General features: G+C 37.0%; 4 protein-coding genes across 4 annotated transcripts; all 4 read right to left on the minus strand.

Moving 5' to 3' along the window:
- Positions 1–30,204: 30,204 nt before the first annotated feature.
- On the minus strand, positions 30,205–31,550 carry LOC115921464. The gene is made up of 2 exons (XM_030978965.1): positions 31,536–31,550; positions 30,205–30,776 (listed from the first exon to the last, which is right to left on the minus strand). The coding sequence occupies exons 1-2, from the start codon at positions 31,536–31,538 to the stop codon at positions 30,327–30,329; spliced, it is 453 nt and encodes a 150-aa protein (XP_030834825.1). The 5' UTR covers positions 31,539–31,550; the 3' UTR covers positions 30,205–30,326.
- A 783-nt stretch (positions 31,551–32,333) lies between these two features.
- On the minus strand, positions 32,334–35,093 carry LOC115920927. Its single transcript, XM_030977713.1, has 4 exons — positions 34,829–35,093; positions 34,266–34,286; positions 33,456–33,692; positions 32,334–32,626 (listed from the first exon to the last, which is right to left on the minus strand). The coding sequence occupies exons 1-4, from the start codon at positions 34,893–34,895 to the stop codon at positions 32,463–32,465; spliced, it is 489 nt and encodes a 162-aa protein (XP_030833573.1). The 5' UTR covers positions 34,896–35,093; the 3' UTR covers positions 32,334–32,462.
- An 807-nt stretch (positions 35,094–35,900) lies between these two features.
- LOC115921465 lies at positions 35,901–37,743 on the minus strand. The gene is made up of 3 exons (XM_030978967.1): positions 37,443–37,743; positions 36,386–36,668; positions 35,901–36,001 (listed from the first exon to the last, which is right to left on the minus strand). Exons 1-3 carry the CDS (start codon positions 37,527–37,529, stop codon positions 35,943–35,945), a joined length of 429 nt encoding a protein of 142 aa, XP_030834827.1. The 5' UTR covers positions 37,530–37,743; the 3' UTR covers positions 35,901–35,942.
- A 7,884-nt stretch (positions 37,744–45,627) lies between these two features.
- LOC115921466 (titin-like) lies at positions 45,628–47,201 on the minus strand. The gene is made up of 2 exons (XM_030978968.1): positions 46,895–47,201; positions 45,628–46,007 (listed from the first exon to the last, which is right to left on the minus strand). The coding sequence occupies exons 1-2, from the start codon at positions 47,181–47,183 to the stop codon at positions 45,655–45,657; spliced, it is 642 nt and encodes a 213-aa protein (XP_030834828.1). The 5' UTR covers positions 47,184–47,201; the 3' UTR covers positions 45,628–45,654.
- Positions 47,202–72,089: the final 24,888 nt, after the last annotated feature.

A 72,089-nucleotide genomic window follows, 5' to 3' on the forward strand; every position in this document is an offset into this window, starting at 1 on the left:
ATGATTGCCATTTCTTCTCCAAATGTCGTACTTCTTAACATTTGCCCTCCATACTATTTCCCTTAAATAAATTTCGAATTTGTTTGCCGGTAATGTTACATTTTCTTCTTTGTGTATATCACACATATCAGGGTGTGTGCCTGCATTCGAACGTATGGTGCGGAAGATAATAATACCGATACATAACAGATGGACACCTAGGTAGGTTTCATCGATTCGAAAGCATGGTCACTCCATTGATTCCTTGAACTTAATCATGTGTGTCGATAGTTTGTTCAATTAGATCCAATTGTGACGTATTTGATGTTGCATCCAGGTTGCCAGTCAACGAAGAGAGCTGAAGATGTCGTTTGATTTGATCGACGATGAGCCGAGAAGGTGAATCGGAGATAAATGCATTTCAATGTTAATCAGTGGTAAGCGTAAACAAAAAAATCAATGGAGAGTATTCCTTCAATTCGTTGATATTTTATCTTTAATCATTTCGAAAGATAGAAGATTTCATTATTTTAATATTTTTATTTGGAAGCAAGCAAAAATCCGTTAAATGAAAAGAGATAATTATATGAAGAGATACAAATTACTCTAAAGATACAATGACAAATATAGTTCTACTTACGATTAAATGTGGAGTTGAAGACTGCACTGCCGAAACCATACCTGGACACAGCTACGCATTCATATTCACAGGGATCTTTGGACAGAGGGTGTTTGATCACCACTTCGCTAAAGATCAGCGTTTCATATTCTGGTATATTCTTGGAGAGTGTTATGCTATGGGTGTCGTTAGACAACTGTGTGCCGTCACAGAACCATTGGAAGATAACAGCAGGAGGATTGGCGTCTGAGGTACATGTCAACACGAACCCAGTACGCACTGTGTTTGATGTACGCCGTCGAGAAGAAACAAACACAATAGGATCGTCTAGATCATAGAAAGAAAAAAAATTGAAATCAGTTTTTAGAAGAGGAGATAGAAAACAGAAGGATGGATAACGAATGGGAATGGGACTTGGGAGTCAAATTAAGGTTATTGGGATGGTACTGACAAAAATTGTGAATGCATGAACAAATTAACGTATAGCCTATTTCTTTGAATGTTCCTGTTGTAAGGTGGGAAAACGCAAGGGGGGTGTGAAGAATTTCAAAAAAGTTACAAATATGTATATATAAACAAAGATATGTAGAATTTGAAAAAAAGCCAAAGCAGGCGAAGAGTCTTGATAATTGTTGGTGAACGCGTAATCAGACCAATATCCTACGCAGTTTTAGAAGATTCTTTATAATGATGCCTTTACCAAAAGTTTAACTGAATATTAAAACTCACATGATATGTTTAGAACCATGCTATCATTCACTGACCGCATTGAGGGTGTTGTAGGTTGAACTGCCTGACAAAGAAGAGGTTTCCTGTGGTGAATCTTCTTTGGTATGAGGGTAAGGGTGCTTTCAGTATCATACCGATCAGCTCCATTCATTGACGTCTTAAGAGACGAATTGTGTGTCACATTTCTAGACCCGATGTACCAATGGATAAACGGAGCAGGGTATCCATTAACAGCTCTGCAGTTTACGTTGGTTTCTATACCATCGCGTAGATCGTCGCTGGTGGTCATTTTAACATTATCTGGTGGGCCTTAACAATGAAATGAAATATATGGTCATGGGTAAAGTCTCATTCAGTCAAATTGTCAATTGGAGAAAAGAATTATACGCTCACAGACGTAATATTTCGTTAAAAGATCGTCGCTGGTTGTCATTTTAACATTATCTGGTGGGGATTAACAATGAAATGAAATATATGGTCATGGGTAAAGTCTCATTCAGTCATATTGTCATTGGGAGAAAATAATTATACGCTCACAGACGTAATATGTCGTTGAAGGGATCGTTTAACAATGTTAAATCTGAGATACACGGCCCTACATGTTATCAGTGTCTGTGATATGGTGTAATATTAAAGCCCTAAAACAATTGCACTTCAAAATGATCAAGAAGTGCCTCAAAAAAAGTAAAAATCTTTGAGTGACCGGTTTTACCATACTCGTTTTCCCCAATAGACTGTAGTGTTATGAAAACCGTCAGGCGAACGGTTTTCAAAATTTGTAATTGCAATCATAAATTGGTAATCAGACAGGCGATCGGCTTATAAAAGTCATGGGGTTCCTGACTGACCTAAAGGTCTATAATTATCATTGCATCATGAGCTAAACCCAGAATTTTGTTTCAGAATCTGAGACAAAGTTACCGAATCCCTTTAAAAGGCGAGGAGACAATCGAGGCATACAGTGATAGACATTCACGTTTTCTCCCTGTCATAGGTGAGGATAACTTTTTATCAATGATAATGATTAATTTAACTAGGTAGAAAACGAAGCATACATTTAACAATTTTCGTTATGTTCGTAGTGAAAATAAGGCCTCACAGTGGAATAAATCCAAAACAATGCATTTTCACACCGAGGATATTAAAAGGAAGATCAAATCAAACAGTATATTGAAAACTCACCGTAGACGATCAATTTGGCTAATGATACATGAATAACATTTCCGTTTAGAGATACATAGCATTGAATGAATATTCCATGGTGCTTTCTCTCTGGATGTATTGCAATGGTACTTTCGGTGTCAAACAAACTTCCATCTAAAGCATTGGGATACTTTGAATTGTTTGAGCTACTGGGAATACTATTGTTGTCAACAAGAAGAATCAATGATAGTTCAACAGCTGGTAATGATCCAATACTTTTACAAGTGATTGAAGTGGATGAACCTTCTTGAACGTAAATGACTGTTGACCTAGATTGGCGTTCCGTGTTATCTCCACTTTCAAAAATAAATATGCTAGACGGCTGAACTATATAAAGAGAGAGGATGAGAGAGAGAACGTGAAAATATATTTTTAAATTGTGTAAGAAACGCAAAATAATGTTTTTTGTTGTCTCCAGTTATTTAAAGCAGCATAATGGTTGGTAGAACCTCGTTACAGAAACACATAATAAGGCAAGATAAATGATTCCTCAAGAAAAGCGTTAGCCAAATATGTTTATGCAAGTAAACCTTTATACGCATAAACTAATCGATTTGGAACAAAGGTACAAATACCCGAAGCAAAATAGACGATTCAGTATTTGATATCGCCCAATTAAGTTCTAAGTTTAGATCTGAGTAGAGCAGTTGATACAGGGTAAAAACATGAATTCGTGGGCTCACTTTAATAACTGACATTGGTGCAATCTGTGATTAACAAAATTACACTGCTGGGCTGTGAGAACAAGAATACTCGCTGTACTTGTTAAGTGTATTCCTTACCTTGCACCTCCAGGTAAACTGAACTCTCACGGTTACTTTGTAGTTCTGGATGTGAAGCCACGCAGCGGAGACTCTTTCCTTGATCACTCGTAGAGGGCGTGATTGTTGCTGCTTTCCAAGAGACATAGCTGTTGCCTTGTACGACATCAGACTGATTTTGAAGAGAAACCTTAACACCATCTGGTGTGCGCCATGTCAGTACTGCAGGAGGCCTTGCCCCGTCTGCTGTACATGTGATGTCGTGCGGCTCTCCAGCAGTTATCGTTATATTGGCGTTGTTTTGGTAATAACCGATTGATCTCGCATCAGTGATACGGATACTAAAGGGCGGAGCTGGCAACAGAAAAGGGAATAGTCACGATGAATAACGTTCTTTTCCTCTTTGACGGAGATGTTCTCTATTTTGTTGGATTCATTAATTACTCTATTATAACAAACTCATAAAAGTACGATTTTAAATTTAGGCATTGGAGTTTCACATTTCATTGACATAGTTCCTTTCGACACAACTTGTTGGCATACTTGTTAAGTTATTTAGCTTTTAAAGTTGTCGTTGTTCATGATCGTATTCTCTTCCCCTATGATAGCAACCAGTGAACACTCACAATTTTACCAACTTTAATTTGAACAATATTTTCAGAACACTTCGTAAAATAAAAATATAATTGGACTTTTTGGAATGTATCCAGTTAATCACTTGCCCGTCTGAAAATGTGTGAAATTGTGAGTCGCCCGTTTGTATTTAAGCTTCCAAAAGGACAAGAGAAGTTTAATTCATAATTTTAACAGAAGTACACTCATATATCATGCATTAGCATCATTTTATTATTGACTTTTGCTGTGTTAATTCATCACAATGAATAGTATACCTGCTGGTAATGGTGTCACTTGCACGCTATTTAATCCAGCATCCTCGACCCCAAATGTATTGCTTACTCTGCACTGGTAATTGTCCCAATCATTTATGTCAAGTTTCTTTAACGTTAAATTTCCACTGCTAGTGTCTGCCATGAAGCTGAACTTCGATGGGTCGGGAACGATAACCTTCTTACAATCCCTATACGGCGGACAAGAGTGAGAGGCAACCACGATGTTATTACTATTTGCCCAAGTTAGCCGCCGATATCTTGATTGCGGTGTGAAAGTACAGACTAGTGTGAAGTCTTCCCCGATGACTGGAAGAGAATTGAATGTCTCAATAGATACTTCAAATGCATGGTATCCTGCATGGGTGAAATAAAACATATTCCAAGGGAAATGTACGTGGTATATTGCTAATAATATACATGAAATACATTGGGGTAGCGCAAGTCCACCCATTCAAGAGGCACTGGAATGACGGGGGAGGAAGGGGGCAATGGTCGTATTCAAAAAATGAAATGCGAATCCATTGATAAGGGGGAGGGTGTGGGAGATGCTCCAGGCGTATTCTTTTCTTCTCATTCCTTTTTTCTCACTTTGTCTTTCTTGTAATTGTTTCTCGCCACTTGATGCGGTGTTGCCTCCAGTACCGATCCCCATAGCTACGTCACGGATCAAATACATACCGCGCTACATGCATTAACGATAAAAGACAATGGCCCAATGTTACCAGTATATTATCTAACTTGCCCGATTAGTTTTCAATACGTGCTTGGCATAGAAAGCGATCAGTGCTAACGTGATGCACGACAAAGATGGGAGGTGCTACAATTATTTTGTTAGTTTGGCTTCACGACCAGGTGTGTTGCCAATGAACGAACTTGCTATACAATTGTTTTTATTTGATAATTTTACTATCTATTTACTCCCATCATGACATCAAGAGAAAAACGAAATAAAAACATATTACGAGATGGAGAGCATTTGGAAAATATGATTTCAACGACTATATAAACCTGTTACATATCTCTAACTCTTCACCTGGGGTAAGTACGAACGACTTTTATCATGAAATAAAACTTACCAGAGTTGGAGATGATAACTGCGAGAAAAAGAAGAACATTTGCACAAATCGCCATCATTATTTGGAAATCAAATCTTGCCATTTGAAATTATATTTGACGAGCTTTTAAAACACACTAGCGATGATTATGAACGTGAGCAGACAGTAAAAAATGAGTAAATGCTTTCGAACTATTAGACCATACCTTGGAGGAATCGGTAGTGATTTACAATGTTGTAAGTGAAACAAATTGCACTGTCTCCTTCCAAAACCGATTCAGTTTCGCAGACTTCACTAAGCCATCAATTTGGAATGACAGTATGCATCCTGTAAATGGGTGAACAAGAAGGGCGCTCTTTCTCTTCAGACATTGTGACAAGATTACTTCCACAATTGGAATATATCAAAAGAACATTCATTTCAGAAGTTTTGCCTTTAATAGGCATTTGATGTTATTGTAGCGATTGATATATCGTGCGTATGGATACCAAAATGTATTCGTGTTTTCATTCACTCAATATTCAAAAGTTCCAAGAACAAACAGACACAGGAAGCAACTTATTGTATTTCCCACTATTTCTAGACTAGAAAGCGTAAAGACACTAACGATAAGTGTTTATAGGCTTTTGATGTAATTTTAGCTGTTAATATATGTCCCATGTGTACCAAATCTCATCGCGTTTCAGTGAGTAAATAGCCAAACAAATTTAAATCCTTAGTTGTCTTTCTAGACGAAATATGTCTTATAGGTTGGTACCTGTGTACCAACCTCGGTACATATGTTGACTTCATGGCCAGTACGCACACGATCAAAAACCCACAGCCTACCTTGAAGTACCGGATGTAACCGAACTGTTCAGTGCTCAGAGTCAAAGCAATGAAATATACTAAGGCCAAACAGAGACTAGCCCAAGTACTCAAATATTTTAAATCAACTTTTGTCTTACTGTTTTCATGCTTTCCGGAGACATTACCGCGTATAGAATTACTATATCAGTACAGGTATAAATGATCTCTTTTCTCTCTGTTCCTCCCTCTCTCATTCTCTCATTCTCTCATTTTCAGTTTCCTTCTCTTCCGCTCCCTTTTTCTACCCCTCTCCCATTTTCCATGACTTTTGAACCCTACTTGTACATTCTTCTAGGACATCCACTTTAGCGTACTCATGTTTTCTTTAATGACCTCGTAGTCAATTATTGTCCTCTCCCCTCAACCTCTCTCTCTCTCTCTCACTGTCTCTTTCTCTCCCAGTCCCTCTTTACTCTGCGTCAATATATCCCCCTCAATTTTGAACGATTTTTTTGTTTGAAGAGGCAACCATGCTAAAATAAAACTTTAAATAAATAAATGAATACAATTTTCAATAACAAACAATGATAACAACATTTAGACTGCCCACCCCCAAACTTATATTGTCTGTTCTATTTGGTTTTATATTATTTGACCCAAAGTAGTCTATGCACCCTGATTATCATTTGGTATTTCATTCGCATTTTTGTATTCTATGTATTTGCAAAATTTAATTGGTATATGTAAACAATGCAGCCAATGACTGCTAATCACTTTCTGTATTATACCATGTATAGATAACTAAATAAAGTACAATCTTATAATGAGTCAATCACCGTGTCCGCAGTCAATTGACAGAATGTGCTATTTAGTTCATGTTGAGCTAATAAGCGCAGACATCTGCCACTGTCTTTCATCGTTAACTTCATAATAGTTAAGTATCCAATGGAAAAATCTGCCCTAAAACTGTATTTTAATTTCGCACGTCTATGTGTCCCATTCCTTGACTCCTATATGTTGCCATGATATTACCGTCCTCGTTCTGCCACGACAGTAGCAGAGACATTCATGATGGCGTGTAAACGACTGGAAGGACTTCTGGGTTCCAATTACTAGTAGACACGCTCATCTCATACGTTTTAGATACGATGAATGCAAGAAACATACATGTTCGAAGATAATAATTCATATTGTCATTCATGGATTGTCTCTTCATGTGAGTTCAAACTGGGGATGTTTATGTCATGAACCAACATGACATTTTCAGAATATCTGCAGATAAAAAGTGAGGAGGGAAGCAATATCAGTTTTCATTGGCAGAATGAGTAGTCACAAAAATTAATGGTTGACAAGCTCAATACATTCTGTCTTGCGCTACGAAAAAGAAAGCAGTTGATATCTCTGAAGGGGGTTGTGAAAACTTACTTTAGTCGGCACTTTTGGCATTAATGAGAATGATTGATTTTATCAGTCATTCAATGAAATATTGTAGTATTTTACTTTGAACTTTCGATCAAGCCGATTGTAGCGTAACGTGAAGTTGAATCCAGGTTGCCAGGTAACGAAGAGAGTTGAAGATGTCGTTAGGTTTTGGTCCACGATAAGCCAAGAAGGTGGTTCCGGAATAACTGCATTTAGATGTTAATCAGTGTCAATATTTAAATTAAATATTGATAGGGTCTCGTTTCTTCAGTTAAATGACCTTAACCATTGATGACAAATAGAAGACGGTTTCGTGGATATAAAGTTGACTGTATTTTATTTGGAAGCAAGCACCATTTGATTTAATAAAAACAAGAAAATCAGATGCACAGGACACAAGTAAACAGCTACACTGAAGAACAAAATAAAAAATAAAAAAGTTCTACTTACAAACAGCATTCGAGTTGAAGAATGCACTACCAGAACCATACATTGAAAAAGCAATGCATGTGTAGTCACATGGATCTTCGAACAGATGGTTTCGAATCGTCACTACACTGGAAGTCAGCGTTTTATCTTCGGGTAAAGTTTCGGAGAGTGATATATTACGAGTGCCGTTAGAAAACCGTGTGCCATTACAAAACCATTCGAAGATAAAAGCAGGAGGATTGGCGTCGGAGGTACATGTCAACACGAACTCAGTACGTTCTTTATTTGATGTAAGCCGCCGAGAAGAAATGGACACAACTGGGTTATCTAGATTGAAAAGAAATATTGAAAATCAGTGTTGAAATGAGGTGATAGAAAATGAAACGAAAGAAAAGGGTGGGAATACATTGTTTGTAGGAAAAATAGAAATAATGGACATTATAGCCTATTACTTCTACAGGTCGTTATCCATATATATTATGGTTTTAAATGGGAAAACGCCAGCCCATAGGGCGCAAGTGAAGCATTTCGATACAAGTAGAAATACAATTGTGTAGAATTAAAAAGAAAACAAAATAACAAAAACTTGAGGATCATTGAAAAAGACGTAAACAAAAATCAGTATTGTAATATCCTTACTAATATATTTGTATGAGAAGTTATTACTCACATGATACGTTCAGGACCATGCTTTCATTCATTGACCGCATGGAGGGTCTCGAAGGATAAACAGCCTGGCAGAGTAGAGGCTTCCCATGATCAAACTTCCGTGGTACAAGGGTAAGGGTGCTTTCAACATCATACCGATTATCTACATTTATTGAAGTATCAAGAGACGAATCTTGTGTCACATTTCTCGATTCCATGTACCAATGGATGAGCGGAGCAGGGTACCCATTAACAGCTCTGCAGCTTACATTGGTTTCTAGACCGTCGTGTAGATCATCGAGGGTAGATATTTTGACATCATCTGGTGGGCCTTTACACATAAATAGAATAAATAAGTTTGGGCAAACCATTTAAGTGTCAAAATGTAATTTGGTAAAATATAGAATCTCCTATACGTAATATTTAGTTGTACAGAGAGAAGACAACCCAGTTTCAAAGTGATATACGTTCGGATTTCTCCTTCCCGTCCCAGGTGACGTCACATATTTATGATGATTTCATTATGGAGTAGATATTGATCAAAAAATGCTACCTCGTTTTTATTCATTAGTAAGGAATGGGACTTTTAGTACAAAATAATTACAATTAAGTTCAACCAATATAAAATCCCGGTATATTGAATAACCTAAACTCACCATAAACCATCAATTTAGCTACCCGTAGCTCAAAAAAGACTTCCAGAGATGCATAGCACCAAATGAACATTCCGTGATGTTTCCTTTGTGGATGTATTTTGATGGTACATTCGGTGTCAAACAAACTCCCATCTAAATCACTGCGATGCTTCGAAAGACTTATGTTACTGGGAAGACTGTTGTTGTCGCCAAGTCTCCATGATAGTTCAACTGCTGGTAGTGATCCAATACTTTTACAAGTGATTGAAGTCAATGAATTTTCTTGGATATAAATGATTCTTGATCCTTGTCCGTTTTCTTCGCTTTCTCCAGATGAAAAGAGCAACATGCTAGAGGGTAGAACTTCATGAAAGAGAGTGAGAAAAAAGATTATATACAAAATCATGTAAGGAAATGTAAATATTTCCTTGATACGTTTCTACTCATGGATTGAAAGAATAAACTTGTAGAGAAAATATGAATCTCCTGAATAAAGATTTGCAACTGAAGAGTTTGGTTCCAAAAAGGTATTTCATCCATCAATCTAAGTTCTGATAAAACAGGATTGTGTTGATTGTACTAAGTATAAAAGCGCTCTTTAAACAAATTTAAGTTTTCACAAATATTTTGTGTGATTTTTTTTGTTTTAAATATTTGTGTTGGGTAAAGTTCCTTTTGGAACCGAAACTGGACGCATTGCTTTTTGGAACTAAAAATATGTATGCAAGCTACAATAAGTTGAATGAATTTAGTACCTTTTTTAACCGAACTGATATTTTAAATGCAAATGTTTACTTTTCTTTGGACTTTCAGCTTTTGTGGAAGTGTCAGTGTATGAAGCTACTTGAAAAATGTGCATTAATACAACAAAATGCAAACAAATAAAATAAATTTTTATAAAAAATGGATGCAGTATCTTTTGGAGCCGAGTTCTTCAAATATTCATTGAGATTTTGCCACAAACTGCTTATATTCTTATATCTGAGTTGAGCGGTATATAAAGAGTAAACGAAACAATACATATAATCAGATTCCATGACATCAAAACCCTTAACATGTTTTAATACTTACCTTGAACATTCAGGTTAACTGAGCATTGAAGATTATTTTGTAGTTCTGGATGTGATGCTATGCAGTGGATATTCTTTCCTTGATCATTCGTAGAGGGCGTGATGGTAGCACCCTTCCGAGAGATAAATATGTCACCTGTTACGATATCAGACTGATCATGAAGAATACCGGTTACATCATCTGGTATACGCCATTCCAGTACTGCAGGAGGCCTGGCTCCGTATACTTCACATGTGATGTTATAATTCTCACCAGCAGTTACCGTTGTATTGACGTTGTAGTGGTAATAACGGCTCGACCTCTCATCAAAAATAGTGATAAAAAAGGGAGGAGCTGACAAAAGAAGAGGGAATATTTAAGATGAATGAAGGTCGCTTCGAATTGTACTTCTCCATTCTGAAAGTCTACTTTCTTGAAATGGAACCACTAATTACTCTAAAACAGCCTTTTAGAGATTATTACTTCAAAGTTAGACATTGGAAAATCACAAACATAGTTCATTTAAAAGCTATGTTTTTACTCAATGTTTAAATTATTAAGTTGTTAATGTTGTTACCGAATACAATTCTTGAGACAACCGTCAATGTACATAATCGTCCCCCGACACGTATGATAGCTACTAGCAAACTTTCACTATTGAACAAACTGTAATTGTGACTGTAAACATCGGGACACTTCGTAAAGTAACTCGTTTAATAATATGTGGAAAATATATGAGACTTCCATTTGTTTTGGAGATTCTTTTAGTGATAATACGAGACAGGAAAAGTTGGGTTTAATTAAGATATTAATCAAAAGGACACTCATATGTCATGAATAAACAATGTGTTAACCTTGACGTTTGCTGTGCAAATTCAATATAAATAATGATATACCTGATGATATTGGTGTGACTATCATGCTACTTGATCCTGAATTCTCTTCCCCGTATGTATTGCTTACTCTGCACTGGTAATTGTCACTATCATTTCTGTCAAGTTGTTTTAATGTTAAATTTCCGCTGCTAGTGTCTGCCATGAAGCTGAACTTCGATGGGTCAGGATCGGTAACCTTCTTACAATCACTTTGCGGCAGACAAGAGTGAGAGGCAACAACGATGTTATTACTCTTTGCCCAAATTAGCCGCCGATATCTTGATTGCGGTGTGAAAGTACAGACTAGTGTGAAGTCTTCCCCGATGACTGGAAGTGAATTGAATGTCTGAATAGACACTTCGAACGCATGGTATCCTGTATGGGTGAAATTAAACATATTCCAAGGGAAATGTACCTGGTATTTTGCTAATAGCATACATGAAATGCATTGGGGTAGCGCAAGTCCACCCATTGAAGAGGCACTGGAATGACGGAGGAGGAAGGGGACACTGGTCGTATTCTTAAAATGAAATGCGAATTTATTTATTAGGAAGAGGGTGTGGGAGATGCTTCAGTCGTATACTTTTCTTGCCATTCCTCTATTTTCTCACTTTGTCTTTCTTTTAATTGTTTGTAGTCGCTTGATGGGGCGCACAGTGGGCCAGGGAGGGACCAAAGTGCGCCAAAATTAAATTTGGGTGATTTATTTTTTTCTATTTTTTTCTTGCCCAGTTGAAAGGTAATACATAGAGGAATACCTCAGTGAAATATTTAATTCCGGTATGCACAATAAGGGTATAAATTTACTACTTCAAACAGCAAAATCCTACATATTCACAGTTTTAGTGCAAAAGTGACTTATTTTATAAATCTTTCAATTCAACATGAAGTTTTTAAGTTATTGATATGAAATTGCTCTCACATATTCCTGATAGTTCATTTCGTTGAATGAATGGGTTAAAATTAATAAAAACACAATCTTCATGATATATTATTGTGTAATTCACTGAAAAATGGGCTAATTATCCATGTTTTTTATAAATCCAGAAGAAATGTTTAGATCTCCGCGGTGTACCGCTTACATTTTAATACCACCCTTTCCTCTAATGTCTAAGCTTCAAGTTGATACCAAATGTGGCTGCCCGATCTTGCCCGTTGTTATGTTAGAGCCGATTTCCCTTGCCACATTGCCCCGAAAATGTGGATTTTGGGGGTCCGCGGATGAATCATGAAGGATTTGTGGTCATAAATCACGGCGCGAGGGGGCGCGTGACACTTGTTCGGACACCGCGGACCAAAATAAACACATTTTTTGTGGCATTGTTGCAAGGAAAACAGCACTAACATAATAACGGGCAAGATCGGGCAGCCACATTTGGTATCAACTTGAAGCTTAGACATCAGAGAAAATGTTGGTAATACAATTTAAGCGAAAATCCCTGGAAATCCAAACATTTTCTCTGGATTTATAAAAAAAAAATCCCCAAACAAGAGTTTTGGCGCACTTTGGTTCCTTCCTGGCCCACTGTGGGGCGTTGCCACCGGTGCCTATCCCTTTAGTTATATCACGGATTAAGTACTTACCGTGCTAAACACATTAACGACAAGACACAATGGTCCAATGTTACCAGTATATTATCTAACTTGCCCGATTAGTTTTAAATACGTGCTAGGCATAGAAAGCGATCAGTGTTAATGTGGTGTACGACAAAGATGAGAGTTGCTACTGTAAAACAAAAATGTTGTTAGTTTGGCTTTACGACCAGGCATGTTGCCAATGATCGAAGTTGCTATACAAATGTTTATATTTGTTAATTTTCTAACTATCTTTCTATTTACTCTCATCATAACATCAAGAGAAAAAACGAAATAATAGCGGATAACAAGATGATCCGCAGTTGGAAAACATAAATTCAACGACTATCGGTTAAATTGTTACATCTCTCTAATTCTCCACTTAGGTTAAGTACGAACTACTTTTTACCATGAAATAAAACTTACCAGATTTGGAGATGATAACTGCGAGAAAAAGAAGAACGTTTGCACAAATCGCCATCATTATTTAGAAATCGAATCTTGCCATTCGAAATTATATTTGACGAGCTTTTAAAACACACTAGTGATGATTATGAACATGAGCAGACAGTACAAAATGAGTAAATGTTTTTGAACTTATAGACCATACTCTGGATGAATCGTTAGTGATTTATAATGATATAAGTAAAACGAATTTCACCGTCTCTTTCTGAAACCGATTCAGTTTCACAAACTTCACTAAGCCATCAATTTGAAATGACAGTATGCATGCTCTTAATGTGTGAACATGAGGGGCGCTCTTTCTCTTCAGACATTGTGACAACATTACTTCCAATTGGAATGTTTCAAAAGAACATTCACTTCAGAAGTTTTGCATTAGGCTTTTGATGTTATTGTAGCAATTAAAAATATGGTGCGTATGAATACCATAACTTATTCGTGTTTTCGTTCACCTGATATTCAAAAGTTCCAAGAACAAACGAGACAGGAAGCAACGTATGTTTTTTCCCATCATTTCTAGACTAGAAAGCGTAAAGACACTAACGAAAAGTGTCCATAGGCTTTTGATGTAATTTTAGCTGTTAATATATGTCCCATGTGATACCAAATCCCATCGCGTTTCAGTGAGTAAATAGCCAAACAAAGTTAAATGCTTAGTTGTCTTTCTAGACGAAATATGTCTTATAGGTTGGTACCAACCTGGGTACATGTGTTGACTTCATGGCCAGTACGCACACGATCAAAAACCAACTGCCTCCCTTAAAGTACCGGATGTAACCGAACTTTTAGTACTCAGTGTCAAAGCAATGAAATATACTAAAGGCCAAACAGAGACTATCCCCACTACTCAACTATTTTAAATCAACTTTTGTATAAATGTTGTTATGTTATTCGGAGACATTACCGCGTATAGAATTACTATATCAGTACAGGTATAAATGATCTCTTTTCTCTCTGTCCCTCCCTCTCTCATTTTCATTTTCAGTTTGCTTCTCTTCCTCTCCCTATTTCTACCCCTCTCCCATTTTCCATGTCTTTTGAACCCTACTTGTACACTCTTCTAGGACATCCACTTTAGCGTACTCATGTTTTCTTTAATTACCTCGTAGTCAATTATTGTCCTCTCCCCTCAACCTCTCTCTCTCTCTCTTTGTCTCTTTCTCTCCCACTCCTTCTTTACTCTGCGTCAATATATCCCCCTCAATTTTGAACGATTTGTTTTTGTTTGAAGTGGCAACCATGCTAAAATAAAACTTTAAATAAATAAATGAATACAATTTCCAATAACAAACAATGATAACAACATTTAGACTGCCCAACCTCAAACTTTCATCACATGTTTGCCTCATGCCTCTTCCGCTTCGTGGTCATTTGTAATGGCCCGGTCCCACTGGCCGATGGACACAACACGTATGCATAAAGGACACAGCGGACGAGCAAAATTTCGCGGGTGGCTCCATCCGTTTTCATCCGCTCCAGAAATGGACACAATTTGCGAAAATTTGCGAAAACAGAACGGAAAATAACGGACGTGGGTAGTATGTAGCGGGAATGTTAAACGGATGTTCATCGGAAGCCTAGCGAATGAAAGCGGATGGAAGTGGATGACAGCTTTGAAAACTTTATATACGAGATGCATACGCTTACATCCTTTCTATTTCCGTGCTACTAACGATGTACAGACGTTCCGTGTACCTTATCTTTCCTCCCTCTTTCCGTTTTCAGGTGTAGCAGATGTGAGTTGCGAGGATGCCCAGAGGATGCAGAGAGGATACAGCGGACGTTTAACGGATGATAACGGACATAGAACGTTTGTTGCTCGTATTTGTCGCGGATTTACATCGTACACGGCGGAAGTTCATCCGTTCTAAAAGTTTTGTGCAGCTCAAAACTTTTTGCGCGGATGAAATCACAGTGGACGGATGCTCGATGGATAGAGCGTATGAAACACGTATGCAATGAGTACACAACGGATGCATAGCGTTTTCCAACGGATGGCAAGATTTTGTTACGCTTTACATCCTCTTTGCATCCGTAAGTGCAGTGGGACCGGGCCTTTACATTCCCAATCATTGCGAAAGGTTTAAACCTATTCCGGAGTTTGTTTGCACAAAATTTGGAGCGCAAATAAAGAAGTGCTCTTCCCTACACCATTCGGAGCGTGAAATGCAAATTTAGAGTAAAATTAGGAAAATTCCCTTAATTACTTTGAATGAGGAAACATTAATTTTGAGAAGGATACAATGGTCTCAACTCTTGTTTTGAGATATTTAGTTATTAGTTTCATTAATGATATCATAGATCTGTCGTGAAATAAACTTAGGTAAACAAATGTCTCCCAACAATAACCCATTATCCTCGGTTTACTGCGTTTATGTCGCCATATGTGTCACTAACTTAGTGTTAACTACATTATTATACAGTCTTCGATAATAATACAATAAATTATGTACAACATTTCACTCCATTCAAGCTTTGCTGAAAATCTGATCGTTTATTGACCACTTAACGAATTATAACTTTGCAAAACGTTTTTTTTTAAATATATTCTAATACTCAATTGTTATTATGAATTATGATAATATTCTCTTTTGATCTCACTCTAAATAATTGTGACTTTAAAAAAGTGAGCTATTATTACTAAATTATTGATATTTCTACCAACAACCCCCATGCTACACAGAGAGAGACAAATACAAAGGGCGAGGGAGAGAGTGTGAGAGAGAGAGAGAGAGAAAGAGAGAAAGAGAGAAGGGGACAGAATGGTAGGAATGATGCACCTAGTTTATCGATTACAAATGCAACAACTTTTCTCCATGCAATTATGAAGTACATTTTATTATTTATGTTGTCTGTTATATTTGGTTTTTAATTATTTCACCCACTGTGGTCTATGCACCCTGATTATTATCTGGTATTTCATTTGTACCTTTTTATTATATGTATTTATAAAATGTAATTGTTATATGTTAACAATCCAGCCAGTGACTGCCAATCACGTTCTGTATTATACCATGCATAGATAAATAAATAAAGTCCAATTTACTAATGAGTCAATCACCGTGTCTGCATCCAAACGACAGAATGTGCTATTTAGTTCAAGTTGAGCTAATAAGCACGGTTATCTGTCACTGTCTTTCATCGTTAACATCATAATAGTTAAGTATCCAATGGAATAATCTGCTCTCGAAATGTACTTGGATATATCTGTAAAATTTTCTTCATCCCACTCATTGACATCTATCTGTTGCCAGGATATTACCGTTCTCATCCTGCCACGACAGTAGCCGAGGCATTGATGGTGGTGTGTAAACGACTGGAAGGACTTCTGGATTCCAATTACGAGTAGACGCGCTCATCTCATACGTTTAAGATACGATGAATCCAAGAAAGATAAATGTTTGAAGACAAGAATTCATATTGTCATTTGTGGATTGTCTCTCCATGTGAGTTCAGACTGGGGACGTTTGTGTCATAAACCAACAACCAATTTTCAGAATATCTGCAGATAAAAAGTGAGGAAGAAGCAATATCAGTTTTCATTGGCAGAATGAGTAGTCACAAAGATTAATGATTGACACGCTCAATAAATTCTTTCTTGCGCTACTAAAATGAAAGCAATTCAGGTCCGTGAAGGGGGTTTTGAAATCTTACTTTAGTTGCACTTTTGACACTAATGAGATTGATTGATATTATCAGTCATTCAATGAAATGTTGTAGTATTTACTTTGAACTTTCCATTAAGCCCATTGTAACGTAACGTGAAGTTGAATCCAAGTTGCCAGATAACGAAGAGAGCTGAAGATGTCGTTTGGTTGTGGTCGACGATAAGCCAAGAAGGTGATTCCGGAATAACTGTATTTAGAGGTTAATCAGTGGTAATATTTAATATAAAATTGGTAGGGTCTCATTTCTTCAGTTACGTGATCTTAATCATCAATGACAAAAAAGACGGTTTCAAGGAAATAAATTGACTGCTTTTTATTCGGAAGCAAGCATCGTTTGATTAAAGAAAAACACGAAAATTTGATGGACAGGACACAAGTATAACAGCTACACTGAAAAATAATAATTAAAAAAAAACAATTATACTTACGAACAAAATTTGAGTTGAAGACTGCACTGCCAGAGCCATAGATTGAACAAGCAATGCATTTGTAGTCACATAGATTTTCGAACAGATGGTTTCGAATCGTCACTACACTGGAAGTCAGCATTTTACGTTCGGCTAAAGTCTCGGAGAGTGATATATTACGAGTGCCGTTAGAAAACCGGCGTGTGCCGTTACAGAACCATTGGAAGATAAAAGCAGGAGGGTTGGCATCGGAGGTACATGTCAACATGAACCCAGTACGCACTTTATTTGAAATAACAAGGCGAGAAGAAATGAACACAACTGGGTCATCTAGATTGAAGAAAAATATTTAAAATTTGAAATGAGATGATAGAAAATGAAACGAAAGATAAGAGTGGGGATTCATTGTTTGCAGGAAAAAAGAGAAACATTGACATTATAGCCTATTACTTTGACTGCTCGTTATCCATATACATTCTGGTTCCAGATGGGAAAACGCCAGCCTACTTGGCGCGAGTGAAGTATTTTGTAAAATGTACATACAAGTAGACATACAAATGTGTATAATTAAAAAGAAAACGAAATAACAGAATTGAAAAACTTAACTTGTAAACAGACCAATATCATGCGCAATACAAACAAAATCAGTATTATAAATAATATCCTTACCAATATATTTGTATGAAAAGTTAATACTCACATGAGACGTTCAGGACCATACTTTCATTCATTGACAGCATGTAGGGTCTTGTAGGATAAACAGCTTGACAGAGAAGAGGCTTCCCATGATCACACCTCTTTGGTATTAGGGTAAGGTTGCTTTCAGCATCATACCGATAAGCTTCATTCATTGAAGTCTGAAGAGATGAATCATAGGTCACATTTCTAGACCCGATATACCAATGGATGATCGGAGCAGGGTATCCATTAACAGCTCTGCAGCTTACACTGGTTTCTATACCGTCGTGTAGATCATCGAGGGTAGATATTTGTACATCATCTGGTGGGCCTTTACACATAAATAGAATAAATAACTTTGGGTGAAGCATTCAAGTGTCAAAATGTCAATTGGTAAAATATAGAATGTCTTATACGTAATGTTTAGTTGTACAGAGAGTAGACAAACCAGTTTCAAAGTGATATACGTTCGGATTTCTCTTTCCCGCCCCAGGTGACGTCAAATATTTAAAATTATAATGATGATTTCGTTATGATTGGTAAATATTGATTAAAAAAACGCTAACCTCTTTTGATTCATTAGTAATGAGTGAAATTATCAGTTAAACAAAATTTCAATCAAGTTCAGCCGATATAAAATCCCGGCATATTGAAGAACCTGAACTCACCATAAACCATCAATTTAGCTACCCGTAGCTCAAGAAAGTCTCCCAGAGATGCATAGCACCAAAGGTACATTCCGTGATGTTTCCTTTCTGGATGTATCTTGATGGTACTTTCGTAGTCATACAAACTCCCATCTAAAGCACTGCGATACGTTAACAGACTTATGTTACTGGGAAGACTTTTGTTGTGGTCAGGTCTCCATGAAAGTACAACTGCTGGTAATGATCCCATACTTTTACAAGTGATTGAAGTCAACGAATCTTCTTGAACATAAATAAATGTTGATCCTTGTCGGTTTTCTTCAATTTCTCCAGATGAAAAAAGCAAGATGCTAGAGGGTAAAACTTCATAAGAGAGAGAGAGAAAGAGTGAGAAAAAAAAATCACATACAAAACCATGTAAGAAACAGAAATTATGTGTCAAGGAAAGATACATATTTCCTTTGTAAGGTTTTACTCATGAATTGAATGAATAAACGTGTAGAGAAAATATTAATCTTCTGAATAAAAAATTCGCAAATATTTACATTATATTGACTGGGCTTAATGGGTACATCGGAACTATTGACCAAGCTAAGATGATATTGCCCCGAGTCGAAGACGAGGGCAATATGGTCGCAGCGCGATCAATATTTCTGATGTACTCCAAAAGAAGCCCTGTCAATATAATTATTATTAACTATACAAGGAATTTGTTTACAAATGATATACAACATTGGTATGAAGCATGGTTTTTACTCACGTCTGTTTGCCGATTTTTACTCACGTCTGCTTGCCGGTCCATCTGATTTCAGGTTATTCAGTGAGGTATGTAATTGTGATGTGACAATGATTGTTACCGCGCGTACACGTTAACGCCTACACAATACTGTGCGTATGAAGAGTGGAATATGGCAGGATATTGCCCTCTGATTTAGTACAATGGTTTACGGGGAAAACCCCGAAGAGAGCAATATGGAAAATATTGCCCACTCCGGTTTCATATTCGGAGCAGCGTGCAAAATACAACTTTTTATTCAGCAGCTTAAATGCCTTGTATCGGTAATAATCATTGAGATTTAGGCCACAAACTGTTCAAATTCTGATATCTGAGTAGAGCATTACATAAATAGTAACAAGAACAAAATATTGACTCAGCTTTGATAACATCGGCACAACAAGAAAATAACGAGATTTTGCTCTCTACTTAACACTTTTGATTACCCTGAACATTCAGGTGAACTGTGCGTTGAAGATTAGTTTGTAGCTGTGGATGTGATGCCACACAGCGCAGAATCTGTCCTTGATCATTCCTAGATGGCGTAATCGTAACAGTCTTCCGAGAGACATAGCTGTTGCCTTGTACGACATCAGACTGATTCTCAAAAACCACAGTAACATCATCTGGTGTACGCCATTCCAGTACCGCAGGAGGCCTTGCCCAGTCTGCTGCACATGTGAAGTCATACGTCTCTCCAGCATTTACTGTTATATTTGCGTTGTTGTAGTACTGACGGCTCGATCTCTCATCAGAAATAATGATCATATAGGGCGGAACTGGCGACAGAAGAGGGAAAAGTCATATTAAATGCCCGGCCCCCCCCCCACTCAGGGGTCGGAATGACCGCATGCGTGTTGCCAAAATATCCGGTAAAGGGGTGCTTTTCGTGCGACAAAGTCCGGCCCGAGAATTGTAAAAAAAGGGTTGTATTTGACTTTTCACCCGGAGATTTCTTTAAAAAGGGGGTGTTTTTCCTTTTTTTCTCTCATCTCTTTGGACTCATAAGAAGTTTTTCAGAATTTAGGGGGGTACATTGAGCATTTTTCCTGATTTAGGGGGGTCTCCAAGGCAGGAAAAGCCCGCGAAAAGCCCGCGAAAGGGGGGTTCGGAAATGTTTGCAGTCCTCAGATAGGGGGTGCTTTCAAAAAGAGGGAACGAGCATATGCGTACCCTAAATAACACTGAGTGGGGGGGGGGGGGGGCGGGATTAAATGAAGGTCGGATCGAATTGTACTTCTCCATTCTGATTCCATTTAAAATATAACCACTTCAAAGTTAGACATTGGAGCATCACGTATCATTAACAAAGTTCCTATAAAAGCAATAGTTTTTACTCATTGTTGAAGTTAATAATTTGTTAAAGTTGTGTCCGAACATAACTATTGAGAGTCCCCTCACCGTATGACAGCAACTAGCGACCCAATATTTGACAAACTTTAATGTTAACGGTATTATCAAGACATTCCGAAAAATAATGATATAACAGGCATGTATCAAGCTAATAACTAGCCCGTTTATCAATATGTGACAAAATGGGAGTCTTCCAATTTCAAGTTGCAAGTTTATTTATTTCACTTTATCAAAGATAACATAATTAAACATAATGAACAATGGTAATTATTATAACTAAATATACAATATAGAAAACATAATGTACATTGAAATAGTTATAACAGAGAATACAATCACAATCAATGAAGTGGGGGATCTACTCAAAAGCAAAGCTTTTATTATGTAGGTCCCTGTTCATAGGTTTATATGAAAATTAGGGTATCTGAATTAACATATTTACAAAAGCATATCATTACACGAGGGTTATCTTTAAGTGACACATTTTAAGAAACATATCGTAAAGCTTCCCATAGTAATGTTCACATAATTCAAGAAAGGACAGAGAAAGGTTTGGATTAAATTGTATTCAAGAGTAAACTCATATTTCATGATTTAACTTCACATTACCCTTGTGTTTTGCTGTATAAATTCATTATAATGAAATGTATACCTTGTGAAAACGGTGTCACTGGCTTGCTAGCTGATCCTTTTTCCTCTACTCCATATTTGCTGCTTACTCTGCACTGGTAAGTGTCACTATCATTTCTGTCAAGTTGTTTTAATGTTAAATTTCCGCTGGTAATGTCGGCCCTTAAGCTAAACTTAGATGGGTCAGGAACAAAAACCCATTTACAAGCCGAATACGTCTCACAAGAATGAGAGGCCACCGTGACGTTGTTACCCTTCGACCAAATTAGCCGCCGATTCGTTGTTTTCGGCGTGAAGGTGCAGACCAGTGTGAAATCCTCCCCGATGACTGGAAGAGAATTGAATGTCTGAATAGACACTTCAAATGCATGGTATCCTGCATTGATTTAATGAAACATATTCCAATGGAAATATACTTGGTAAATTGATAATAGCATGCATTAAATAGAGAGGGGTAGCGCAGGGGGGGGGGGGGCGGTCGCTTTCAGAAAACGAAATGCGAATTCACCGGTGATGAGGAGCGTGTTAGAGATGATCCAGGCATCTTCCCATATCGTCCTCCCCCGTTTCCTTTTGCCGTTTCTCGTCTTTTCTTAATGTTAATTGTTTCTCATCATTGAATGGGGGCGGGACCTCCCGTCCGCCCTCTATAGCTACGTCACTTATAACATACATACAAAAACGGTGAATGAAAACAGCACATTGCTACCAGTAGATAAATTAATTTGCCCGAATGGTGGGTAATAAGTGTTCGAGTAGGAAAGCAATGAGTCTAAATGCGATGTAAGATAAAGATGAGAGTTGGAAATATATTATGATAGTTTGTTTTCCGAGCAGATTTTTGCCAACGATCGGAATTGTTATAAAATATTTCTATCATATAAATCAAGAAAGTAAAGAAATAAAGCGGATTAAAAGTCATAACAAAAACTTACCAGAGTTGGAGATGATAATGGCGAAAAAGAGAAACACTTCTGCACAAATCACCATCATCATTCAGTCATTGTATCTTGCCAATCAAAGTAGTGCTATTTTACAACTCTATCCAATGCAGCCTATTATTATAAAAGTAATTATATGGCAGAGACTTCTTGGTGAAAGAGGGCAAACAGTTTGAAGGGAGGAAGACGATGATTTTGAAGAGATTTCCCATATATTGGACGATTCGTTGTTGATATGCCGCTCTTGCGTTGAAAGTAAATCAAATATAATGATAGATGTTAGCAATTTGTATATATCCTCCTAACACTAGTACAGTTTCACAAACTTCAACAAACCATTAATTTGAATTGACAATACAAGTGTTATAAATGTTTAACCATTAGGAGGCGCTATTCTCTTTACTTCAAATTGGAAGGTATGAAAACAAAAATATTCATTGTACAAGTTTTCCATAGGCTTTTGATGTCAATATAGCGATCAATACTTAACCTGTATGATACCAACACTTATCACGTAGTTTTCAGTCACTTGGTTTAAAATTTCCAATTAGAAACAATAGCAGGAAGCAAATATATATTTTCTACCATTTCTGAACATAAAGAGTGAATACACCAACGAAGAACTATGAATCGGGTGGGGTAGGATTGGGAAGGAATATTTGTTACTTTACTGAACACATTCTTGGCATAAGTTAGTGTGCTATGCTAATCATGACTCTAATGTATGTATAGTTGTGTAAGATATGTTGTTGTTGTGTTGTTACTTTGTAAACCCGATGCAAATAAGCCATTGGGCTGCAAACAAAATAATTCAAACAAACACGAAACAAAATATATGTCTTGTAGTAAAAAACATTAGTTATTTTTATTTTTCGGAGAGAAAGGGGTATGTGAGAAATGTCGAATACATTATTCGGACCCCCCCCCCCCCCCACACACACACATGAACATTAATACATATTAAAACGGTTTATTTACTCAGAGTTACTAATGACATTACGTTGTTCAAATTCTGGAGAGAGATTTGTTTATTTCGTGCATTTTGTTTTGTAAAGCGCCTTGAGTAAGTTATTAGAAAGTGCGCTTTATTAGTATTTATTATTATTATTGTAATTATTATAGCTAAAAGCTATTTCATTGTTTGCATACGTCGTAACATTTTATTATTATAAATAAACGAATATATTATAAAGCCTTTCGAATATTCTGATGAGTTGTTGTAGATTCACGTGTTTTAGTTAACAATTAACACTCTTAAATTGAACTCGGATATATTCGTTGTTTTGGTTTCCAAACTTCTTATACATAATTGTTGGATCATCAAATTGTATGAAAATGAGGCATCAATAATATGACACTGTCAATTACCAAAGGCTACAAACAACACTTTATGACATCACTATGACCTCTAACTCATCAGATTCATCCAGAAGATGATGCAGAACAGATGCTTCTTTGTCGAACTTGATGGGCACAAGAGCAGATGACGGAAACAGAAAAATGGTCTCCCCCAGGGTGGCGTCCTGGCGCCAACACTCTACAACATCTACACTGCTGACATCCCTTCAACAGTGAACACTCGAAACTCCATCTATGCAGATAACACCTGCATCACAGCCCAGCATAGTATCTTCGAAGCTGTTGAACTCCATCTCAACACAGCGCTCGCAACCCTTTGATTGAGCAGGTTATTTTCAAAACTAATGATTTGTCTTGAATAAATCTGATCCAATATCTGAAGAAGAAAAAAATTCTATTGCGACTTACCTCTTTCATACATTTTGCAACGATTGCAATGATTGACATTTGGTTTGGATATCTGCCATGTTTTAACCCCACCTCTCTGCAGCACGAGTAACAAACGCTCGTTTTACTTTTTCCTTTTGTGATCCTTAAAGAAAGCTTTAAATTAATCTGTAAAGATTGACAACGATCTTTTGTGGAATTTCATTAAATTCAGTTTTGCCCTGCTAAGACACCAAATTTGTCACCTCTGTTATGGCAATGTTTCCAACTTCTATAGAGTTAACAAGAATCACCGTGTCATCTGCTAATTTATATATTTGGATGGTAGATTTGTCAAAGAAATACAAATTCCTTTTTAATATGTCGGTATTTTGCTTCATTCTCCTAGTCTTAACTTCGGCAACCAGTATAAAGATAAGAACCGATAGAGGACAACCTTGTCTTACACCTGTTCTATTCTGAAATCCTTAGAGACCCAACTGTTCTTAGTGACCCTGCCTACTGCATTACTGTAGACTGTTTTGACCCTACGTTTAAACGTTTCTTTGAACATAAATCTATCTCATAACAAAAATAGGAAATCATAACAAATGTTATCAAAAACTCTTTTGAAAACGTTCTTTAAAGTATCCCGTCTGATCTGGAGGGACTCAAATTTATTTTACATTATGCTAACGTTTACAACGCGTTTTTGCAAGGATCGTGTAGTCAATGTTTAACAATGAGGTCGGTCTCTAGTTTTCTACTAAACGCTTGTCTCCCATGTTATGCAGTAATATAATAACAGCTTGATTCTGGCTTTCAGACAAATCTTTTTTTGTTGAAAATCCTGTATTAAAACTGTCAATCAGCATATACTTCAAGTAATCCCAGAACATTTATAACAAACTGCATTAAGACCATCACTGCCTGAAGACTTTTTATTTCTCATTGAATCTAACGCATCCAAACATTCTTGCTCTGTGATCGGTCACATAAACAAAGCCTCCGCTTAGAATACAATTCCGTATAATATTGAGTTATTTCTCTATAAAGAATATTTCGTTTCCAGTCTGAATCAGTCAATCAGTTTGAATTTATTTTGGATGTTTATAACCACTTAATTGGTTTGCATACCTGTGACCAGCCTCGGGTATCAAACTGAGGATCTTTTACACAGTTCCAATCACCTCCAAATATAAGTAAATCGTCGTTGTGCTCAATTAATTTTATCTAGTTGAACATCTTTGTGTAAAACAACTCTTTTTCCTTTTTTACAGTCAGAGCTTATACATTTAGTACACACCATATATTCTTTCTGTATCTAAATCTAACAGCAACAGCTCTTCTATCAAATTTTACAAAACATTAAAGTATTTCTATATAATTGTTATCCTGATTATAATTAAAAAGCCTTTAGAGTGTTTAGTTCCATGGCTGAATAGAGAAGATAATAACGCAAATCTTTTATCAAAAATATTGTTTAAAGGAAATATTTTAATTGTTGACAGTACGATTGGTCCGTCCAAACGAGCACTACTTTTTTAATGGTTATCTTATCAATTTAAACCATATTCTGGCTTTTTATATGAATGTTATTTTTTATCTGCGGAATGTTTTGTATTTAGCTGATGTCACAAAGAAGTTTAACCTGTTCCCGTAACTTCTAGATTCCCCCCTTTACATACAACAACATTTTCAAAATGCGTGCTTTCTATAGTCTTATACCATTTTTAGCTACTCTGTGTCTTATTATCATAATAATATTATTAACTTACCTCTTATTGAAGTAAGGAATGCAATGCAAAGATATATTGCGATACAGATACAAAACGTCATTCTTATTGAAGAAAAATCACTCGTTTCTGATGTCCTCTGTCCTTTCCTGGCCGTTGCTAACGGTTATTTAATTGTTCATTTCTTCATTACTACTTGTATTATGTTGATGAATTTGCTAGGCATCCTCAAGCCCGAAGTTTTTACTTCGTGGAAATAAACAGTACAACTGGAAATATATATTAGTTTTGTTCATTTCATCCCGAAAATGAAATAGACGATGTAGATATAAAATAGTGTGGTTAATTAAAAAGATTTATAAATACGCGATTCAGATATAGAGGGAGTTTCCTGGATGGAGTAGGTAAGATGTACACACTTTGTATACATGCATTTTACTTATCATTTAAATTGATGGGTTAACATTTAAAACGCTTAGAAAAGTAAAATATTTCACAAGGAAACCTTTATTGGCCATATGTTGACACATAATTTGCATGTAAGAATAACATGAGGACTTTCGGGTAATTTGTAGAAGGTCATAAACACTCTCTACCTCTTGTAAATTCCATAAAATGCTATTAATTTTGCCTATATATTATAAAGTCAAAGGCTATTGTAAAGACTATGGTTTCTTCAATTTGGAACCCTGCGGCTCGCCAGAAGTAATTTTTTTTTTGCTCATTTGCTTTAACATGTCCATAATACTGTCGTGCCTGTGATACACCGATAGAGAATACGATGATTAGCAAAAATGACGCTTATATACTCATTTCCTATTATGGAGTCAGGCCCCGTTCTTCCCCCCTTCTTTTATATGTAATGAATGATTTCCCATGATGCTTGTAATTTAGTCATTTCATTCTAAATCACAATGTATAGCTGCTTTTCAATTTTAAATACATATCAGGATTTGCTTAGATACACTACGTTATATGAAAAAAATTAATCATCATGGGGATTTTAGTTAGACATGACTTTTCCGACTGGGATTACAACTTCAGATTTATTTATCCATTGTTTTTCTCATTCACCACAAAGATGTTTTTACATACAAATCTTTATCATTATTTTTTTTTTGCTTCTTGCAAGGTTTCTAACCTATTTGAAAAAATGATTTCATGATTGAATTGATGATAATCAATTTCGTTGATTATGTAATTTAAGCTTGAGAGTTTAAATGAATTGTCAATAATTTGCTAGATTCAATTTCACAATGACGTATGTGTACCGCGCAATATCTATCACATTTTTTGGAATGGAATGTGAGGATTCACATGCGGCTTACGTTCATCATTAATTAGCTCTGTTTCTATACATATATATATATATATATATATATAGTAAATATTTGTATATTTATATATAAAGTATGAGGTATATTTTACGTCCTTAAGGTCACGTTCATAATAACATTAGTATTTAAAAATAAAACCAATTGAGAAGTACCTATTTGTTTCGTGACACGCTTGTATATGAAACTACCCCCTCTACATCTTTATTAATATGTATGTATATCGATATCAAATGGTGTAGAGGTATTTTCTGGACCTCTAGAAAGAACAGAGCCTTTATGTAAATGGCTCTAATAAGATATATTAATCCTTTTTATGAATGATTCTGACTTGTATTTGTTAATTTCATGTATGATGCTTAATACAACCCCAACAAACAAGAAAAACAAAAATTAACCTAAACAAACCTAGGATTTGTACTTAGTACCTAGAATGAGTATTTCTAGTTGGTCATTCCTTGTAATCAGTCGTTCCGAAATGACTTTGCCTTAAATGCTGAACCTCAACTTTATCTTTTAGTCTAGTGTTCTTTATCTCTCTAGCTGTTGTGTATACAATTGTACATGTCAGGCCCTCTACCCTCTCACTCTGTCGTCCTCCGTTCATTCTGTCATTGAAACTTCATCCACAAATAGCCCTACTCCCTCCATGTAAATATCTTTATTTCCTAGAAATCATTCATAAATATTTTACACTTTCTCTGTCACATATTATTCTCTCACATTTCTAGTTTGCACTCTTAAACTCTCAGTTCGTACTTGAATTATTCAAACTTTTACAATTATCCCTATCTCGTGGGTCCGGTTGTCCAGCACACACTTTATATATGCTTGTATATAATCTGTTTATTTTGAATTTATTTACACTTGTGTTCAAAGTATTATCCCATATATTTTGCCATCAAATAACACTTTCTTCATCCATCTGGTTTTGTTAGAGTAACAAGTAACTATAAACTGTTAAAACCTCACCATTGTTTTATCTGTGCAGCTTTTATTGAAATACATAACAATGAGTATATTTCCCACAGGTCTGTCATGCAGTGCACTCAGTGCAATGCAAAGATAAAACGATTGCTTTAAACATAATTGATTCATCGATGAATCAGAAAATATTTCGGGAATAGACCATTAATGAACAGAAATACAGACAGACTATACAAATTGTAATAATAACTGATCAATATAAAATTAGTGTCCACTAGACGGATATCCTCATGTGATGAAGTAAAGTTGAAATACTCCAAAAGCAATATTAATTACATGTTTGTATACAAGTATGCAACAATGGTGTGATTAGTTAAGGATTCAATATGCTCAGATACAAATGCAATTAAATGTATAAACAACCTTGAGGTCTCCCATGATTTACAATGCAAGACTTGTTAAACATTCATATTATTTGTATTCGTCTAAAGTCAATTATTAATGTTATATTACAAATTATCTCATTCAGAGTGAAATAGTGCAATGGTGTAGTTATATTGATTTACATACATGTACATATGAGCTTATATGAGAATTATAATATCTGCCATTATAGTTATAATTATTAACTTGACACATATATATGTTACAAAGCCCTCAATATTTGAATCTAATCTCAAACTATCAAGCCCTACTGTTATGCATGAAAATATGTTTAAATTTAATTTGATTCTACATCTTAAAGCTACAGGATACAACTACATGTACATATAATGTGTATACAAATGAATCGAAAGAGGCCATTGTTACTGCAAGTTAACATGTATCATTCAATGTTTAAAAATTTGCGATTGTGCAACACATGACCGAGATATTACATTATTGAAACAACACACTCTATACATACATGTAATAATTAACAGCGAATTGTTTTTAAAGTGTTAATCATAGAAATATAGTGTTCGTCATCTTTTTACAGTGTTGCTTTCAATGCGATCCTGCAGGCGGTTAGACTTACAGGCCAGAGTAGGAGATTAAATCTACTTTGAGAGCAAGTAGTTGTAATAAAATGCAATTCGTGCCATACACATTAAATATAGCATATAATCGATACACAATGCATTCTAAACCTAAGCAGGTTGTGATATTTTACATGTATTTGCTACATTTATTTAGTAGTTGCTTTAAGATGAAATATTTGACAGATATCCTTCGACACTTATTGAAATATGAATTTTCATTTAAACATCATCATTATAATACATTTATCATACACTTTAAGCTTACTAAAGTCCGATTTTCAAATTCATGTAAATGTGACAGATTTTAACCCAAATTGAAATAGTAACAAAAGCGGTGCAAGAAATCCTAATAACATACGATAGTAGGTATAATTCCATATTTACAGCATATTCTTTTGAATCAGTTAATATTTATTGTTCGTTATAAACCAGCAAATATATATATATTTAAATGTTTAAGTGATAAGTATACATACAAAGATAAACATGGACATAATACGTAAAACTGTTTTAATACAAACGAATCCCTTGTGCAACGTTTGCAAAAGATCATGGTGTTATGCTAGGGGTCCACCTTTTCACATTATGTCTACCTGCATTAGCAGTATGTTCTAAAATCGAATGTAGAATAGTTTACAATATGTTGATGGAACCGAATAAAAGACGATCTATACCTTTCGAGTAAATTATGATTATATATAAAATAAAAAAAATCAATCTAAATACATAACATGCGGCATTCTCTTAATATTAACTTAATATTACTACTGAAATATGGAGTGTAATTTACACATTCACTCATTTACTCTACTTTAGAGTGTGATAAAATTCGATACAATCACGACAATAGTATTTTATAGAAAATTACATGAATCATAAACTATAAATAGGCCTACTCGTACAGTTTTGGGCATCACATATTTTCTAATTCTAGTTTTTCTTTATGTTCTTGATTTTTTTACATGTAAAATTATTTCAGAATATGTTTCCTTTTACACAATGCAAACAAAAACCCATATGTATGCAAACCTTCACCAACTTTGATCCACGAAAGCATTTGATGGTGTAAGCTTCCCTTTTTTCTGAGTAAGGACTCTTTATTGCTAATTAAGTGGGATGTTTGTACCATTTCTGATGAAGCTATCTTCATATGTTATCACATTCAACTTTTGATTTACCCAGTGCGTCACTCTTCTTTTACGGAGACGACATAGGCGGTATGGGATACATGTTTATATATGTAGTGGTTGTTTTAGCATTAGCTTCTTGTGCTGTGGGAAGGATATTGATATATTGAGGATCACCGGATTCGTTTTTAGACGCCTTTTCGTCTATATACACATTTACCGCCCCATCACACTTTCAAATAGGACTAACACAATATTCATTGTCTGGGTTGTTTTGCAGCGCACTTTTTTCAGTCATGTCCCTATTTACATAGACAGCCTCAGGACACTTTCGAGTAGCACTAGGACTGATGTATTCGTCATTGTCGGCGGGAGAAATCGGCTTCATGTCCATGTAGTTGCTTGTAGGTGTGTCATTGTTGGTGCGAGGAACAGGCTTCAAGTCCATGTAGTAACTTGTAGTTGTGTCAGTGTTGGTGCGAGGAATAGGCTTCAAGTCCATGTAGTCGCTTGTAGTTGTGTCAGTGTTGGTGCGAGGAATAGGCTTCAAGTCCATGTAGCAGCTTGTAGTTGTGTCAGTGTTGGTGCGAGGAACAGGCTTCAAGTCCATGTAGTCGCTTGTAGTTGATTTAGAGGCGTGAGATGGAGGTACTGGTGCTATTTCAGTATATTCACCCTGGTCCACCTACAATAATATTTCCAAGCAAAATACTTAAAGTGAATTTCAAAATGTCAAATATTTGATTCTATTATTCATATAAGGCCTATGAATCAATAGTTTGCAATTTTTAATATTTTCCTTTAAACGGTGTCTGAGTCTTTCTGTACTGAAATTTGAGTGTAACAGTAGCTTGTAATGCAAAGAGGCAAATCATTTTTACTACCTACAACACAGCGGCGTATATATAAAGGAAAAATGGCGCCAGGGACGTACAACATTTTGCCACAACCTTTACAAGGTTTTCTGTTCAAAATACAAACAACATTTCCTCGACCAAGCCTGAGATTGGTAATCAACATTTGAATACCTATACAAATAAGTGTAGGAGCAAAGTGACCAAGCGGTATATTACTTTTTCAATCTTGTTTTTATTTTTTCAAAACCTGTGCATTCTAAAATGCAGAGTTGTTCAAAGTAACTCAGTATAGACTAATTCTCAATTTCGATTACATTTCAATTGAAAACAAACAAAGAAATTACTTTTTAACTTGACAATTAAATTCATGGGGTTTAATTATGATTAAACTGAGTCATTAAAATGAATCCTGTTAAGAATGCTGAATTTATGGAGATAATTTGTTTCGACATGCCGCAGCTGAACATTAACCGATATGCATGTATTTCGCAATGAAACTAAGATTGAGTAAGTAATGCTATTTAGATTTCACCTTAATACTATTCTGTAATATCATATTAATAAGTAATGCAAAATTATAGACCTACCATTTGACCTTCTGGCTGATTTTTTTTCCATGGTCTGCTTAGAGTGCACAGAAGAACATTGAATGTAAAGACAAATCGTGTTAATGGGAGCACACATTTTAGCATATATACTTCCTTTTAAAAGTTGACTTTCATTAGAAAATTTGACTTATTTTATATTGAAAACTATATCCATGATAACAGATCAATAAATCGATCTATTTAAATTAAAAACATTGTGAAAATAAAATGATAGAAGTCTGCGGGGAAATATGTTAATTTTGTTCTTATCATGTGAATATAAATACAATTTAAAGTATCCTACTTCATATTCCTCTGACTAGCAGTTAACTTCTCCTTTATCCTATTTTGATCTTTATAATTTAAAGTATTTTTGTTCGGAACTATAGTAATTTAAATGATTTTCTTCCAACATTTTATTATACTTCAATTCCTGTCTTAGTATTAACACTGTTATTTTTCATCATGAATGCTACAACTACTACAAGCACAATGTACGGCAGATAATGAGAGAAAGGGGGAAGATTATACGGGTTAACATAGTTGGTAAGAGAATGTGAAAGTGTAAGGGTTATTTATGATAAACAGGAGTGCACACTTTATGAGCAGCGGGAAATTGAAATACAAATACTAGTGAATACCGCATATAACGATAAATAAGGAGATAAAGAACATCCGGTAGGTAAATTAATAAAAACGAAAAAAACAGCTTAACAAACATTATGTATTTAGACCAAAAAAAAAAAGAAGAAACAAACTATCAGTGGGGATATGAATAGAAATAGAAATGAATAGAAATCAAGAGTTGGTGAAATAAAAAGGAAATGGAACAAGAAGTTAAAGACTGAAGCTTCAAGAAAAAAAACTTTTCAAATGGAATGGGGAATGTCTTTTTTATTTGGAGGTGAACGTAGGGGGCCAGCTGCTTTACGACATACCCTTCTTTCGTTTCACACAGCATAACACTCCATAGAAGTACATCAAACCCAGTGAAATCAGCAGGATGAAACCAGCAGCGGCACTCACTCCAATTGCGATTATCATGTAAGGAAGGTTACTTTCAGTTGATGGCTGCTTCTCAACTGATAAGTCTAGGACAAACAATACCATGACTAGAATGTTGTGGCTTAATGGTTTTCTAAACAATTTTGTAGCAGATTGATTTAATGGAAAATTTAATTATACATGATTTATGTATGGATGTTTCGTTCACATCTCTATATCCTTGTGTTTCAAATAGCGTTATACGAAGCCATGTAGGAGGATGAGCTGTGTTTGGCAGAGTGAAATATCTAATACTACTAGAAAACCTACACGCATATATTAATTCACACACACCCCCAGGTAAGCACCAACACCTGCGCATATGCATGTTTATTATCCCTAACACATAAATACTGACACGTACCCAAGACATGGGAATTCATCTATACCAATGTGCCTGTAAAATGTGAATCTTAAAGCACATGTGAACCCACCCACACATGTTAATCCAATCCACACAACTCACACACGCACATAAACATGTGAAAATTTTCGAACACAAAGGTATTTTCATGTTCATCCACCCACCCACGCACATACATACAGCTTAACGTGAACTCTTTCTGTCTCGTGCTCATTTATCGTTATGTATGTAGATTACATCTAGGCAATGTCGGCTTTAGGTTTCAATGTATAGTTATTATAGTAAGTTATAACGTTAAGGAAGCATGTTGTGATAAATATGCAGTTGCATTCAATAGGGGACTTCTGCTTTTTTCTTGCCACTTAAAAAATATATTGTATGTTTCGAAACCTCGTTTTCATTGAGATCTTGACAACTTTCGCAACTAATGGGAATTGATGGTTTATGTATAGAGGCTCAAAATAGTCTCATTTTCTTATAAATAATTATACGAGAAATGATAATAGCTTAACCTGTTAATATATCAGCTGGTTTACTGCATAATTCCCTCCCAAAGGTCACCAAAACTGTGTCATCATCCGGGTCAATGCTGACCTCTGTGCCCGGTTCAATGCACTCTGAGCTATTCACAGAGGCACAGTCTGGTCCGCTGTAAGTCCTCTGTGTGATGAAGCACATTTCATCCAGGGTTTGGTTTGCCTCTGATAATGTTAAGATATGTTCTTGTTTGTCCCAGCTGGTCGTTATGCCTATATGGCGAAAAAAGCAACAACAAAAAACATAAACAAAACATAGGAAAATAATGTTGGTATTACTATTTTTGGGAGAGACAGAGAGTGGGATGTGTTATGTATTTAGTAAATCGTTTAATTTGATTGTGAACACACAGTCTTAAGATGAGTAGACATACAAGGTTTAAGCTAAATAAGGGAAAGGTTGTTGTGTTTGCTCTGTTTGAGCATCCCACCTTATTTCTTCTCGGTCAAACTTTATTAAACCTGTCAGAACTAGCTATTCGTTTTAATAATTGCATGGAAGAGAATATAATTGTGCTATTCTGTTGACTGATTCAAACTAAAAACTGAAATATATCCCTTTCACTGGACTTAAAAGACGACTTGAGCAGAAAATATGTTGTAGATCCCCAAAGAACCCCTTTCTACAAAAACAAAAACTACATTTGTGCTGATCAGGGTATTTTATTCCTCAAATGGTACGAAAATGATATAACAAATTAATATGAAAGAATTTTCTCTCACATCCAACCAACCAAACAATAAAACAAAAGGCACATTTCTTATTGATAAAGCTTCCTTTCTTACCATAGCTCTCGGGTTGCAATGCTGTATACAGCCCGAACGAGGAAGTATGAAGAAAAAACAACGAACAGAGTTGTTAATACATTACGTTTGATAAGTGGTTTTCAATCTCAGGGTTGTGGTTTGTAAAGTTTCGATTTAAAATGAAAGAAATAGTTATAAATAACTCAGACAAGTTTCTTTTATCAAATGGAAAGTTGTCCGTATTTAATGATTTAGTAAGTGCTTTACACTCAATGTATAAAGTATACAGTATAGATTGAAGTGATTGGTGGTGAGAATTACACTTGTGCAATACTGCAATAAGTTTCATCCTTGATGCATTGTCCATCATCCGACCACAACCATTACCATGCAGCATTAACACAAATAAACAGTTATACCTGAATCTACGCAATAGTGGGAACTAAAATAGAAGTGTATGCACTCATAAAAGCAAATGATGGAAAATTACAAAAAAATGCGTTCACTATTAAACAAAGAGACATATGTTTTGTATAGCTTGTGTGGGTGTTCACATTTAAAACGTCAAGCAAGTCAGAAATTCTCGTTATTTAGAAACTTACGAGTTGTTGAAGCTACTATTTGCACCGCGCTACTATTTCCCGCGCTGTTCACTGCCCATAGAGTCATCCGGTACCAAGTGAAAGGCACCAGTCCCACCAATGTGTGGGAGGTCCCGGCCAAGTTTGTGACAACACCACACCCCTCTTCTTGCGTGTCGTTGAGACAGTATTGCAGAGTGAATGTTTGTTCCAACCCGCCATTGAATCCTGGTTCCCAGGCAACGAAGAGAGTTGAAAGTGTCGTCTTGTTTTGGTCGACGAAGAACCAAAATGGTGGATCTGGGATGACCGTATGTAAACATAGAAAAGGGGATTTTAAATGGTTGAAATGGGAATCTATGGTTTTAAAGATTGTCTTTTACTTTAAAAAGTATTCCAGGGTGAAATGTTGTTGCAACCCGCCATCGAATCCAGGTTGCCAGGCAACGAAGAGAGTTGAAGATGACGTCTGGTTTTGGTCGATGAAGAACCGGGAAGGTGGATCTGGGATGACTTTACGTAAACACACAAAAAATTGGATTTTAAATGTTTGAAATGGTAATCTATGGTTTGAAAGATTGTCTTTTACTTTAATAAGTATTTCAGGATGACATTTTGTTGCAACACGCTATCGAATCCTGGTTGCCAGGCAACGATCAGAGTTGAAGATGTCGTCTGGTTTTGGTCGACGAAGAACCGATAAGGTGGATCTGGGATGACTGTACGTAGACATAGAAAAGGGGATTTTAAATGCTTGAAAAGAGAAGCTAAGGTTTCCAATAAAGGCTTGTATGTAAGAATGTCTGTTCCAGAAAAATAAAAAGCAACCCATGAGATGCGACTCTAACCATGAACAGAGCTACATTTGTTTATATACTCACGATCAATATTTACTTTTAGAAAGTATATATATGTGGTTTCAGAAATAAAGTAATAATAACCCAAAACTTGGAGGAAAAATAATGAGGTATACGTAGAATAATCTTACGGCGCTTCTCAAACTACCCCTGCTACAACAGAAATAACCCAATTCCCGTAAATCGCGCAAGACCATGACGTAAATTCACCATAACGTGCGAAAATGAAAGCTGTATAACAATTAAAAACTAGTGGGTGGAGAGTGATTCTAATTATATCACAACCAATCCAACACAAAAGCCTCGTGATGCTTACCGTATTTGGCCGGTGGTAAAGCTTTGTCCAGAACGAAGAAGCCAAAAGGCAAAATAATAGAAAATACCAAATCTTAATGACATTTAAAAACTGAATTTGCTCTCAAAAGTAAATGGTGACTATAGATTTTATTTCAAATTAAATACATTGGATATGAGTAAACGATATGGTGTATTCTAATAATGAATATATCAGCCACCCTGCTTAGTAGTTGGCTTCATGTTAAAAATACATTGGATATCAAAAGAGTGCATAAAATACAGGAACAGAGATCGATTGCGTTTTACACTGATAATTGAACACGATTGAGAGCGGGAAGGGGTACTGGAAGAATATGGATGTGGTGCATTTCCAATAAAAAGATAATTCAAGTGAGGAATATAAATACACGTGACAGATATTTACGAGCTGTTGATGCCACTACCTCCACCGGACTACTGCTTCCCGCGCTATTCACCTCCCATACAGTCATCCTATACCACGTGAATGGGTAAAGTCCGACCAATGTGTAGGATGTCCCTGTGATGTTTGTGACAAAACCACACCCCTCTGTCTCTGCTTGCGCATCCTTTGGACAATATTTCAGACTGGACGTTTGTTGCAACCCGCCATCGAATCCTGGTAGCCAAGCATCGAAGAATGTTGAAGATGTCGTCTGGTCGACAAAGAAGGTATACATCTGGGATGACTGTAGAGTGACGTAGAAAAAAAGGATTTTAAATTGTTGATATGGGAAGCTTTTGTTTTAAAGATTGTTTTCTTTAAAAAAAAAAATCATTCTGTAAGAAATAAATGTCGTTCTGATGCAGTTACATGTTTCAATACTTTTTTTCAATACTGATTTTGTTTTTGTATACTCACTGGTATAGCTTAACGACGCGGTGTTGTTACCGATATCTGTTGTACCCTGACATTTATATTTTCCAGAATCGCTTGGCTGAACTTTATCTATGACTAGTGTAGTTGTGGAGATTGTTCTCATCCAGACCCTGCCAGCGACAATAAGATGTCTTGTAGTGTTGGTTAGGATCGTCCCGTGACGGTACCAGTAGAAGTTACGAGCCGGCGGATTGGCATCGGATGTACATATGAATTGAACACTGAGGAATTGCTCATGGTTATAGATACGTAGAACAGAAATGGTAATGTTGCTAGGCGAGTCTGTTTTATAAATAAAGAGTGAGATAGAGGCAGATTGGGACAGTTTCATGAACAATAATATGACCCACAAATTTCGAAATAGCGGCGGTATTATTTGCAACGCAACACAATATAGAAATCCAATTTATCAAAAAATACATGCTAAATTCAATCTGTATGATTTTGTATAATTTTACAAAACTAGATATCATAACACGAAATAAGAAAATATTCTGTTTAATGTAATTGGCTTGCATGATTCTGCAATAAAAATTCCCCTACTGCCACTCCCCACTGCATGGTGAAAGGAAAATAGACTTACATGCGATGTTAAGAACATCTGTTTTATTCTTGGTCCATGAGTATGGCGGTGCAGAGTGTAGTATTTCACAGACCAACAACTGTCCATGGTTGTAGCGAGTTGGTACGAATGTAAGATTACTTAGTGTGAATACACGTTGTTCGTAGGTCAACTCAGTTTGAACTGACGAGTACTGTGTAACATTTTCAGACCCGAGGTACCAATGGACCAACGATGTCGGATATCCGTTGTTTGATGTGCAGGTTAGCGTGCTCTGACTCCCAGATTCTAAATTGTTGATGCCGCGAACTATAGGGGTATCCGGAGGTCCTTGGGATACATCATACAAATGAAGAAGACAAAAAAAAGAAATCAAATGGAAGAGACATGAGAGCTGTCAAATCGGGAGTACCCACCCACAAGTTCTAGAAAAACAATCAAATCAATAACATTGGATTTGTGTATATTTTCAATGATCAATATGCTTCAATATATTCTTCATTTAGACCCCGGAATTTAAGAAGCTAAAAATAACCCACAAAACACCAAACATAATACATACTAACAGACAGATACAAAACAATCCAAAATATTGTTTAAAATTGTACTCATACAAAACTGCAACGTTTGATATGTTTTTATTCAAAGTAAACATGTTTAGATTGTTGAAATTTGCGGATAATCGATCGAATTAATGTCTCACAAATCTAAATGTCGTATGCAAATAAGAACAGTGAAATGGGTTTACCAAAGTAGATTTGTCCAAAGTTAAACCGAGGATTCTAGTTTCGACGTAAGCACCTTTACGGTAATTTTGAAGTAGGTTAAGATTTGTCACATTTGTATACCAACCATTTACAATGAACACTATTTCTGCCTCGGCTGTGTGATCCCTGGCTGCTGCTGTACAACGAAGAAATTTGTAGTGGTCTGTTCTATCAGGACGTAATTCCAGAACACTCTCTGAATCAAATAACGTGTCGTCATTGATGTTTGAACTTGCTGAGAAAGTTTTCTGAGTGAGACTCCGGGTGCCAATTGTCCAGCTTATATAGGACACAGGACGGGACCCCAAACTTCTGCAGATGACAGTCACAAGTGTGTTTTCAAAGATAGTAAGACGTGCAGTTTCAGCCTCATTTGTAATTGTGTGTTCTACCACTTGAATCCGCGGATTGGCTGGCGGCACTGTTTCATTACAAAACTATAGATGAAAAAGCAGTTAAGGATTAATTTTAATACTTCATGATTTAACTTTTAATTCATATGGCGTTTACTTCAGACTATACTAATACTATGTGACGTATAGCTTTATACAAAACAACAAAAACAACAACAACTATATGTAATACTGTACATGATTGTCGCGTTACCGAGCATACACATCTTCGTTAACTGAGAGATGAGTTTTGATCAAAGGTCGCTCGTAATGTAGTCAACGAACAACATGTATCATGAATCGGAAATCCCTTTTAGACCCCTTTGACAGTGTAAATTATATGTATTTGAACATTTAAGTTTCCCATTGCCACTGCTATTCATGTGTTCATCTCCTTAAAACTTACCTTCGACATCTAGACGGGTGCTAGTGTGAAGGCCAACATTGTGGTTAGGCACCCTACAAGTCAATTCCTTACCATGGTCGTCTTTGGTTGGTATGACAGTGACTTCTATCCGGGAAACATAGCTATCGCCTTGCACATTATTTGACTGATTCCTTATCAACACATGCACATCTGAAGATATTTGCCATTCCAGTAGTACCGGAGGTCTTGCGCCCAGAGCTGTGCACAAGATGTTATACGGCATATCTGCTGTCATGGTTATGGTTGGACTGCTAGTGTATTCGTCTTTAGAGATTTCGTCACTGATGAATATCACATTTGGCGGGGCTACATATGACAAGATAAATGAGACAGGCAATTTAAGATGTAAATCATATGAGCTTGTTTAGAAGGAACAAGTGTAAAGCTTAATCTGATAATTGATTGTGATATACAGGCATCATTCCATATCGAAATGTCAAAATACCGAATTTCATAGTACGTGCCTGAGTACAAAAACATTTGTTCGAGAATATTTAGTTACTGTTTTTATGTATGCACTTTATATGAGCTTACTTCGTTCCATATATATATTTAAAGTAGGTCCTTGAGTTATTGCTAATATTTTTTACTTGTATATTATTATCTGAATATATAATTAATATAAGTGGCAAAATCCTGACTTGTTGCCGAACAAAATTAAATAAACAACGAAAGTTGGTGTAACACGAAGACGCGAAGACCCGATAGAACGAATTAAGCCCTTAATATTCTAGACTTTCCTTAATCATTAAAACACTTTTAAAATGATATTTTAACAGCGAAAGTTGGGGAAGAGTTCATACCTCTCGACAAGACTTCAAGCTGGACTGCATCGGCATCTAAACCTGCGCGGTTGATGAGTGTGCACTTATATATTCCACTATCATCTATTGTCAAATCTTTGATTGTCAGATTGAAACTGCGAGAATCTGTCGTCAGTATAAGCTTCGAGGAGACTGAATTATTTGTTTTACAAGCCGACACACTGTCAAAGCAGTCAAGAGAAGCCAGAGTTACGAAATCGTTTTTTCCCCATGACATACGGAATTCGCTGGACTGGAACGAATAGAGGCAGGAAAGTTGAATGTCTTCCCCAGTGACGAGGAGGTCTTTAGCAGCGATTGACACTTGTAATTCCCCGCGGCAACCTGCAAGTAAGAATTAATTTCATCATAATTCTTTCATATTCATAACAGACAAACAAAACGGGTACAAGTAATACTGAAGAGCCGTATACGCAGTGTTAAAAAAATGATGATTCGAATGTCAATACCTTCAACAGCATTTAATCATCCTCAGTAAACTTTAATAGGTAATTTAGTATAATAATCCCCTGAAATCTATGTGAATTTCCCAAGCTTATAAGTTCAGAGTACAGATTTATGTTTGTGTTTGTAAAACATACCATTTTTTGAATTCTACAAAAGGAGCATGTTGAATATAGCATCAGTGCCAAATAAGAGTACACCTTTTGCTTCTGCATTCTTCGAGAAATTTCCCAATGAAGTCATTCTAATTCATATTTTCTCGGTAAAATTGTCATTAACCCATTGTAGATTGATAGTTGATTTGTAAAACGTCATGTACATGTATTCAAAACATAGTTAAAAAACGAGAAGCCAAATAAATAATTTCTCAACAATTTCAAAATCAATTAAGGAATACATGTAGTTAATTCCTCTACTTATGTGTATTTCAAACATCATGAGGAGTAATGTACAGCACGAAACACAAATCCTCTTTTTTAAGGAACTTATTGTATTACTTATTCCACTACTCAATATATTAAAGACTAAATATTGATTTTATGATATCTTTTCTGCAAAGATCTAGTAAGATTGCTTAACGTATCCTTTATGTTTGTCAGCACAAAAGAGAAAGTAAGAAAATTGAAAATTATTAACCTTTTTTGTATCAATAATTGGGGTTCATTTGAGAGCTTGCCACGAAATGTTCCAGCGCCCGGTATACGCTTGTTGTGCACTGATATACTATTCAACGCGATCTCTTTGTAACACTTGAAAAATGCTACGTTTTACAGAAATTATGATAACTTTGTTTGTTTTCACCATAATCTTTTAAGAAGTTACAGAGAAAATTAGGTTACACATGCAGTTTTACTGACAAATAATTAAGAATTAATGGCCAATACTTTCTCTGATCTTGTCACTCAAAATCTCCTCGCATTTGATTTGAGACACCCCATATATTGAGGATTCCCTTTGCTAACGTTCATTTAGGCGAGGCGTCAAAAATAAATATACCAGCCAGCGGCAGCTAACTGCACTTGTGCGTCCTGGCTGCATTGTTAAAATTAGCTCAGCCGGCTACCGCTGGCGGTAGAAAATGGCATTCAAAAGCATGCGCCGGCTGCCGCCTTTCGAATGGAAACCGAGCCTCAGATCCCAGCCTGGCGCAAGCCGGCTGGGCTAATAAGTGAAAAATAATTGCCCCAGCCAGGCTTCGGCTGTAATTGCAGCCTCGATGCGCCAATACGTGAGGCGGCAGCCTGCTGGTATCGATATTTTTGACGCCTCGCCTTACCTATTTAGTATGGACTGGCGTACTCGGCCTGAAATACCCAAACAAAAAGACAGTGCGGCTTTGCAGGAAAATTATATCAGGGAATTTCAAGAATGGTATCATAATATTGAATAATAATAAATCTGGATTGATATAGCACTTAATACGAAAAACCGCCTGTGAGCGCTTTTTAGAGATACTATTACAGGTATTACAATGTCATTATTCACACTCCTTAATTGATAGCATTAACTCATGGATCACACATTAATCACATTGCATACCGTTAAAATACACGAGGATGACAAGCAAAATTCCTCTCTGAATGTGAGAACCCATTCTTGGTGTAAAGCTCGTGAAATGATTTCGACGTCTTTCCTTAGAAGGTAAATATGAATAATCGATGAGCGGTCACAATTGGCGCCAGAACGTTATATCTCCTGCCTCCTGAAAGTGAAAGAAATGTGTCTAGTAATTGCATATATCTGTAATTAGTACTTAATGCGACTCGTGATAAAATATAAATGAGATCTATTTTTTTTTTTTTTTTTTGCACGGGTATTGAAACTATAACTTTGCCACAAACTAACGAACGGAATATTCCTTGTTCCCGAGATAACGCTAGACGGCGCTAGTACTTTTACATACAGTTGTATTATTGTACATGAATTAAATTTGACTTATTTACCATGCATAGGTGACGAATCTCTATGGAATGCTGTTTGGACTTTCTAATCTAGTATATTTGTTAACCACTTAGGCCTATCTCGTGTTTGGCAGACTGTGAATGTGTAGTGGTTTGTGCGTGTATTTGTTTGTGGATGGACGTGTATGTGTATGTGGGTGGGCGTGTATATTTATGTGGGTGGGCGTGTTTATGTGTGTAGATCATAGATGAGCGTGTATATGTGTGCGGGTGGGCGTGAAAATGTGTGGGTAGGCGTGTACATGTGTAGGGGTTTGTGCGTGTATCTGGGTATATTACAACAATATGTTCTTGTTGTTATTCTTCTATTGAACCAAATGCATATTTTGGGGGCATTTTCTATATAAGATTTTTTCAAAAGGGCTACGCATGATATATGTTTCATTATACTCGATTCAAACAAGTAAATAGGAAAATAAGGATGCAAGATATGAGCCTCCCTTATTGTAAAAAAGTAACTTGTTTCTTTAATTAATGCAATAATAGGAGCATGTAATGACAAGCTCATTGTTCGTGATTTTTCTGTAAATATCTTAGATTCTTTAACGGATTTGAAGAAAATAAGATAAAGAGGTATACTAACTGGCTTTCTATTCTATTTGATGAGATCGCTGATTGATACCGTCATGGTCCATGACTCCATATTGAAATACATGTATTCTCATGGCGGATAAACTAAAGACTGTATAGTAGTGAGGCACAACCATACTTTTGTATAGCCGTAGCCTTGATATCATGTACGACTGTCTACTACCATGTCCCTGTGTTTTCAAATATGTGTTATTTTAAACTGGCTTCCATGAATTCAAAAATTTAGAGTGCGTCCACTTATTAGGAGCCTAATTGTATACCTTCAATCTTGCCTGCATTTGTATTACCTCTTAATGGAAATAGATATATACGTGTGAAGAACCCCATCATCACATCCTGGTTGCCAAGTAACGAAGAGAGTAAAAGATGTCGTCTGATTTAGGTATACGATGGAATCGGGTAGGAGTATTTGGGTTGGCTGTAATATTTCAGAAAAATGTGGGAGAGGTATGGCACGGTTACTCGCTCATTTTCATTTTATTGTCACCTACCTATAAAGAACAGAATCAAATCATGTCCACATGAATCGTTAAGGACCAGCCCGTAGTTCATCCTTATCTGCATGGAAATATTTGGGAAATATCGAATGTCCTCAAGCCAAATTGTAGGAAATAATACTCCCCCATTATGCCCCGTATCATGTACTGTGTAAACAATGCTACCTTTTATGTAGGTTTTCGGCTACTTACTTGAGAAGTTGAAGTAGATAACGGCACTGTCGTTACCCAATGTTGTCGTGGCCAGGCATTCATATTTTCCTTTATTGATCACCTTTGGGTTACTGATCATCAGCGTACTTGTTGTAACCGTTTCGGTTTCTTGGAAATCCCATTGGTGGACCACAATTTTGGTGTCATTTTCCAGCCTTGATCCATTGAAGAACCACTCGAAGATACGGGCTTGGGGTCTAGCATCTACCTGACATGTAAACCGTGCATACATTCTCCCATCACCAGCCACACTTCGACGAGCCCACAAGCCGACAACGACGGGAGGATCTAGATATTGATAGAGAAAATACAATGTAGTGAGACAGAGGGTGGCAAAGGGCCTGGTGGCGAAGCTAAAGAAAATATCATGCTTTGAAAATGTTGCTTTCCGCTAGCGCGGTGCACTAAAATATGTGAGTTAATAGGAAATACTTTACTTGGATGAAAAGTGCAAAAGGCAAACAAATAACTACCGTCTTATCGAAGTTTGGGTAGCTTTAGGAACTACTTATAAATTAGTCGTCGAGACAAATGGTTAAAAGAAGTTAAAATGAAATATCTGGCATTGCTCCTTGCAGGAACGGGGAAAATACCTCTGCCAAGGATTAAAGCTGTCACACTCTTGACAGGATCTTTCTTAAAATACATCACGTGAAAATTGTAATTGCATTATGATGAACCACACAAACAAAATATGCCACCGCAAGAAATTACTTGCCTATTGCTACTTGTTCTAGCACCTAAATAAAAGAGGTTGCCCACTTAAATTCCTCGTAGTTTTAGACGTATGATTTGTTTGATATAAATGATTATGAATATCTCACTTACATGAAATCTCGATCGTTTTCCTTACGCTCCTAGACCACGCAGACTCAGGTTCAGACATGGAGACCTCACAAACTAGGTACTGGCCGTGGTCGCTCTTCTTGGGTGTGAACGTAAGCACACTCCTTGCAAATATCCTGTTATATCCATTCAGTTCTTTTTCTGTTGCTGAATCATTTGTCAGATCGGTCGTTCCTAGGTTCCACTGAAATACAGGCGCTGGATATCCATTGTTGGCAATGCATGTGACCGCTGCGGACATCCCTGCTTGCAGGTTACCGGTAGCAAGCATTTGCGGAGTATCTGGTGGTCCTTTAAAATTGAATTGTTGATTGAGAATATACTACTGGAGGAAACATCATAAGAATTATAACTAAATTTGCATTTCATTTGTTACTAACACTTTATGTTAATTAATGCTTGATACATTTTCCCCACTCATTATGAAAGGGGCCAAACAGGAACTCCATCGTAAGTATTACCATGTCATTTGATTATTATATGATATTGAAATGCCGTGAGTGCTATACGATGGTGTTCTGCAGTAGATTACCACAATTCACGCGTCGGCACAAAGAACAAAATATTCTGAAAGCGATACAGTTGTATAGTGCATACATATTTGTCCAGGATGGAATATTATTAATAAGGAAAGAAATAATGTTATTCATTAACTCACCATAAACTACTAATCTCACTTCTGCATGAACTTGATGTTTTCCGGCAGGTGCCAAACACGTCACCAGTTTGTAATGGTGACTTACATTCGGTACCATCCGCAACCTACTCTCTGCATCAAATAAACTCTCGTCCATGCTATTTCGGGTAGCGGAAGATGTGACGCCATCCGTGACCACTGAATCTCCAAGTTCCCAGAAGAGTATGGCAACTGGACGAGACCCGACACACTTGCAGGTGATGACGACTGGAATGTCTTGAAAGACGACTAAAGATAAGGTTTCCGTTAGGTTGGTTATGTTGGAGGAAGATGAGAGCTGCAATTCTGTAGGAAGGACTTAAATTAAGAAATGAAAGATGATTGCAACCTATGTAATTAAAGTTCACGAAATAATTACGAAGATGGGGAAATAAAAAATACCTGCATAGTTGCAGACTTGAGTTATGTCCTGAAATATAAGCCGGCAGTCGTGTTAGTGTTGAGCTAGAACAATTTCATGGGGAAAGTAGCTTAGCAACAATGATTGAAATACTCGGCATATTGAATTAAACATGTAATCAGGTGTAAGTAGACGTATCAATCTCCGGACGAAGTAGGATATTGATTTATCAATTCACTTTTTAAAAATACCTTGAATATTGAGAAGGATGGTTGCTTGGAGTACATTTTGCAGTTCCCGATGGGACGCCAGACAGCGAATGATTCTGTTGTGATAATCTTTAGAAGGTGTTATGGTGGCTACCCCGCGAGATATGTACATGTAGCTTTGACCTTGAACAACATCTACCTGATCCATGACCTGGATATGTTCAGCATCGGTGCGCCACTCAATGAGAGCCGGTGGGCGTGCCCCTCGTACAGTGCATGTGATGTCACGTGGTTCACCTGCTGTCATGGAAATGTATGGGTTGTCGGGATATCCAATTGGAGACCGGTCGTCACTGATAAATAAGTCACTAGGTGGGGCTAATAATTGAAAGTTCATCACGGAAAGAAAATCAATAAGAAAAGAACACACACCGAAATTTGCGTCCAAGAACAATTGCTGAAACCTAAACTTTAGTACTGAGTTTTTACCGGAAATGCAGTTTAATTATTCAAACTCATCAAGTTTTATTTTTCATCTCAGAATATTATTTTCATTCATTTTATATCATGTGCTTTCCATTGCCAAATTGTCTTTAAAATCATTATTGTCTTTCATTTAGGAAACTCGCTTACCATTGTCCTTCATGTTATTTTTTGTCAGAAGTCTCTGTGAACACAATACACAGGGGCGGTTTTATAATTGTATTCATGCTATCATAGTGGAGATTATGAGTTATTTCCAAGAGTATAAGGAACTGAATATTGTAACCATGTACATTAACATAAAACTTTCAAATTGAATGGATAGTCTTCTAATTAGCCTATGTAAAGGAATCTTAAGCATGTTTTAGAGTGGATAAAAACTACACGCATAAGGCAAAGAGCAACACAATGACGCCGAAAACGTACTTATCTTGACGGGCCATTTGTTCGTGAAGTTGTGTGATGACACATATGTCTAAGCTTTCCATATTTTAATTAAAAGAAACTACACCTTTAGATACTAGTTGTTTTGTGCTAAGTGTGTGATTGTATAAGGAAACGAGAGAAATGTAGATACATTTCCAAAATATGTGCCTTTACTTTACAAGATAAGTCATTTTTACCCCTCTACAAGGTGCTCCCATTCATACATACGGGGTCCTTTAAAAAGTGGCATCCTTACAGGACTATGTAGATAGCAGTAGACCGAGGTGTTTTACCCCTCCTGAAGCGAAGGTCTGGATACCCCACTGAAAATGTCATAACTTATGCATTACCATTACCTGGGTTTAGTACTTGTAATGTCATATTCGAAGAATCGTGCCCGTCTGCGTTAAATACAATACAGCTGTAATCTCCATTGTCGTCAGTATTTAAATTGTTTATTGTGAGGGATGTGCTGTGGTCATCTCCCATGAACTTGTACTTTGCTGGATTGGGAAAAGAAGTTCGAAATGGAATCGCAGTTGTGTACTGAGCAAACTTTAAAATGGTGTTCCCATGTCTCCACCTAATCACACTATAATCAGAAGGAGGTGAATAGGCACACCTCATTGTGAAATCATCTCCCATGACGGGCAAGTCATGTGGTGTTTGCATAACCACTGTATTTTGACCATTCGAATGTAGTATTATTTATGGTAACAAATTCGTGTATTCAACATTTACGTTCATCATACTATTTGCGTTTACATCCAAGACCAAACAAATGTGACGAAATATTTTATTAGCATGAGTTATTTTATGAGGACTTAAGTGGTGCGTTATAAAAAAAAATTATCATAGGAACTTGAGCGCTTTACATATTCCATCGTCATGCGATTTCAACTTACCTTTCTCGCAGAAGAGAAGGGCGAGCCAGAACAGAGCATGAGATGCCATATGTAGTCAAAGGAATGAAATATTGAAACCTTGAAAATCCTCTGACCAAAAAGGCGTTGGAAAATGCTGAATCATTTAAAAAAAAAATGGAAGCAAAAGGGGGACTACAATTATTTCCAGAAGAAAACAGTTGGCTGCCAACGTCTCCGAGGTGCAATGAATACGAAAGTAGTGGTATATATTGATGACGAGTTCGTTCAGCTTCTTTCACTCATCACAATCGAAAGTACCATTTATTAATCAGTGAAACATCATATCCACACTCAAACGGCAGAGTGTGCTATTTAATTCAAGGCGGGCTTATTAATTGGTGTTTCATTCAATGTCTAAGCATAAAGCTATTTCCAAAAGCCTTTCATAGATACAGGATTCATTCAATATTTGTTCCTTGCGATTTAAAAATAAGAAAATTATGACGATGTTTTCCTCGTGAAATAATTATAATTTTATTATTATCACTGTCAAGTTATGAACGATTTCACAACATTCATCATATTCTTGGGTGCCATTTATAAAGTAAAGCAGGGTTAAACATTGCAGCATCCAACCATCGATTACAGGTTGCCAAGCAACGGAGAGAGTAGATGATGTCGTCTGGTTTTGATCGACGATGAACCTTTAAGGCGGATCTGGACTCCCTGGAAGATTTGTTTTGGTAAATAGAAGGCAAAATTGATGTACTGAAAGATAATATCTGCTACTAAAACCCAAGAGGTATCCAATCGATTTATGCTTGGTATTATATAGCAATGACGGTTGAACGACAGATGTTCCTGCGATAAATACTTCCCGGTCAATTTCGTATACTCAACGAAACCCAACTTTAAACCCTAAACGACATACCTTTAATAAAACAGAACCCTATTCATAAACATAAACCTACCGCTGCCCTCCAAACATAGACTTATTACCCTTACGATGTATAATTTGTGAAATAAATCCCAATTGTCGAAGCATAGTCCAATACATAAATGCCTATCAAACTGTGCCACATTTGATAATTGTGCAACTTTAATTATTGCACTTGTGACAAACCTACCAGAATACGACAAAGTGATAGTTGCGTTGTCGTTCCCGAGCCTTGTCTCTGCCAAGCATATATAGTTGCCTTCGTCTTCTGCCGAAACATTTGAAATAATCAAAATGCTACACATCAAGGTATCCTCTTTTAAAACACTGTGGTGAATCTGATGGCGGTTGCTGTTGTTGAGTTCAGTGTCATTCGAGAACCAGGTTATTGAGGATAGGGGTCTGCTCTTTGATGTACATGTAAGGATTGCATCAATGCTTTGTTGAACACTAGAAACCCGACGAACGGAGGCTTCCACAATTACAGGAGAATCTACCAAAATAAATTTAGGAAGAAGAAATTACGTTCAGAAAACAATAAAGGAAGGCCTAGGAGGATATAATTGGTGATTGTATTCATGAGTAGCGTAAGTGAATACCTATTTTAATCGTTAACAATATTTTGTGAGGCTAACATTTTAGCACTATGATGCTCTTTTTACAGGTCTATGGATCCTTTAGTATTAATCTGAACCAGTAAATAGTTATTTGTAAAAGGAGAGAAAATCAAACCAGGTGGGATTTTTTAAAAGAAAGAACTTACCCCTGCCCGTTCAATATAATCCCGGGAAAGTACATATAATCGTCAACTCACTGCAAACAGCAAACTAACATCACGTAATGGCAATGGTTGTAATGCCTCTTTTAGCGGTGAGACAACGTAATATACCTGCCTCGTGATAAGATCTACATGATGAATGGGTTAGGCTTAAATAAATCAGACTTACAAAGAACTTGCAGAACCTCACTGACACTCCAATACTTCATGGATGTAGCGTTTGGTTGAAATACTTGACAGACAAGGAGTTCATCGTGATCGTCTACCGTGGGTGTAAAATTTAACAAACTTATGCCATCCAGTCGATTATTTATATTCCTCAAAGACTGTGTATAAGAATCTTTGGGGACGTTCTTTGATCCAAGGTACCATTGAAATGTTGGTGCTGGGTAGCCGTTGTTCGATGTGCAAGTCACATTTGATGACACCCCATCTTGCAAACCCTCCGTTCCACTTAGGTAAGGAGGATCCGGTGGTCCTTAAAAATCAAAACATATTTATTATCTCATTTTTTAAGAATATAAGCCCATGTGACTTGCATGTAATATATATATCCCTGCCAAAAACACGTCTTGCCTATATTATGAGCATCAACAAACTTTGATCCCAAGTAACTCATATTCTGAAACAAGAAAGGAATCATGTTGATATCTAGATTAATTTGCTTGAGCTATCAGGAAGGTTTGTCACTAAAGACTTTCCAAACATGTTCACTTCTTTGAAAAAGTATGGTATGAATATCCCGGCATGTCAAAGTCAATGTCAAAGTGTGTCGCAATATGCCCCAGACCCCATTCGGTCTTCTGTTCTGAATAATAGAAGATGGGGTACGAAATACTCACCATAGACGATAACCCTCACTTCTGTTTGACGCTGGTTCATACCAGCATACGCAACACATCGGAGAAGTTGATTGTGATGCCCCCTCTTTGGAATCAACTGTAGAGTGGACTCTGTGTCACGTAAACCTTGGTCGGCCTCATTCGGGGTAGACGTAGAGGTCGTGCTACCCAAGTCGTCGTCTGAACCAATGGTCCATGATATAAGAGCTGTTGGGTGAGATCCTATACTCTTGCAGGTGAATGATGTTGCCGAGTTCTCAACGACAATGACACTTCTTGTCTCTGTTGCGGTAAACCGGAGGTCACTTGGCGGTACTGAATGGGAAGAGAAAGGAAGACCCGAAGTTGTTTACGACGTCAGCTACTGAAAGGAAATATATCTAATCCAATCCAGGTATTTTTAAGATCTAGTTGCCTAATGAAAGGCCCTGACACAGAGTTGAATTATTGCTGACAACATGATACAATTACATAGGCGATTAAGTCATCATGGGATCTACTGACGTTCTTAATATTCCCTACGATAATGCACAAAATACAGAAACGTGAAAAGTGTTTTAGGAGATGTTGAATGTTAGATCCATTCCAGACATTCCTCATATTTAGATGCATATTCTCTTGGGCAGATCACACATACTTACACCGAGCTATCCATGGGATGATATCATTATTAAGATTATCACCTTGAACATTGAGGCGGATAAACAATTGAAGCCTATCATCCAGATTCCGATGCGAGGCCACACAACGGACAATCTTTCCATCATCGTCCCTAGATGGAGTTACGGAAACAACTCTTCGAGAGGTGTAAGCGTCATCATGAACAACATTATACTGATCTTCCAGTCGAACCTGCACTTCTTCGGAAACGTCCCATTCCACTTGTGCAGGTGGTATAGCGTCTTGAACCGAACATGTTAGGTTTAGGGTTCGCCCATATGTGATGCTGACCGATGTCCCATTCTTGTATTCCTTCTCAGACCGATTGTCGGTGATGGATATCAATCCCGGCAAGGCTGGATTTTAAGAAAACAAATATATTGTTAATAGTTCCCACTAAATATACGTCTTGTAAACGTTTGTGTCTACCAAATTCTAGGACCGATTTGGACATTAAAAGAAATACCACAATGTCAATAATGTTAATACTATTTGTAAAATACTATAGTTTGAATTATTTTCTGTAACGAATCGAACATGATGTATCATAATAGTAATATATTGAGAACTGGAGTACTAGTTATCGATGACGATACATCCGGCATGACTGTTGTATTCAAACGTTCGAATGTTGTATTGATTTTGAATGAGAAATGAATCATTGATATTGTAATTTGGCACACATCACAACTAGATCATCCTATCCAGAATAATGTTATAATAAATTACCTGGTAGCACTACCTTCAGTACAATTTCACTTGCAGCTGCACCAGAAGATGTGAGAACTAAGCACTTATATCTGCCACCGTCATCCACTGTAACATTCATAATAGTTAGATTTCCACTGGAAGAATCTGCCCTCAAGACGTACTTGGACATATCTGGAATTGTGTTCTCGTTTCTGCATCCCACCCCTCGACATGTTTCAGTAGCCAGGAGACTGTCGTTCCCGTATTGCCAATACAGTTGGCGATTTTTCGATGAAGAAACGACGGTGCAGGCTAATGTTATATCGTCACCAACGACTGGGATGATGTTGGGGTTCTGAATACTAGTATACACGCTCATCTCATATGTCTTAGAAACGATGAAGGTGAGGTAAATAAATATTTGAAGACGTTCATCCATGTTGTTATTACGTCTCATTTCCTGGTATATCCCGACTGTGGGGGTGCGTTGCTTGAACCATCCTGCTACCTAACACAATATCCGGAGAATAAATGAATGCACAATGTGCAGTAACGGTTTTCAATGACTAAATGAGTGGTCAAAAGAAAAGCGGCTGATATGCTTATTCACTTTTCTCTTGCGCTTCGAAAGTGAAAGGAATTCATCTCTCTGAAGAGCATAAGTGCGCTGTCAGTTACAAACAAAAAGTGGGTTTCGGAACTTACTTTAATTAAAACTTTGGCCATTATTAGATTAAATTACATTATGAGTGCACCGATAATATTTGTTACTTTCAATTTGACTTTCGATAATACCTTTTAGGTATATAACATTTGGTAGATATTTTTAGGTAGGGGAATAACAGGGAATTATACTAATTTCTTTACTGCACATGAGAGAAGAGTTTGAGAATATATATATCATTTGTTACTTTTTAAAGGTTCATGAAGACGTCCTTTTCTAAACACGAAGAGGAAATTCTGGTATCAAAGCAAATATTTTCTTTCCAGTAAAAGCAGCAATGGGTTTATTATAGACTCCCATTGCTGGAAGGGGTCTCATATTGCTTTTCTGTAGCTAATGTTTCTTCTACAAAGAGATGTTGCAGTATAAATGCACTCCAAGTGAATAGCAAACCTTCTTGTTATTAGACTTTCAAACTCACGCATCCGCACTCAAAAATAAAAGGGGGCGCATGGACCCCAAATTTATGCCAAATCCTTAACCGTTTACCTGTAGCATGCCACATAACCTGTTTGGTTATTATTTTGTATTTCTATAGGATGTTTAAAAATTCTTCACCTTTACACAAATTATGTATCAGGTGATTGTACACTTTAAGAGTAATCATTCTAACAACTACGACATAAGGATCAGAATTATGGTCATTGACAAAGGATCTAGAACAGAATCTTGTGACTACTCAACGAGATATGGAGAGAAAGATGTCGCATTTATCTCTGCGAGACAAAATCAACCACAAAGTCATACGCCAGAAAAAACAAAGGTTAAAAACATCATGGAGAAAGTCAGAGAATCAAAGTGGAGATGGGCTGGGTATGTAGCAAGACTTCAGGACCATAGTTGGACAAATCGTTTAACAGATTGGCAACCAAGGATAGGAAAGAGAAGAAGAGGAAGGCTGAAGAGAAGATGGAGAGATGACCTAACATCATACATGGGAACGGCCGCTTGGACTAGGCCAGCTAGAGACAGAAGAGAATGGACATGTTTATATGAGGAGGGCTTTGTCCAACGTCTGGATGAACTATAGCCTGATAGATAGAGTTATCATTGATAGGTAGGTAAATAACCAGTTTTAGGTAATCTGTACTTTATGTTAGATTATAATCTTATGTTCAAGTCTTTGGTTCCACCCTTTGAAACTTAAACAAATAAAAAACCTTGAGCGTAGCATAACTATGTAATCGTCTAGCTGTGTCAGGAGCAGGGTCTATGACGGTCTATGTCTACATAGTCTAACTGTTCGGAAACCCTGCTATACGCATTGATATACGCATTACGACCGAGGAGGGTGTCTGTTTTCGAAATCACCTAGGTATATTAACATTTTTTAATAAGTATATATGGACGATGAAAGATCGGATAGTTTCATCGATTTGAAAGCATGGCCACTCCAGTTATTTTTTGATTTTTGTTCATGTGTGTAATTTTCTTTAACGAATTCAGTCAAATCCAAATGTGTCATAACCGGATGTTGAAATTAGGTTACCAGTCAACGAAGAGAGATAAAGATGTCGTTTGGTTTTGGTCGACGATCAGCCAAGAAAGTGAATCAGGGATAACTGTAGTTTAAGTTTAATTAGTGGTAAAGCGTAAAGGCCGGACCTTCAGTTCAATGACGTGAATTGTGATAAGAGGAAGAAGGTTTCATGGATATGAGATTAATGTTCTTTATATGGAAGCAAGCATCATTCAATTAAATGAAAAAAAAGATAATCAGATGGACACACACAAATAAATCTAAATATCCAATGAAACACAGTTTTACTTACGAGCAAATGTGGAGTTAAATACTGCACTACCGGAACCATATCGTGACACAGCTACGCATTTGTAATCACATTGATCTTCGGACTGGGGGTTTCGAATCGTCACTTCACTGGAAGTCCGCGTTTCACACTCTGGTATAGTCTTGGAGAGTGTTATATGAAGGTAGTCGCTAGACAACTGTGTACTATTACAAAACCATTTGAAGTTAAAAGCAGGAGGATTGGCGTCTGAGGTACATGTCAATACGAACCCAGAACGTATTTTATCTGATGTTAGTCGTCGAGAAGAAACGGACACAACCGGGTCATCTAGATTATATAAAAATATTGCAAATCATTTTGTTATTAATCGAAAATGGAAGAAGATATAATATAAGGATGTGGATGGGACTTGGAGGGTGGGAGGGGGGGGGGGGGGAATAATATAAACTTATCAATGCATGCATGCAGGAAAAAACAGAACATTGACATCATAGCGTATAACCTTGTCTGGTAGTTAGCCGTATGCACTTCGTTTTCAAATGAAGAAAAAAAAAACACCAGCCCAAAGGGACGTGTGGAGGATTCTAAAAGAACTAAAAGAAGAAAAAAAGTAGACGAATCTCTTGAGGAAAGTTGACGAACGCTTAGACATACCAAGATACTTACTTGATATGTTTAGAACCATGCTATCATTCACTGACCGCATTGCAGGCGTTGTAGGTTGAACCGCCTGGCAGAGAAGAAGTTTCCCATGATCAAACCTCGTTGGTATGAGGGTAAGGGTGCTGTTAGCATTATACCGACCATCTACATTCGTTGAAGAGTTAAGAGATGAATCGTGTGTCACATTTGTTGATCCGATGTACCAATGGATGAGCGGAGCAGGGTATCCATTAAGAGCTATACAGCTTACATTGGTTTCTATGCCGTCGTGTAGATCGTCGGGTATGGTCATTTGAACATTATCTGGTGGGCCTTGAACAAAGAAATTAAATATTTAGTTATGTGTAAAGCCTTTATTAGGGCGAAATGTCCTTTTTTTAAATATAGAAGCTCTTTTATGTATATACCATTTAGTTATACGGCGATGAGAGATCCGAGGGTTATAGTGATAAACGTTCGCTTTTTCCCTCCCAGACCTGGGTGACGCCAAATTATTGATAAAAATAATGACAATTTAGTTTGGGTAGATAGGGCAGATAATGATAGATGAAACAACATCCTCTTTCGAATTCTCAGTTATGAATAGGGCTTTAAATAGATTTAAGGCGTAAACTTTAATATAGTTTATAGAAATTCGAATCCCGATATATTGAAGAAGTAGAACTCACTGTAAATCATCAGTCTGGCTCCCCGTTGATCCCAAAAGCTTCCCAAAGTTGCAAAACATTGAAGGAGTGTTCCGTGTTGGTTTCTCTTTGGATGTATTGTGATGATACTCTCAGTGTCAAACAAACTTCCATCTAAAGCATTGCGATACTTTGAAAGGCTTATGTTACCGGGAGAACTTTGGGTGTCGTCAATTATCCATGATAATTCAACTGCTGGTAATGATCCGACACTTTTACAAGTGATTGAAGTGGATGAATGTTCTTGAACGTTAATGACTGTTGACCCATTTTCGTTTTGCTTATAATCTCCAGTCGATACAAGCAGCATGTTGGTTGGTAGAACTTTATTACAGAAAAAGACAAGATAAAGAATGTTGTTATGTTATTAACCTTAATCTTGAAATAATAGTGAAACAAAAGTCGCCAAATCAAAAAAGACGATTTATAAATAGTATTGGATATTACCCTAAAAACTATTATCTGATTCGAGAATTTGATAAACGGCGACACAACAAGAAACAGAGGCTCACTTAACTGACATAAGCACCTCTGTGGTGGAAAATTTTACACTGTCAGGCTGTAAAAGGTGAATAAGAGTTGTATTAGAAATGAATTGTTTACCTTGAACATTCAGGTATACTGAAAGCTGACGGTTAGTCTGTAGTTCTGGATGTGTTGCCACACAGCAGAGATTCTTTCCTTGGTCATTCCTAGATGGCGTGATATTAACAACCTTATTAGAGATAAAGCTGTCGGCTCGAACGACATCAGACTGATTTTGGAGAACAGTCACTACATCATCTGGTAAACTCCATTCCAGTACTGCGGGAGGCCTTGCCCCGTATGCTGCACATGTGATGTAATACGTCTCTCCAGAAGTTACTGTCATATTGGCGTTGTTAGTGTAATAACCACTTGATCTCTCATCCGTGATATGGATCCTATAGGGCGGAACTGGTGACAGGGGAGGAAATAATCACGATGGATAAAGGTCGATTCGCATCGTACTTCTCCACCTTGGTAGTTATGGATTTACTTTTGATGGATTCAGTAATCACTCTAAAATGACGTTTTAAAAATTAAGCATTAGAATATCACGTGCCATTAATATAGTTCCTTTCAAAACAATTGTACGACTAACTTTTAAGTTATTAAGCTGTTAACGTTGTCGTTGTATATTATCGTAGTCCCCTTTCCGTACGAAAGAGACTAGCTGAACCTCAATTATCTAAAAACCTTTCATATTGACGGTATCATCAGGATACTTCGTAAAATATATAATTGAATATATATATATATATATATATATAGGTATGTAGCAAGTTAAACAATCGCCTGTTGAAAATGTGGAAATGTAAGACTTCCATTTGTTTTAATGCTTCCCATAGTGACATTCATTTAATAGAAGACAGGAAAAGACAGATTTGATATAGCTCATTTTTTATGAATTAGCTTCATTCAATTCTGGATTTTCCTTGTGAAAATTCATTATAAATAACAATTTACCTGGTGGCAATGGAATCACTCGCTTGCTACTTGACCCTGGATTCTCTCCTCCATATGTACTGCTTACTGTGCACCGGTAATTGTTGCTATAATTTTTGTCAAGCCTTTTCAATGTTAAGTTTCCGGTTTTAGTGTTTGCTAACAAGGTGAACTTTGATGGATATGAAGCGCTGAACCGTGTACAAGCCAATTTAGGCCCACAAGAGTGAGAGGCCACAGTGACGTTGTTACCGTTTGTCCAAATTAGGCGCCGGTTCCTGGTATGTGGTGTGAAGGTACAGACTAGAGTGAAATCCTCACCAATGACTGGAAGGGAATTGTATGTCTGAATAGACACTTCAAATGCATGGTATCCTGTATGGGTTAAATAAAATATATTCCAAGGGAAAAGTACCTATTACATTTCTATGTGACGTAGCGCAAGTCTACCCATTGAAGGGGCATTGGAATAATAGGGGGCGGGGGGGGGGGGGGGCGGTCGTATTAAGAAAATACAATGCAAATCAAGCAAAATAAGTTTCTTATCTATATATATCCATCATACCATGAAAAGAGTTAAGAAATAATAGAGGTATATGAGATAGACTACATTTGGAAAACATTAATGCAACGAGGATTGGTTAGTATATTGAATTTGTTTACAATGTTATACCTCCCTAATTCTCTACCTGGGCTTATGCCTAGTTCACATTTAAACGGCGACAAGTACAGGATTAGTTCATGGCGTTTTTTGTGTAGCCCTTTTTGGGCGGTGGCCCTAGGGTGACCAGAGGGCTGCCCTGCTGTTCAACTTAAAACCAAACTCAACGTCGATCCTCTTTTAACACGTCTGAGTGTTATCAGCTACGAAGTTTGATTATAAAATTGACAGCATTTTGTAAACATGAATGCAACCCAAATTGTCCGCCTGGGCTAAGTACAAACGACTTTTATAACGTTTACATGAAGTAAAATGTACCTGATTTGGAGATGATAACTGCAAGTAAAAGAAGAACTTTTGAATAAATCGCCATTAGTATCCAGCAATCGAATCTTGTCTTTCGAAATTCTGATTCACGAGCATTTAACACACACTATCGATGAATATGAAGGCAAGCGGGTAGGACAAATGAGAAGATGCTTTTGAAATCGTTAGTGATTTATAGCGTTAGAAGTGAAACAAATATCAATGTGATCTTCTGACACCGATTCAGTTTCACAATCTCCACCAGACCATTCATTTGAAATGACAGTTTGCATGTTGTTAATCTTTGAACAAGGGGGCGCTGTTTCTTCTCACACATTGTGACAAAATAACTTCAAATTGGAATGTATCAAAAGAATATTCATTGCAAAAATTTACTGAGGCTTTTTAGAAAAAAGGCCATATCACTTTAGTTAAAACGACTGTAAATTGTGGTTCTATAATTACAATCTAAAAGTTTTAACAGTTTTAGTGATAGGAAACTGACTTTTGAATTCAGAAGATAGGTACGAATTCAACTTAAGAAAATCGTATATTTGCTTCCTCGGCAATTACAGGCTGCATATATATTTGATTTACACACCCAAAATGATGATACATCATTTCATTCTACCGTAAGGGTGCAATTAATAAAACTTGCAAATACGACAAGAACTTATCAAAAATACCAAAGGATATGCACATACAACAAAAAGTATATAAACAGAACTTAATACACTTAGGTTTCCTTTAAGCATGTATAGATTCACAGGAAAAAATAAGGGTTGCATCAATATGGAAGGACTCATTTGAAACCTTGGTTTAGAGTCTCAATTTGCTTTAATTTCTGTATGAACACCATCGACGAATAGAGTATGTTTGCTAGAACTACAAAGTCTATCATAACATACATGTAAAAAAATACTTAGCAGAACTCAGGGATAGGACTTCAATCATTACCTACAAAACGACCGGTACGAGTATTATTACAGGTTGCATCTAAGAGAAAGATAAGGCACAACATTATGAGGGCAACGAGAATCTTTATTGTAACCGATAATGGACATTCACATGTACACTTTTGTTCTTATAATTTTGTACTATTGAGTGCTCCTTTCAAAGAAGGAACAATTCCGAAACCCTCGTAATAAACTCCAGAGTGATAATTTGCTGAAACCCATAATCGATTCCAGGAGCCAAGCAACGAAGAGAGTAGATGATGTCGTCTGGTTTTTGATCGACGATGAAGTCATAAGGCGGATCTGGAATCCCTGGGAGAAATTTCAAAATTATGTTGACATATTGATATACTAAGAGATAATCTCTTAAACATGTTTTGTTACCCCAACATCAGCAAATATCCAATCAATACTATTCATTTTGGTCTAACATCATATTGTACTGTCGTTGTGACGGATGTACGTGACATGCCCTGGCAACAACCCGATCACTTCGTACATCAACCGAACTCTTAATTTCGAATCTGGGTCAAACACTAAATCTAATCGTAACCACAACCCTACACCTAGCGTTTGCCCAACTTACAGCGATTAACTTTTTAACGCATCTTTGGCAAAGTAAGACCCAAATTAATGTTTCATCGGAACACTGTCGGACATGTGATAATCTTTTCAACCCTCAACCGATTCTAAAAATCGACACAGTAATCTGCCGTAAAACCAAGTTCTACATCGTCCGATAGTTCACTTAACTTGATATAATTTCATTACCTAGGTTATACATTCATAACAGTGTCAAACTGTTCTTTTTTGTCATTCGGGATTATCAATGGCACATCACTGCATCAGATAACGTGTAATTTTAAACAATATGACATGATCATTGTACATACATACGCCTTCGTCTGATAGTGAACGATTTACCAGAATATGAAAAGGTTATAGTTGCGCTGTCATTCCCAAGCCTCGTGTCTGCAAAACATGTATAGTTGCCATCGTCTTCTGCCGAAATATTAGAAATGACCAAAATACTCGACCTCAAGGTGTCTTCTTGTAGAAGACTGTGGAAAATCTGATGTCGCGTGCTGTTTTTGAGTTCAATGCTATTCGAGAACCAGGTTATTGAGGCTAGGGGTCTGCTATCTGATATACATGTAATGATCGCATCAACGCTCTGTTGACTAGTGGAAACCCGACGAACAGAGTAGTCCACAATGAAAGGAGAATCTATATGTTTGTATTTAGAAAGAAGAACAAACGTTGAGGAAACAATAAAAGGAGGCTTAGGGAGAAAGAATTTGTGACGGTGATCATGATGAGGGTAAATGAATACATGTTTTAATGGTTACCAATATTTTGTAACATGCCGGAACCATGACACTATTACATAGAACGGTCTATCTACAAGTGTATGTCATCCTTTTGTATTAATCTTAACCAATCCTTATGATTAAATAAAGATCTAGAGGGTTTAGAAACGTTATTGTAACACCAATATTTATTAATGAGAGGAGACAGAATCAAACCTGGTGGTTTTTTTGTTTGAAACAAATAACGTACAATTGTCTCTTTAATATAATCACGGACAAGTTGAAATAGTTTTCAGCTCGGAACAAAAAAGGACAGTAAACAGCAAGTAATGCTATTGTTTGTAATGTCTTTTTAAGCGACGTTATGTACCTGCCTCGCAAGATATACATGATGAATGGGTTAAGCTTAAATACATCATACTTACAAAGAACTTGAAGAACCTCACTGACACTCCAATACTCCATGGATGCAACGTTTGGTTGAAAAACCTGACAGACAAGGAGTTCCCCATGATCGTCTAACGTGGGTGTGAAATTTACCAAACTTATTGCATCCAGTCGATGATTTATATTCCCAAAAGACTGTGTATTAGAATCTTTGGTGACGTTCTTTGTTCCAAGGTACCATTGGAAAATTGGTGCTGGGTAGCCGTTGTTCGATGTGCAAGTCACATTGGATGACACTCCATCCTGCAATCTTTTCGTTCCATTTAGATAAGGAGGATCCGGTGGTCCTTGAAAATAAATGTGTATTTCTTATGTCACCATTTTTAGATTATTAGCCACAGTGACTTGCAACAACGACCTATATCACATATAACTCATATTCAAGAAAGAAAAATTGTTGATATTTATATTTGCTTGAGCTATCACAAAGGTTTGTCACTAAAGACTTTCAACAATATTCATAACTTCTTTCAAATATATTGCTACAAAAAAGACAAAGCATGGTATGAACACACACACAGTTATTCGAAGTGTAAAATATCACATCTGGGCCCCGTCTTACAAAGAGTTGATATCAATCGTAACTCTGTACATAAGAGATAGGAGACTGCAAAATTGCGATTGATTGGAAGGCTTATGATTAATTTGGATCAATTGTTACTCTTTGTAAGACGGGGACCTGATATATCAATGTCCAAATGTGTTACAGCATGTTCCAGACCGCGTTCGTTCTTCTGTTGTGAATTCGAGAAGATAATGTATATTTAAATACAACCTACGAATACTTACCATTAACGATAACCCTCACTTCTGTTTGACGTTGGTTCATACCAGCAGAGGCCACACATAGGAGAAGTTGATTGTGATGCCTTCTTTTTGGAATGAACTGTAGAGTGGAATTGGTGTCGCGTAAATCTTGGTCGGCCTCATTCGTGGTAGCCATAGAAGTCGTGCTACCCAGATCGTCGTCCGAACCAATGACCCAAGATATACGAGATGTAGGGCGAGATCCTACACTCTTGCAGGTGAATGATGTTGCCGAGTATTCGAAGACATTGACACTTCTTGAATCTTTTGCATTGGTAGTTATGGATCCATACTTGGTAAGCAAAAGGTCACTTGGCGGTACTGAGTGGGAAGTAACATGTAGAGCTAGAATGTTAATACGGAGACATCTACTGAAATGAGAGAAACAGAGCTGAACTATTGCTAACAATTATGATAAAAGTATATTAGCGGTGAAGGCATAATCGGATCCAATGGCGTGTTTTTGATTCCCTAGCAGAATGTACAAAATACAGCAGAGTGGAAAGTGTTTTAGGACATCTTGAATGTTTCATCAATTTTGGACAATCCTTATCTTTAGATGCATATTTACTTGGGCAGAACTCACACCTCCGACCAATCATGGGATGATATTAATAGTAAGATAATCACCTTGGACATCTAGACGGATGAACAATTGAAGTCCACTATCCAGCTTCCGATGCGAGGCCACACAACGGACAATCTTTCCATCATCGTCCCTGGACGGAGTTACAGAAACCATTCTTCGAGAGGTGTAAGCGTCACCATTAACAGCGTTATACTGATCGTCTATTAGAATCTGTACTTCTCCAGGAACTTGCCACTCGAGTTCTGCAGGTGGTCTAGCGTCCTGGACTGAGCATGTTAGGTTTTGGGTTCGCCCAGATATGATGCTCACTGATGCTTCATTCACGTATCCATCCTCAGACCGATCGTCGGTGATGGACAGAAGTCTGGGTGTGGCTGAAAGCAAAATGTAATGTATACATTTAGTTACCACTGGAATATTGTTTGTTAAATTGGGTGTCTGCCAGATTCTAGGACCGTTTTGTACATACAAAATAAAATACCACAATATTAATATTGTTGTAAAATACCATAAGTTTGGACTATTTTCAGTCACGAACAGAACTCGATATATTATATTATAAGTTATCAATGGCACTTCACCTGACATGTCTGTTGTATTCAAAAGTTCAAATGTTGTATTGATTTTGAATGAGTGATGAATCATTCATTTATGAAATTTCGCACACATCATGATTAGATAAAGCTATCCGGATTAATTTTAGAATACATTACCTGATAATAGTACCTTCAGTACAATTCCACTAGTAACTGCATTAGAAGATGAAATTACCAAGCACTGATATCTGCCGCTGTCATCCACTGTTAAATTCCTAACAGTTAAATTTCCGTTGGAAGAATCTGCCCTCAAACTGTACTTGGACATATATTGATCATTCTGCTCGTTTCTGCATCGCGCCCCTTGACATGTAGCTAGGATATTGTTATGCTTGTCCAGCCAAGATAGTTGGCGATATGTAGACGGAGGGATAACTGAGCAGGCAAGTGTTATATCCTCCCCAACGACTGGGAGGATTTCTGGATTCTGAATCCGAGAAGACACGCTTATCTCATATGTCTTAGAAACGATGAAGGTTAAGAAGAGATATATGCGAAGACGTTTATGCATATTGTTTTAGCGTCTCATTTATATGTAATTCAACTTAGGAGGACTATTGCATGAACCATCTTGCAACCTGACGGAATAGCTAGAGAATAAAATAATGAACGACGAGCAGTAACGGTTTCCAATGGCAGAATGAGTGGACACAACACAATGGCTGGTATGCGTTTCAACTTCTTCTGCAACGAAAGTGAAAGCAATTCATCTTTCTGAAAAACATACATGTATGTAAGTGGGCTGTCAGTTTCAAGTAACAAGGGAGTTTTGAAAACTAACTTTGATTGGCACTTTGGGCAGTATAAGATAAAAGTGTTGACTTTCGATTGGACTTCCTTTTAATTCCTTTTATTTGTATAGAATTTGGAAAATGTTAAAGGTAGGGGAATTACAGGGAAGGGTATAATATTTTCTGTACGAGGGGGAAGAATTTCAGAATACTTCATACAACCTCCTTCGCATTACGACTGATATGGGTTTTTGCCTGCAAACTACACACTAAAGAATAAGGGTGTAATTTTGCTACAATATCAGCATCCTCTGCCAAATACGCGGAGGTAATCTGCACCCCAATCGCACCCTTATTTCTTAGTGTGTAACTTATGAATATGCGAAAGATGGAAAGAGTGGTTCGACTCACCGATTTGAAGGCATGGCCACTCTATTGACTCTTTGATCTTGATCATGTGTGTAAATACTTTGTTCGATCCCATCCAATTGTGTCGTAACCTGATGTTGAATCCGATTTTTTCCAGGCAACGAAGAGAGCTGAACATGTCGTGTGATTTTGGTCGCCGATGAACCAAGAAGGTGAATTGGGGATTTAAGGTTAATCAATGGTAAATGTTAAGACAAATTCTGTAGCGACTGTTTATTCGTTGCCCTGATTTTAGATCATTAATCATTTGATTAGAAGAAGATTTCATATTAGTAAATTGAATGTTTTTATTTGGAAGCAAGCACCAATTCATATAATTACATAAAAAAGAGAGAATCTGGATAACACACAAATGAACCAAAATATATAATGATAACACAATGCAACTTACGAGCAAATGTGGTGTTGAAGACTGCACTACCGGAACCATATCTTGACACAGCTACGCATTTGTAATTACACGGATCTTCAGACTGGGGGTTTCGAATCGTCAGGTCGATGGAGGTCAGTGTTTCGACTTCTAGTAAAGTCTCGGATTGTGTTATGTGACGGTAGACGTTAGACAACCGTGTACCATTGCAAAACCATTCGAAGATAAAAGCAGGAGGATTGGCGTCTGAGGTACATGTCAATACGAACCCATAATGTATTTCATTTGATGCTAGTCGTCGAGAAGAAATGTTCACAACCGGGTCATCTAGATTATATACAAATATTGAAAATCATTTTATTAAAGAAGTATTCGAAAACAGAAGAAGATATAAACATGTGAATGGGACGGGGGGGGGGGGGGGGGGTTAAATACAAGTTATTGGGGTGAAACTAATAGAAACCTGTTAACGCATGGATGCAGGAAAAAAGAGAACATTGACATTGTAGCATATTGCCTTGATTGGTAGTTAACCGTATCCACTTTTTTCAGATAAAAAAGCACACATGGACGTTTTAAGGATTTCCTGAAATTTACATACAGGTAGAAATAAAAATGCGTAGAATAAATAGAAGAAACAAATAGTAGACGAGATTCTCTATCATAATGTCCCTACTATAGGTTTCGCAGAAGAGCTGCGTTGAATGGGGACACACAGAGCTCAACCACGCAAATTCTCTCTTTGTGAAGGAAGATTTTCATATCATGGACAAAAATAAATATTATAAAATTATATGTCTCTCGAAAGCTCAGGATTCTGTCTTTCATGTCATGTCATTTTCATCAAAATCCATTAATTACTTACGACACAGTTGCTTGAGATTTACCCTCTAATTCGTACGGTCTCACTTCGTTTGTCGCCATTTTTTTTGACGGCCGATTTGTATCCCTAGTTTTAGCTTAATTCGCTTAAACGCCATTCGTCTTTGAGTTTTAAAAATCCACTGCTTGGAAAGAGCACATCTTAAGCTTTATTTTCATATAAAAACTGATGGGGGTATGTTTAAAAAAGATCGTGAAAAATCAGAGTGAAAAGTTTGAAACAATTTTTCTATATCAGAAAAACATACTTTTAATTCAATTTTGATACGAGAAGAAAGAGAATTTACTGGAGAATACGATCATGTAAATATTAAGAATGACTGCAATATGGCGCTAGAGCGCGGATCCGATTATTACAGCTGTACTCTGTGTATAATACGCACTGAGCGAGAGTGACTACAGCGAGCAAGCCCCCAGCTTCGCACGGAGACCCGACGGGCCACGTGGCGGCCACTTGTCGCATCACCGCACCCGCCGCTTGCCGCCCCATCAAGATCCGAAACGGAGCATGAATCTGAGGCTTCAAATATCGAAACTGAGGCAGGATTTGCAGCATTTGGCGAACAAATTAGTAAATACATATATATTTCGACGGAATTATTATGCTATCGTAACCTAAACAGATTTTAAAGCGATCACAAGACCAATAATACATGTTTGTGTTTTTCCACTCGCAATTTTTCTCACACGTCATGCGAGTGAACTTTGAATTTCAAAGTGACTTTTTAAGAAATTTAAGAACAAACTTGTGTAATCTTTGTCAATTTATAGAGTGAAAATTTTATCAAATTTTGTCAGAAAAAAAATATTTTGTGTGTTTCAATCTACATCAAATAACTGTAATAACGGCTTTTCTGACCTTTGGATAATAATTATTAAATTCCAATTAAATTCAGGCAGTGTCTTTTCAGTAATCATATCTTATTGATGCACGTCTGTATGAAAACCCAACGACACACACACACACACACACACACACTCGGTGATAGCTCGGCGGCCGTGCACCGCCCATACTGGTGTCTCTATTCTCGTGTTGTGATTGCGAACCCACGCCAAGGATTTAAAGGGCATTTATTGTTTTCCCAGAGTTTTTAAATTTAAGATCGTGGATTCAATTTAGGAATTTCAATTAAAAGGGATTTGTTATTATTTTTGTTTATATAGTAAATAAGTTAGGTAGGCCTAGGGGGGAGGGAGGGTGGTTGGGGGGGGGGGGGTAAGAGGACATTTTTTTATTTTTTTTGGTCTAAAAAAAATCGTAACGACTCAGCCAACCGCTGAATAAGCGGGGGGGGGGGGGGGGGATAAGAGGGCACTTTTTTTTGGGGGGGGGGGTCAAGAAATTTTTTAATTTTTAAATTTTCTCCGTTGGGGGGGGGGGGGGGGGCACGTCCCTGATTTTTCAGTACATTTTGGGGAATTTAGGGCTGATTTTAACATATTTTTTTGGCCGGGGGAGGGGGGTACGTGCCCCCTGTGCCCCCCCCCCTGGATCCGCCACCGCCATACTTTCTATTGATGTGCCAAAATTCATTCCCCTACCATTAACGGTTTTCAATTTAGGCAGACTTGAAAACACAAAAAAAAGCTTAAGGGTGCTTTAAAATATGAAGTTTTAAGAGTTTAGAGCCTTTTTCAAATGCCATTTAAAATTAATTTAAATAGATTTGATGGTCCAAACTTACAGAAATGTAAAAGCTATATACATATCTCAGATATGCCGAAATTCAGCCCCACTTCATAGACACTCTTAAATCTAGCCATGTTTCAAAACCCATGAAAACTTGTTCCGGCGACGCAAAAATAGCCATGTCACACGCATCAAAATGGGCTTCATTTAATTATTTGAAAAATTCCACCAAAAAAAATATTTGTCTAAAGAACCTGGAAAAAAATAGGCATGTAGAAATCCATACAGAGAACAGATTTTTTGAAAAAAAAGGTGATTCATCAATTAATTACAAAATTATGTCACCTTGAAAATGGCTAATTGTCAATTATAGCCTAATTACGCAAAATTTGACCATTTCGTCTCTTATGTAAGTGGCCGTATTTTCAAAAGTACTTATTTAAATTTGACAAATGAGGTATCAAAACTCCTCTTTCCATGTGCTCTAAAATGAAATTGGCAGGGGAAATGAAATGTAGATACTTTCAAACTTTAGCTGTGATACCTACTACTAAGATTTGTAATAAAAAATGGATACTCACATGATATGTTCAGCACAATGCTATAATTCGTTGACCGCATTGGGGGTGTAGTAGATTGAAACGCCTGGCAGAGAATAACTTTCCCATGGTTAAACCTCTTTGGTGTGAACGTAAGGGTGCTTTCAGTATCATATGGATCATCTTCATTTATTGAAGTCCTAAGAGACGAATCATGTGTCACATTTCTTGATCCTATGTACCAATGGATGAGCGGAGCAGGGTATCCACTAACAGCTCTGCAGCTATAGGCCCGGTCACACAGAGGGGACGCATGGGGGACGCACGGCCGGCGCATGGAAAATTTGCAATTTTGGCCAGTGCGTTGTCGTGCGCCCAACTTTTGTCGAAGCTATACAGCTAGCTGACACCAAATGCATAGCGCGCTGGACGCATACATGGCGTATACAGGGCGCACACAGGGCGCACACAGGGCGCACACAGGGCGCACACAGGGCGCACACAGAGCGCACATGAAAACAACTTCCACGAATGCACAGCGTGTTGCTAGCGCGCTGGACGAATGGTCCACGCATGCACCGCGTTCTACGACGCACGGCCAGCGCATTGGAAATCGGAAAAGAACGTGTGCCTAACTTTTGTCATAATTTTGGAAAAGCTAGCGAGCTGACACAAAATGCACGGCGTGTAGCTAGCGCGCTGTGCGTATACAGGGCGTGTGCTCCGCGTTTGTCTGGCGCTGGTCTAGCGCGCTCCACGCATGTCTGGCGCTGGTCTAGCGCGCTACGGCGCATGTCTGGCGTGCCTTTGGCGTGTATATTCATGCGTCGAGCTCGGCGCACGTTTTTGAGCATGCTCAAAAAATCCCGACGCACACAGCGAATGACGACGCATGCATAGCGCTGGTCAAGCGTTGGTCCAGCGCGCTCGACGAACGAGTAACGAATGATGACGCACGCCTAGCGAACGACAACGCACTGGCCCAAATTGCAAATTTCCAATGCGCTGGCCGTGCGTTCCCCATGCGTCCTCCCTGTGTGACCGGGCCTTTACGTTGGTTTCTATACCGTCGTGTAGATCATCTAATTTGGTCATTTTAACACTATCCGGTGGACCTTTACATATAAAGGAAATACATGGTTATTTGTAAAACCGTAATGAGTCTAATCGTCCTTGGTAAAATATAGTAATATTTATACATGCAGCAAGGAAACAGCCCAGTGTCATATTAATACACATTCGCTTTTTTCTATCACAGTCGAATGTGACATGCAAATATTAATAACTACGATGATGATTTCATTATAATTGGATTTATTATACAGATTAAATTGGTAATCTCTTTTGAATTCTTAGTAATAATTAAGACTGTACTTGTAACACATTTTACATCAGTTATAATTGAAGGAAGCTCAACTTCCGATAGTTGAATACTCGAAACTCACCGTAAACGATCAACTTGGCAGACGTCTGATCAATAAAAACTTCGTCCACAGATGCAACACATTTAATAAACATACCATGGTGCTTTCTTTCTGGATGTATTGTTTTGGTACTTTCGGTGTCAAACAAACTTCCATCTATAGCATTGCGATACTGTGAAAGGTTTGAGTTACCGGGAGTACTATTGGTGTCACCAAAGAAACCCCATGATAGTTCAACTGCTGGGAATGATCCAATACTTTTACAAGTGATTGAAGTCGATGAACCCTCATGAACGTAAAATAAGTTTGACACAGATTCGTGTTCCTTGTTATGTCCAGTTTGAAATAGTAACATGCTAGAGGGTAGAACTAAATGAAAGAGAATGAGAAGAACAAAAATCATAATGAAAATCATGTAAGAAACGCTGGTTAATTAGTAAAGGAACGAGATATCTTTTCTTTCTACGTTCTGTACATATGGATAGTAAGAATATAATTATAGAAAAAATATGAATCTGCTGAACAAACATTTATAAATATTCTTTAAGATATTGCCATCGGAGCTGTCCACATTTTGTGAACTTAGAAGCACTTGATAAAGAGTAACACAACAAGACATGGACACAACTTTGATGACATCAGCTCCAAAAAACAATCAAGAGATTGTGCTCTCTGCTTAACACGTGTACTTACCTACGACATTGAGGTGAACTGAGCGTTGAAGATTTGTTTGTAGTTGTGGATGTGATGCTATACAGCGCATACACTTTCCTTGATCATTCGTAGAGGGCGTGATCGTAGCAACCCTCTGAGAGACATATCCGTTGCCTTGTGAGACATCAGACTGATCGTGAAGAAGAACTGTTACATCATCTGATATACGCCATTCTAGTACTGCGGGAGGCCTTGTCCAATCTGCCACACATGTTAAGTCATACGGCTCTCCAGCAGTTACCGTTATATTTGCGTTGTTTGGGTAATAGTCGGTCGATATCCCATCATCATTGATAAAGAGCCAGTAGGGCGCAACTTGCGTAAACAGAGGGAACAGTCACGATGAATTAAGCTCATTTCAAATGGTTCTTTTCCACTGTGAAAAACACAGTTTTTCAATGTCTGCTACTGAAAATCTCATAATTCATCCCTTCAAACATTTTTGAAGGTGTGATATTTAGTTGTTTTGATGCTGAATATAATTTAGTTATTTTTTTAGTAGTACATAATCATAACTCCAAATAAGATACTTAAAATTAAAATAAATTAGAATACAAAGACATGCCCGAATTAAGGGTTTCCTCGATTTTTCCCATTGAAAAAATATAAATATGCTAAACCTGTATCAATTTATTATTATATGCCGGCATGTTTGGGCTTAAAGTTCGACGAAGAACGACTTTCTTTTGAGCTATGTTTATACAAGACTGTTGAAAGAGTTTTGTTTTTCAATACTGAATTCGTAAGGTGAAGACTTTGTTTTACCTGCAGGTAATGGCGTCACTTGCATGCTAGTTGATCCTGTATTCGCTGGCCCATATGTACCACTTACAGTGCATTCGTAATTATCTCCATCATTTTGTTCAAGTTGTTTTATTGTTAGATTCACACTGTTATAATTTGCCAACAAGCTGTATTTCTTTTGGTCAAGAACAGTAAACCTACAAGAAAGATATTGCCGACAGTCGTGCGAGGCCAGCGTATTAAGACCACCACTTCTTTCCCATACTACAAGTCGATTCCTGTTTTGCGGCGTGAAGGTACAGACCTGTGTGAAATCTTCCCCGATGACTGGTACAGAGTCACCTGTCCGAATCGACACTTTAAATGCATTTGATCCTGTATGGGTGAAATTGAACTAAAGTCAAGGGAACGAAACCCAGGTTATTGAAAATAGCATGAATCAAATAGAGTGGCGTCGATTGAGACCATTCCCTTAAGGGGGTAGTGGAACAATGGGAGAGGGAGGGGTAGGGGGGGGGGGCACCGGTTTCCTCAAAACATGACATGCGATTGAGAAGGAAGGAGGTACGGATGATATTTTAAGCGTCTTATTTTCTTGTCCTTTTTCTCTTTCTCTTTTATCTCACTTTTTCTATTTTTCAATTGGAAAGGGCGCGTCCTACCCCCGTCGCTTTCCCACACTGAAAATACACTTTTTGTAAAACACCAACGTGTCGAGTTTATTAATCAATTGCCCTGATAAGTTTTAAATACGTGTTTGCCATGCAAAGCATTGCCTATCAAAGTATAAATGAGATGGACGTCAAAGATCTGAGTTGGTACAATTATTTTGATACTTTGAGCCATTTGTAGCCTTATAATGAAATATATTCAAAATATATTAAAAAGCAAACATTCAAGTATTTTAGACTTTTCATAAATTCCACACAAAGAACATGAAATCTCCCAAGATAATAAAACTTTTGAATAACTTGAATTAACATTTTATGCCTTTTAAAATAATTTTTACAAAATACTTTGAAGGATGCTAACGAGATAATTTCAACTTTGGATCTTTGTGAAACACCCCCCAGTTTTGTTGCAAATGTTCGGAGCTGCTATACAATCATAGTAGCTGGATAACGTTATTATCTATATACTTCCATCATAAAATAAAGAGATTATAAGGTAGACAGCATTTGAAAAACATGCATGCAGCAACGACTGGTTATTAAATTACTTTTTATTGCATTTTTACGTCTCCCTAATCCTCCTCCCAGGATTAGTACGAATGACTTTTATGAATATATCTTGAAAGAAAACTTACTAGATTTCGAGAAGATAACGACAAGAACAAGGAGAACTTCAGCACAAATCGCCTTCATCTTTCAGCAATCGAATCCTGCCATTCGAAATTCTACTCGACGAGCTTATAACGCACGCTATCGAAGATTATGAAAGCAAGCCGACAGTACAACAAGAGTAGATGCTTTTGCACTCATAGACCATACTTTGGAGGAATCGTTGATGATTTATAGCGTTAGAAGTGAAACAAATATAATTTTGTCCTGAAACTGATTCAGTTTCAAAAACTTCAACACACCATCAATTTAAAATGGCTGTATGCATACTGTAAACAAGAGGGGCGCTCTTTCCTTTAATAAGACAATGTGACTAAATTATTCCAAATTTGAAAATTAATATAAAACTAATTGTAAAAGTTTTCCATAGGCTATTTATGTAATTGTATCAAGTAATATCTGATACATATGATACCATATTTTTTTGTTAATACTTACTTGGCTTTCTAGACGAAAATATGTCATAAATCTACTATTTTGACTTTATGGCAAAGACAATATTTTTTTCTTAAAAGATCTGAAAAGCAATGCATTCCAAATATGATGTTTAATATTATGTACCTCCCTCGTAATGCCAATATTCGACAATTATGATGTTGTCTTGTCAAACGGACATGTTCAGATGGAATCTTAGATAGTCGGGTACAACTTCATAGACTCGCAAGAATGATCATGGGAGCGCATCCAAGAACCCACATACCTATTCATGTCAGGACTTACAATAGAGAAACATATCCTCAAGTTGGCAGGTTTATAGATTGACCGAAGTTTACAAATGTGTCAATGGAAATGGCCCCCAATATTTGCGCCAACGTTTCCTTATTACCCCAATACTCAGACGATATACGATCAAAAACTATTGTCTCCTTTGAAGAAACGAGTGGTATTGTGAACGATTGTAAACGAAATGTTCATTACTTAGGATGGAAGCAATGGAATATAATAAATCCCCAACAGAGAATAGCTCCATTACTGAAATATTTTTAAAAGCAAATTTGTGTATAATTGTTTG

The sequence above is a fragment of the Strongylocentrotus purpuratus genome, unplaced genomic scaffold (assembly GCF_000002235.5).
Source record: "Strongylocentrotus purpuratus isolate Spur 01 unplaced genomic scaffold, Spur_5.0 spur5_scaffold_1, whole genome shotgun sequence".
In the NCBI taxonomy this organism is placed as follows: domain Eukaryota; kingdom Metazoa; phylum Echinodermata; class Echinoidea; order Camarodonta; family Strongylocentrotidae; genus Strongylocentrotus; species Strongylocentrotus purpuratus.

Excerpts from the sequence above, each read along its gene's own strand:
- LOC115921465 (XM_030978967.1), bottom strand. The coding sequence starts at position 37,529 with ATGGACAGTTGTTGGTCTGTGAAATACTACACTCTGCACCGCCATACT. Across the intron at positions 36,669-37,442 it reads AGATGTTCTTAACATCGCAT|TCATCCCAGATGTATACCTT; the intron begins GTAAGTCTATTT and ends GTCACTCTACAG. Across the intron at positions 36,002-36,385 it reads GGTAGTGGCATCAACAGCTC|CTTTACCACCGGCCAAATAC; the intron begins GTAAATATCTGT and ends TTCTGGACAAAG.
- LOC115921466 (XM_030978968.1), bottom strand. The coding sequence starts at position 47,183 with ATGGGAGATGATTTCACAATGAGGTGTGCCTATTCACCTCCTTCTGAT. Across the intron at positions 46,008-46,894 it reads ATTACAAGTACTAAACCCAG|CCCCACCTAGTGACTTATTT; the intron begins GTAATGGTAATG and ends TTCAATTATTAG.
- LOC115920927 (XM_030977713.1), bottom strand. The coding sequence starts at position 34,895 with ATGACTCTATGGGCAGTGAACAGCGCGGGAAATAGTAGCGCGGTGCAA. Across the intron at positions 33,693-34,265 it reads ATTGCAACCCGAGAGCTATG|GCATAACGACCAGCTGGGAC; the intron begins GTAAGAAAGGAA and ends TTCGCCATATAG. Across the intron at positions 32,627-33,455 it reads ACCAGCTGATATATTAACAG|ACTTATCAGTTGAGAAGCAG; the intron begins GTTAAGCTATTA and ends TGTTTGTCCTAG.